The sequence below is a fragment of the Silene latifolia genome, chromosome 1 (genome assembly GCF_048544455.1).
Source record: "Silene latifolia isolate original U9 population chromosome 1, ASM4854445v1, whole genome shotgun sequence".
NCBI classification, from domain to species: domain Eukaryota; kingdom Viridiplantae; phylum Streptophyta; class Magnoliopsida; order Caryophyllales; family Caryophyllaceae; genus Silene; species Silene latifolia.
Window position 1 is genome coordinate 88332994 of NC_133526.1, and position 72089 is coordinate 88405082.

At 38.9% G+C, this 72089-nt stretch overlaps 1 long non-coding RNA gene and 1 other non-coding gene across 3 annotated transcripts; one reads left to right on the forward strand and one right to left on the reverse strand.

Moving 5' to 3' along the window:
* Window positions 1-11417: 11417 nt before the first annotated feature.
* LOC141607608 (uncharacterized) lies at window positions 11418-14079 on the reverse strand. Of its 2 annotated transcripts, XR_012526933.1 has the most exons (4): window positions 14033-14079; window positions 12760-12863; window positions 11882-11981; window positions 11418-11662 (listed from the first exon to the last, which is right to left on the reverse strand). It is a non-coding gene; the product is annotated as an uncharacterized LOC141607608 (long non-coding RNA). The 2 variants fall into 2 exon arrangements; XR_012526932.1 differs by having other exon boundaries at window positions 11882-12863.
* A 19609-nt stretch (window positions 14080-33688) lies between these two features.
* Window positions 33689-33797, forward strand: LOC141620783 (small nucleolar RNA R71). Its single transcript, XR_012532038.1, has one exon. It is a non-coding gene; the product is annotated as a small nucleolar RNA R71 (small nucleolar RNA).
* The last annotated feature ends 38292 nt before the right edge of the window (window positions 33798-72089 follow it).

Below are 72089 nucleotides of genomic sequence, written 5' to 3' on the forward strand. Positions count from 1 at the left end.
GAGTGTTTTATGCACGACCATGGGGTCGCAATGACACTAACAGGAGTCAAAACCGACACCGGACCAAAACCCGACTCAAAATTCAAATCCCGACTCGAACAACGAGTCAAACCGAGTCAAAAACACAAAAAAAAACATCACAAAGCTTCCATGTTAAGTATACCAGGTATACTTGAATGGTCAAGTACTATAATCATGCCATCCAAAACCTAGGATAGAACAAATCATGATTTCAATTGCGTGATAGTGACAAGACAGCTCGAAGACCTAAGAAATGGCTCGCGCCTCTTTGAGTAGCCCATGCGGCCACGTCACTAAAATCGCAGACAACTACTCCATCTTCTATTAATACCCATCAAATGTCACCATTTAAAGGTACGCGAGTTTCCGCCCCCTCATTTCTCCCTTAAAATTCTAGACTCGACTTCTTAAGTCACAAACCGACACGTATTTTCGACACACTGATAAAAAATACAAGCCATACACATTGTTTGGTACCATCATCGTGCATTAAATCACTTGACCGGCCATCTCGACCAACTGCGCACTCACTTAACTAAACAAAACATTCTTTACATTGTTAAAATGATTTTCAGTTGAGTTTTCCAACCTAACAAGTTGTTAGACTTCCGTCGAGTATGAGGGTGTAATAATCCTCTTCTTTCATGTCTTTTTATTTGTTTTTATGACTTTAACATGCTAAAACTTGGATAACATGGTCCAAGATACGGATCGAATGAGCCAAAACCGAGTTTTAACCGGAAATAGAAGGCCCTAGTCACCACTAGGTACCTCGCGCCTCAATAAGGTGTCCAGGTCGAGTTCATTGTTTCCATTTTCATTTCATTTTACAACCTGTTTTTACAGTTTCAAATCATTTTTATGATAAACTTTTTAACCATGAATCATTTCCAACCTTGGTTCTTCATACCATGATGGTTTAATCCGTGTTTCAGTGATAATATTTGGTTCATTACATTTTATGGGGTATTTTAAAACCTTTTATTTCATTTCTTTACATTTAAAAAAAATCATATTAGTCATACATGCAAAATCATCCTTGGTTCAACATACCATGACGGTTTTAAACCCGAGTACAATGATAAACATTGACTAATTACAAACAAATGAACTTAATACAATTAGTTCATAATCATTTTTCAAAACTATTCATGTCAAGCTTGCAAAACTGAACCCGACATCGAATATCGTTAATATAATGATGATTATTCAAGTCCTATTCTTCACAATAACACAAAAGCGGTCTAAACGACTCTCTCAAACAAAGACAGGTTCAAATACCCTTTTACAAACCATTTTACAAACGTTTTCAATAGTCAGAAGACGTCCCTTTTGACAGTTAGCTTCCTCGCGCCTAAATAGGCCAACTGTTTTCCAGTTTCCAAACTAGGACAGGCCCCTCTGCATAGCCTGATGGCTCGCGCCTCAATAGGCTGCCTGATGCAGGCCCTGCTTCCCTTCCAGCACTTGTCTAGGACGATCCCGACTTCGGTTAACCCGAATACGGGACGGATCAGATGACATGACTGCCCTTTTATTTTGTATTTGCACAACGCCTTTCTAAGACAAATGGATCACATTATGCACCATAAACCTAACCAGGGTAAATGGATGATTAATCTCCGTCTTGCATGCAAATCAACACTAAATCCAATTTAACATCATTCATACATTTACCAGTTTTATCAACTTTTGCATTTAACCAACCAAGATCGATCAGAGAGGCCTCTATCGCCGGCGGGATAGGGTATCCGATTAAAAGGCTTCCCAATACGTACCTTCACCTATTACTCAGAAACTTTGGATAGTGAACGACCTTATCTAGGGCGAACGAGAGTCATTCTAGAGATAGGATGCTAAAGAGGACGACTCCTTATCTTTTGTACCTATGTCGAACATCGCTTTTTGCCTTGGTTGACCTAGGTATAAAGTTGATTCGAACGGGTTTCAAGCATCCCACAAATACTTTGTGGCGACTCCAAGAAACTCTTGTATCGTTTTGAGACCCTTGCCGAGACGAAACCGACCGATCTAAACGATCCGGTCGAAAGCATTTTTACTTCACCGAGCATGGCTTTCAAAAGACCGCTGCATGTCCACAGATTGGCTTAGCATGCAGATGGGCCCATGTCCACAGCGTTATTCCGAACATAAAGCAAGCAAGTCACCATCCGCAAGAAGATGTGAAGGGAAACATGTTGGACGTCATTGATTAACATAACGCTAGAGAGGTAGGGGTGGTCCGGCCGGTAAGGTAAGGAAGATAGTGAGGTGACCCACTCTCCGTCGCCACATCACAAATATACCCCTCTTTCTCAGGCTCTAACCCCAATGCTTGGTGAACTGGTCAATGGTCAAGGCATGGTCGATATTCAAGAGACACAAACTAACGGTCTTCCCACGCACATAATACTTAAAGGAACTCATAAATTCCAAGGTAAGAAAAGCATAAGACTTCTTTCAGAGGTGATACAACAACTCCATTCCCAAGATTTCGGATATATGCACTATATCCGACTCAATACCCAAGTCCCTCAAGACCCTCGGATTCACACATCTAGTCGGTCTCATAGTGCGACCCATCAAGTCTATAAAAGCAGCCCGATGTTCAAAGTCAGCGAATATTAACGTCGGATACTTGTTGTAATACTACTCGAATATTTAAACTGGTTTTGTTTTCTAAACTCGAACTTCGGGGACGAAGTTTCTTTTAAGGGAGATAGATTGTAATATCCTATATTTTTTTTATATTTATTAAAGGAAAAAAAGGAGTAATAACTTTTACCATAAAGTATAAGTCGGTTTTCCTAACCATTGAGCATCATTGGTGTTATAAATCCCTAAGTTTATATTTTTTTTTACCCTTATTTTCAATCCAAAACCCTCCCCTGCCGTTTCTCATTACACTTGTTTTCCAAATATTACCATGATTCATGATTTCCTTGTTTTCATCAACAAATTCTTGTTCATTAAATTAATTGCTAAGAATTCATCTTCACATGTCAATTCCAAGCTACCTTTTGTTGCCATCCATATCCCCTATAGTCTGTACTACTGCAAATTCTCCGACCTTGCTTTATTGTTTTTCCGGAATACCTTGGTAGTTGTTTTCCGTTGATTTTATTATTCGAGGTAACACGATTTTACCGATCCTAATACTACTATTATTGTTCGAGGTTATGTGATTATGTTAATCCCTTTTGATTTAACGTGATTTATTTACGTGTTGAATTTAATTGTGTTGGATGCTATTATACTTAGTTTTATCTATTTAATTATATTTAGATTTATTTATGTCCTTTTTTATTATTTATAAGTGAGATTGGGTTTAGCCGTGTACTCAGTGTAGTAGCAAAATTGGTATTTATAATAGAGCAGCCATGAGGTTGATTTATAGTAGTTGAAATTGGCCTAATGGTGTAGTAAGATGGTTTTTAAGATGCTGCGTATTTCTTTTGAGGATGATATTCGAAGAGTGAGATTAATGTGAGTTGGATATCCGATATGGCCTTTGAACCAAGGTTTGTTTTTGTTCCACCAAGTTTTGCCATTGAATAATTGTGTTTCTTTAAGATCGTGAGAAAGGTTTGTAGTGTTCTTATTTTCGTTCTCTTTGTTCTTGGCTAGCGGGTGAGTAGCTTAAAGTTCTATACTTTAAGTGTTGAGTACGGTTCTTTGAACCTTTGACAATATCGATATTGAAATTGAGATGGAAATTGGTTACTGGTATTGAGTTATGAGTTATGGGGCCTTTGAGCCGAGTTATGTTTACGGTCCAGTGTGACCATGGTTACTGAGTTATTTGAGTTTGAGATCGATATTGAGATGGAAATATTCTTTTGCGGTCTTATCCGCCAGTTCACTCACCCCTTGTCATTGGCTTAGGAGCGACGATGAGAATACGATACGTGGTTACATTGGATTACTATATTATGAGACGGAGTAATGATTGAGACGTAGTAATGAGAGACTTGGTTAATTATGGACGCGAGATATGAGTATTTTATTAAAGGAATAGTATGGAGTAAGTTTGAGTATGGGATGAGTTACCGGGGAGTGTTTTTATTATTCTCTCTGTTTATTTTTATTTTTACATGTCTGTGTTTCCACGCCATGACCAAAAACTATTCTGCTTATATTGAGGTATTATCTGTTACTCAACTTTCCGGCTGACGTGTTTTCTCCCTTCGGGGCTACTCGTCATGGGGGTAGTCCTTTCTGTCTTTTGATCTTATTTTCAGGTTGCTTCCGCTGGCTATTCAAAAGGATTTGATTTCGAGACAAGATTTTATTTAAAGCTTTGTAAAAGTTTGACTTATTTTATATTTCATTTTGTATAAAGAGAATTCATTTTGTAATTTAGACTTTGTATATTAATTATAATATCTCTGTATTTCGGCGAGTTTGATATGTAAAAGTTAGTTTTAATTTAGCCGAAAATCAGGGGTGTTACAATTGGCATCAGAGAGTTGGTTTCGTTCTTGGTTAGGTGTTGAGATCGTCATATCTTAGCACCGCTCTTTTAACTTTTTAAACTCTTCTTAAATTTTGAGTTGTCATTTATTTTAAAATTTAAGTTCGAGGATGAACTTTTTTTTTAAGGTGGGTGGAATGTAATACTACTCGAATATTTAAACTGGTTTTGTTTTCTAAACTCGAACTTCGAGGACGAAGTTTCTTTTAAGGGAGATAGATTGTAATATCCTATATTTTTTTTAGAGAAAATTGTTGATTACAGCCTTTTAAAAATCACTTTTTGAAAATTACAGCCTTATATAATTTTTTTTGTAAATTACATCCAAAATATTACTTTTCTTCTAAAATTGCACCAACTTGAGGATTCCGGTGAATTTTGATGATGTTTTACCGATATACCCTTTATTATTTGAGAGCCTACTTACCCAGATTTCTTACCTCTCCTTAACACAAACCAATTAATCACCCCAAACAACATCAAAACATCATCAAAATTCACCGAAATTCTCAAGTTGGTGCAATTTTAGAAGAAAAGTAATATTTTGGATGTAATTTACAAAAAAAATTATATAAGGCTGTAATTTTCAAAAAGTGATTTTTAAAAGGCTGTAATCAACAATTTTCTCTTTTTTTTTTATATTTATTAAAGGAAAAAAAGGAGTAATAACTTTTACCATAAAGTATAAGTCGGTTTTCCTAACCATTGAGCATCATTGGTGTTATAAATCCCTAAGTTTATATTTTTTTTACCCTTATTTTCAATCCAAAACCCTCCCCTGCCGTTTCCCATTACACTTGTTTTCCAAATATTACCATGATTCATGATTTCCTTGTTTTCATCAACAAATTCTTGTTCATTAAATTAATTGCTAAGAATTCATCTTCACATGTCAATTCCAAGCTAGCTTTTGTTGCCATCCATATCCCCTATAGTCTGTACTACTGCAAATTCTCCGACCTTGCTTTATTGGTTTTCCGGAATACCTTGGTAGTTGTTTTCCCTTGATTTTATTATTCGAGGTAACACGATTTTACCGATCCTAATACTACTTTTATTGTTCGAGGTTATGTGATTATGTTAATCGCTTTTGATTTAACGTGATTTATTTACGTGTTGAATTTAATTGTGTTGGATGCTATTATACTTAGTTTTATCTATTTAATTATATTTAGATTTATTTATGTCCTTTTTTATTATTTATAAGTGAGATTGGGTTTAGCCGTGTACTCAGTGTAGTAGCAAAATTGGTATTTATAATAGAGCAGCCATGAGGTTGATTTATAGTAGTTGAAATTGGCCTAATGGTGTAGTAAGATGGTTTTTAAGATGCTGCGTATTTTTTTTGAGGATGATATTCGAAGAGTGAGATTAATGTGAGTTGGATATCCGATATGGCCTTTGAACCAAGGTTTGTTTTTGTTCCACCAAGTTTTGCCATTGAATAATTGTGTTTCTTTAAGATCGTGAGAAAGGTTTGTAGTGTTCTTATTTTCGTTCTCTTTGTTCTTGGCTAGCGGGTGAGTAGCTTAAAGTTCTATACTTTAAGTGTTGAGCACGGTTCTTTGAACCTTTGACAATATCGATATTGAAATTGAGATGGAAATTGGTTACTGGTATTGAGTTATGAGTTATGGGGCCTTTGAGCCGAGTTATATTTACGGTCCAGTGTGACCATGGTTACTGAGTTATTTGAGTTTGAGATCGATATTGAGATGGAAATATTGTTTTGCGGTCTTATCCGCCAGTTCACTCACCCCTTGTCATTGGCTTAGGAGCGACGATGAGAATACGATACGTGGTTACATTGGATTACTATATTATGAGACGGAGTAATGATTGAGACGGAGTAATGAGAGACTTGGTTAATTATGGACGCGAGATATGAGTATTTTATTAAAGGAATAGTATGGAGTAAGTTTGAGTATGGGATGAGTTACCGGGGTTTGTTTTTATTATTCTCTCTGTTTATTTTTATTTTTACATGTCTGTGTTTCCACGCCATGACCAAAAACTATTCTGCTTATATTGAGGTATTATCTGTTACTCAGCTTTTCGGCTGACGTGTTTTCTCCGTTCGGGGCTACTCGTCATGGGGGTAGTCCTTTCTGTCTTCTGATCTTATTTTCAGGTTGCTTCCGCTGGCTATTCAAAATGATTTGATTTCGAGACAAGATTTTATTTAAAGCTTTGTAAAAGTTTGACTTATTTTATATTTCATTTTGTATAAAGAGAATTCATTTTGTAATTTAGACTTTGTATATTAATTATAATATCTCTGTATTTCGACGAGTTTGATATGTAAAAGTTAGTTTTAATTTAGCCGAAAATCAGGGGTGTTACACTTGTCAACAGAAGGAACAAGCGGCTCCGCACTAGAGTGTCCTTGCTCTATAATGGTATTGGCGCGGGTTTTCTTCTTGGGAGGTGCTATAGTCTTCGACATGCTGCAAAAATACAACTTCAACAAGAATCTTTCCGGAATTCACACAATCTCAAGAGGAATTTTCAGTTTTGTTCTCTTTTAAGACGAAGTTTAAGACGGATTTCTTTTCTATCAACAGGCACAAGATATAGACTTGGTAGAGCATTGTTAGTGACCAATAAACTCTTATAAGCATCCTACAAGAATTTAAGTGACCAAAACCGAAAATTTGGGTGTGATATTTAGTGTAGGCGTCGTGAAATAGGGTAGAGGTGTGTTTATAATGCTCCGGAAAAATTAAGGTTGAACCGCGGAATTTTGGGTTACTCGGTCGAGTATGGGACATACTCGACCGAGTGTCTTTTACTCGGTCAAGTACTCATATTTTCAATTTAACTCAGCTATAGACTTCTGAGTACTCGGCCGAGTGCCAACATACTTGGCAGAGTGAGGCGTACTCGATCGAGTACCCTATGTACTCGGCTGAGTACCCTTGCACAGTAACGGAATTTTGAGATTTTCGCATATAATATTCCCTCAAAATAACAAGCATTGTTCGGAGTCCAAACTTATCGAGAACTCGTCACATTTAGACCCTACTTCTATCATATACCAAGCAACTTACCAAATACGCACATTTTTACAACCTCATTACATATCATACATCGTACTCCATGTAATTCTATCAATAGAAATTAACCATGTTACGTGCACACATAACCTTTTCAAGCTCTATTATCGCCAACAATGCTATAGGCATACAAGTATTCACTCAGTTGCTCCACGAAACACTATCATATGCCATTCATACATCATATAAGCGCATTCACATGCTATACCGCTATCATTACAAATTCCTTCTTTTGTCATGCCTAACGTACAGAGAATTCTAAGCTTATCACACAAGTTCATTTACGAGCATAAACACACACCATCCCTTGCATCATAACCAATATAACTTCTTTACCAAACACAATATGACATCCACGAGAACCACAAACCACAAATCACACACACACACACACACACACACACACACACACACACACACACACACACACACACACACACACACACACACACACACACACACACACACACACACACACACAATGCCATACGTTTACCCCACACAAAGTTGATGGCTTAAGCATGTTAGAGCCGGGATTCTGAGATGAGGGCGCCTTCTCACCTAAAACCGACATAAGAGGGCTCCAAACACACATACACCATATTCATTTTAATTTGGCACCCTAAGTTCATTTTGTTCAGGTTCTAAAATTATCGCTCTGATACCACTTTGTAATACCCCACTTACCAAGGAGCCTTAACAAGACATTCCCTAGTAAGTAAGGACGTTACCATCTCGGTTGCCCGAAGTAAGTATATCAAATATGCCATAAAAGAACATTTATAAAAGTATCCTTACTGTTTATACGAATATAACCAAAAAGAAATATAATTCCGAAAAGAAATTAAAGAACTACTAAAGTATGAAGTGACAACGACAACTAGCTAACACGGCGTGATGACTCGATCCCATCTATATCGTGCAAGCAACATCAACATCCAATACCTACTAAACCAACTGCTCACCATCGCCGAATGGATCACCACAGTTTTGAAAACAATAAACGAGGTCATTCATATGCATAACAAAGATAAGAAAATACAGAGACACAACCATTACACAAACCAATAAAACTGTAGTAACCATCCTCCAAACTCCAATAGTAACCAGTAACCGAATACAAACCAAAATGTGTAGCCACGCAAGGCTCCCATCGCAGCGGGAAACCCACACTGCCAGTGGGGGACCGCAACCTTGCCCAACTAAGCCCCACTTATCGCAACGAGTGAACCCCGATTAATAATGTGCTCATCCCCTTGTTATGGGAGCCACAAGAAGCAAACATGGGGTTGGAAGCATCTCCCGAAAATGGTCCCATAACAACAATACCAATAAACCATAAAATCTAAACCAATCTCAATCCAATGATCATGTTATACAATCAATCCCAATTAATCTCAAATCAATTACATGATCCACTAAGTAGGGAAACCCCACCTTTCCGCAAATCCGTAACATGCATCATTCACACCATGTCAAAAAAGACTCTATATCGTATCCAATAATTAACAACCATACCCTATCACTAAGTTATTCAACATCTATGCAAAATACACAATTATTCGTAAACTCACCTTGATGGACAACCGATGCAGACGGCAACGACAACCCGAATCGATGACCTCATACATCGACCGTCTCCCTTCTCGGCTCAAGGTTCACGGCTACCCAAGATTTGTAGAGGGAGAGGAGAGAATTGGGAGAGAGAGTGAGAGAGAGAGAGAGAGAGAGAGAGAGAGAGAGAGAGAGTTTAGGTTTTAGAAATGATAAAATAAACCATCAAATTGAATTATGTTTTAGTCGTCGCGTTTTATAATAACACGTTGTAAGACGAGGTACTCGGTCGAGTATGGACATACTCAATCGAGTACGCTACACTCAGTCTAGTAGCCCTGGTACTCGGCCGAGTGCCTCCTACTAGGTCGAGTATCGAGTCACGATGATGGTCGGGTTTTAACTCACTCGGAGCTTTACTTTTTGGTTACTTGTCGTTAGGAGTACCTAGACCAAAACAATATTTATAACTTCACAAACAACTCTACTATTAGTAAAGAGGCAAGTAAAGGTCGGATCCCAAGGGACGGGTATTGATGTAGGATTTTCGATTGCAAGTAGCGGTGTCTAGGGGTGTCACGATTTGGGGTTGAGATGAGAAGATCACTAAACTAAATAGCAATAAAAGTAAACAAGCAAGATGATTAAAAAGGGATGTAAACAATTGATTAAAAGCACTAGGGTGTCATGGGGTCATAGGGGATTCATGGGAATTGATCATACAAACATATTCTCAAATTATAAGAAAGCAATTATTGTTGTGATGGATTGAGATGGTTTATATCTTACAATCCTAGGAAGGTTTGGGTCCCAGAGCCGAATCGATTAGATTGTACAACACCCACAAGTCGACTTAATCCTCCCCACTCAACTATATGCATGGTCTAATGAGACTCGAGTTGGTTTATGTCTTACAAGTCTCATTGAAAAGGTAGGCGATGGGTAAAAAATGCAAGGATTCATAGGCTCGCATTTCATCAAACATAACATGTGCATAAGTTGAGATTACAACAAGCAAGCAAATAAACTATGAAAACATATTAAATTAAGCATGAATCATTCCCCAAGTTGGTTTCCCCTAATTACCCATTAACCCTAGTTAGGGAAACTACTCACTCATTATCAAGTTTGACATGTTAACAAGGTTGTCAATCACATTAACAAAGCAAAACATGATGAATAAATGAAGATGATTAACAATAATTAAAAAGGGATTAAGAGGATTATACATACTAATGATTCCAAAATAAAACAAAGAATAATAGAAGTACTTGATGATTGATTGGAAGGTTGTCAATCTCCCAATAATAACCCAAATAATCTTCAATAACCCAAAATAAAAGATGAACAAAAGAGAAATTAAGGAAATGAGATTTGTATTAAGATTTGATTAGAAGTTGATTACAAGATTAAGAAGAGATTAGAATGATATAAACTATACTATGGATTGCTAAGAAGAACATGATTCATCTTATTAGACTAATGGGGTATTTATAGTGGGGATTAGGTACACAAATTAGGGTTTACTATGGGCTTAAATGATGATTAAGTTCTTGAGGAATCGCTCCTCTCAGAAAAGATGCGAGTCTCTTTTTTGCCGGTCTTTCATAAATATGCGCATCTTTCATGGAGGGAAGACAAGGACGTATGGGACTGTAAGGGAATCCGAGCGTCCAAGGTGTCGGGACGGGCAGATTTCCTAGTGGATGGACGGGCGTCTTGATGGCATGGACGAGCGGATTGTGGGTGGCTGGACGGGCGTCTCTTCTGCAAAGACGCTCGGATTCCTCATGTCTTGGACGGGCATCTTCTTTGTTGGACGGGCGGATTGTGTCACAGCTTCCTTTTCTTCTTTTCTTCTTCCAATAATCCTCCGGGATTTAGTCGGGGATGCAAGGATTTCACTACAAAAAATCCCTTGCATTTTTGACGCTTATGAAACCAACTTTTGACGCAAAAAAGCGTCGATAATTATATTCTCGACGCTTCTTAAAAGCGTCAAAATTTTTGCCGTCAGTATTTTTTGACGCTTTTTAGCGTCACTAATTTTGACGCCTTTATGCGTCAATAATAAAAAAAACTACGCTTTTAAGTGTCACTCTATGGCATAATCATGACACTAAAATTATATATTCATGACGCTTTTAAGCTTCATCTATTGATTTCTCTATAACGAATTACTGTATGCATCAATTTTGTTTCACATACATCACGACGACATATATTTAATCAAATTTCTTACATTATTGTCGACCGGGGTCGTCGTTAAATTGTAACAAAACCTCATAATTAATAACCAAGAAAACTAGAAATTAAAATACTCATAATATAATTAAATTAGTAGTTACTACTACAATTCAAGTATTACATTATTCAACCATGCCAAAATAGAAAGAGTGTTGACTGAACTTAATCCAAAATACATATTAAAACTCAAGTTATCAAATGGTACTAGAACAAAAAATCTCTTGATAAAATAATTTGACGCGATAGTTGTAGCAGATAACATTCCGTCTCATTATTCCGGTGCGACTTGACCATCCAAAGAATTTGAAACCTACAAATTTCAAATGAGCGCGGCGATTTAGTATCAGGTAATTCAGTTTGAGAAAGAAAATATGGTTTTAACTACAGAGTTCCACAAAAGGCAAATAAATGAAGAGAGTTTAATAGTGAAGCATTGAAATACGAAAGAGTCAAATGCCTTGTAAAAAATATTTGACCTGAATATTTATGGCAGAAAGTTCTAAAACTATATTAAAAAACAACTCAATACCTCAATCGAGAGATGTAGATCATCACAATATTATTCGTGCTTGATATCCATGTTCTTTGAAGGAGATCGTCATCGCAACCTTAGTTGTCCAATTAATCCTCTTTATGGACATCAAATAGAAGCGGGGTCAGAAAAACGTTAATGAATAAGCTCAGACAAAGCAGTATGGGATTTATTCAAAGAATCGCTAATAAAAGCAGTATGGACATCTAATTCACATCAAGAGTATGTAAGGCATGTCTTCACCAAAATTCACCTCAAATAACTTGGTCTCTCCAAATAAAATATGATGTCAGTTGCATGTTAATAATTTACTTAGAAAGCAGAGCATTACTTAGTCGTCACAACGTAACAAACAAATACATGAGTTTCAGTACTACCAACTCCGCCACCAGGGTTAGAGGATCTTCGTGAACCATTTGAGCGTGAGAATAAACAAATCATGGATTAATATACACTGAATTCACTCATTCGAGATTTTGAGAAAACAAATCATTACACATTATTGATATACTATGTCCATTGCCACGATTAGAGCATTCTTCAACATCAAGCATCGGGCAAAGCTAAGACGGTGATACTTGTTTGAATGTTTTCAATCATACATTGAATTCTAAATTGCCTATACTTCATAAGGTATGCTGAATTATTTATGGTTTCCTTGCACAAAGAGGAGGTAACATGCTAAGTTGCTAACCAAGACAAACTAAACGAAAATAAGACTAACTAGCATAAGTTGCGGAGTCTTAGACATTCACAATATCATCTAAAAATAAGACTTGCCATTATAAGTATATCAATGGTTTAGCATCAATTCAAGATAACAAAAAATAAAAATAAATAAACAAAGATATAAGAAAGGGCGAAAAGCCGAAAACCTGTAGTTAGACAAAAATTAACACTTTTGTGTCACTCGCCTACATATTTTGCCGAACATATTCTGCCGACATCGAAGTTTGGTAGCAATATCTCGTACTAGAATCTGCAAAAGACGAAAATATTGAAGCTAAGTTATAGAGAGGAATCTTTTTTATGTCGATTGTATAAAGAAATTCTTGTCATACACCAAAAACATCTCTACATTTCTTCAAAACATAATCTAAATCTTATTCAGGTATACTCTTATCAGTCATTAAGTGATTAATACTGAAAGTTTAACAAAAAGACGCAATCAATTATTTCGATTATCGTAACTAAAATATATGAAGGGGAGCCTTAGCGCATCGGTTAAGGGGTTGTCGTACGACCGAAAGGTCACGCGTTTAAATCCTTGTAGCGGCCTCTCGTCACAATGACAGGAAAGGTCTGCCGCTATTACACCCTTATGATTAGCCTTGGCGGTGACGCCATTGTGCACAGGGCTGTCATGCCCTTTATTGTAACTACAAAATATCCTAGAATAATCAGAAACACTTTTTTAATAGGAGGTCCCCCATGAGATCGTTACATGGAGTTAGTTTGTAAACGCATTCAAATGAGAGCAGCTACCCAACTAGCTTTATTCAACGGTCTCAAATAAAAATTCGTATTCCAATAGAAACCACCAACTTTAAATCAAGTGTAGCACAACATAGGGTGTGAATTAGAAACTTCTTATACCCACAAGAAAAAATGACAGTCCAATAAGAAACATGTATATCAGCAAAAACTAGAGGTTTTAAATATAGAGCCATATTAGAGAACGTAATATGAAAAAAACATTCATTAATACCAGTGTGAGGGACTCTGGATCCAGATAAGATGATAAATTCCATTATTGAAGATCAAATTTAAGGTTAGCAGAATAACTGCAACTAATTTAAAAGTTATCTAACTAAGAGATTTCTTTGTACTAGTTAACAATAATCACCTGCAAAATATCTACCTTCTAAAATTTAGCCCTTAAACACTAGACATGAAAGTTGGTAGTATTTTCATTTACTGGGCAATAAGGGAGCCACAACCACTCCCTATATTATACCATATATGTTCCATACAAAAATAGAATACATCACAACTGATCAAGAATTATTCCATGCCCAAATTAAACCGTCAAAGCATTTTGCACATTGCACTCTAGTTATTATATATGTGTTTAACAACTCAAAGTCAATGAAATTTGAAAAATTGCAAAGAAAGAAAACAAACAAATGATCTAGAAGGCAATATAACCTTTAGTAGGCGCATGAAAGACAACAACTTAGTGGTATTAGTTTCAGTTCATACTCACCATTTCATCATCGCCTTCGATGCTTAAGGTTATGGCTTAGGTCTCGAGTTAGCCTTTCAAACCCATTTCTTTTTGCGTTCTTTCACTTCAAGACGAGCCCTATAATAAACCAACCAAACATGAACCCAAAAACAATCAATAACATCCAAAACGAGCTGGCAGCACATAAGTTGTACTCTATGCCTCAGTTACAGTCAGTAGAAAAAACCAAAATCAAAGTTTGCACAACAAAGATGAACCACAGTTATGTAACTAAAATCTGACATGAATTCTCCTTTGAATTTATAGTTCGATCAACTAAAAAATGTTCAGTAAATTAATGAGTTCAAGTGGAGAACTTCATTGCAACCAATAATTATAGTTCAGTTACTAATCCAGATTTCTATCCGTAAATGACAAAGTTAACTCGCAGTTTCAAAGATTAATTGAAAGGGAAAAAAAATGAAACATGGGGGCGAGAAATCGAGAATGACCGACAACGTACTAGTATAAGAGGCGTAACCGAATCAATACAAACTCAAAAACTCAAATTGGGCGCCAGAATTCTCCCATATTGACTAATTGACGATGCACCTATAGTCAAGATATTAGATACGGAGTTCAATAATGAACAAAAACACTAGATCCAGCTTTATAAATAGAAAACAAAGGAATCTAGAGCAGCAATAAATCAATTAAAAAATAAACGCAGCAAATATTATTCGAAACAAACCTTTGTCTTAATTTGTAACTGGGTGATTGCATGAATCCAAATTGAATCAATTGTTAATAGTAATTGAACAACTAGCGCAACCGGTATTAATTTAGGGTTTTGTTTTAATCGATTATTGCTAGTCATCGATTATTTTTGAGAGATTTTTGATTATTGTAGCAGTAATCGATTATTGTTGAGAGATTTTTGCAGTTAATCGTATTATTTAGGGTTTTGTCATGGAAAATAGAAAATGGGAGACGAAGATGAAGAAACGCATAGTTGAGGCGGAATATCCTAGGCGCGTTGGACTTTTAGGTGAATTTTCAATTTTTACTAATTGCGCTCAAATCAAAATTAAGCGTAAGTGGCAATGACATTATAAGGCGTCATAACAGGACGGAAAGTACATTATGAGGTCGACGCTCTACTAAAGCGTCAATAGTGAAGCGTCATAAATACAAGGGATTTGTTGTAGTGTTTCTTCATCATTGCCCGTCTACTATAATATGTAGATGGGCAATGATGCTTTGATGCTTGGTCATTAGATGCGATCAATTTAGCTCCATTTTGCCAAGAAAATGCAAGGTTTGCACTCCTCTCCTACCAAGGGAACAAAACCTCAAACAATATGCAAAACAAAGGACTAAATATAGTAAATGACCCAAATATGCACTAAAACGCATAAGAACGAGGCTAATTCGGGGACTAAATATGCTCAAATAATGGTCACATCAAATATCCCAAACCGAATTTTTGCTCGTCCCGAGTAAAGAGGTGACAAAAACTAGGACCGTTATTTAAACTAACCTAATAGCATAGCCGATATGAGACAATTAGCGGGTCTCACTCCGCCCCTTCAACGCACAACAAGACAACCATGAGGTAGGATGCCTTCTTGCAAGGCAAGGTGGGTCTTGCCAAAATGACAACACATCCAATCATTAAAGCACACAAAATCAAGTAATGGATGTATCTACAAAAGAATAGCCACTTTCCTCATCTAAGTGGCGGAAATTATCTACAAGGGAAGCAATTCAAGGGTACACACTCCTTCATAGATACAATTTCTTCAAACTACTAAGCCTAGAAGGATACCAATAAATCACCTCCAAGTTATGTCAAGCAAGGGTACCTCTGTCCTCAATCGTTAAATGCTTTTGTCAAGAGTAGACTCCCTATGGTGTTAGAAACACTGGAGGATCACAGAATTCCCCTCCTTGCCTAGACAAGAAGAAGGGTCGTCCCCTCTCTACCATGCACAAAAATGGATACGATGGATAAAGGGATCGATAGTATTTGAGTTTCACTTGGGAGTTTGCTTTGTTGTTGTTTTTCCCCCCAATTTCTTGTGGCATATAACATTTGAGAACACTTTCTTTTTGCCATTCCTTTTGATTTTTGGCATTTCAATACTTGATAACTTTTCAACTTTTGTATTTTTCTTTTGAACATTTTCAAAGTCACCCCATATGTAGTGAGGGTACCTTATATTTGAAGCATAGGAGTTTTCATTTTTGTTACTCCTCTTTTCTTTTGATGCAATTTGCAAACTTTTTCTTTTCTTTTCTTTCCTTGAACTCAAATTTTTGAACAATTTCTTTTTCTGCCCATTCCCTTTGATGACAAAATATATGGTAGAACATGGATGGTAGATGCATGGTTTCAAGGGTCACTTTGGAATAAACGGTAGCCAAGGAGTTATCACAACACAAGGTACTCTTGACTAGGCCTTAATCCATGGGTCAAAGGATACTAGCATGACACATCCTAGGGTGTTTTACAAGCATTCTAACAAGCAAAGTCTTAAGAAGAAAAAGCATCTACTAAGGCCTATATACACTTGTCAAGCTTCTCAAGTAGACGGTTTCTCAAAATTTTTATAACATGCAACTATATTCCATGATGCAACTAACATTTATACATCCTAATGCATATGATTCTAGCAACTAAGTATGCCAAATAATCTAAATGCAATCCTAAATTTACATTGTTTTTACCGCATCAATCAAAATAAAGCCACATAGTCATTAACATAAAGAGGAAAAAGGAGATTGGAAAGATCATACCATGCGGTCTTCAATATCCTCATGTCTCGGATGTGCCGTAGTCGATCAATATGAACAAGGATGAACAAACATGATATATACAAACAATATATACAAGACAACACTACAAAAGAAATGAACATGTTTTTGGTTTTTTCAATTTTCAATTTTTATGGTTTTTCGAAATTTTCGATTTTTTTGGATTTTTGAATAAAAGTCAAGTTAGAATTCCCCATCCCCACACTAGTATGGGCATTGTCCTCAATGGCCAATACGATAGGAAATTATACAAGCATGATGCATGATTTCTAAACTAAATGCAAGCTATACTAAGCTACACTACATGATGCATGGGTTTTTGTTATGGCGGAGAGCGTAATTTAGATTACCTCCCGATGCATATGCATGGACTTCCCCAAACCAAAATAGACATTATTTCTAATGTCTTGAATTTCGGAGTAGTTCATGCACACGGAATGCAATGTATGAAACTACAAATTGTCATTTTTGATTTTACAAGTGGGAGCAATAAAAAGAACACCCTAATGAAGCCAAGGTGTTAGTCCTCTATGTTGCTAGGACTCCTTAAAATGAAAACAAATATGGTACAAGTTATCAAAACATCAATTCTTTTCATGAAAATTGAAAATAAAGAGAGAGGATAAGGAAACTTCACTTAAGCTTTTGATGGGTGCCTCATGCCCGCTCCATCTAGCTATGAAGAGATCTTCTAGAGATCGCCATCTTCCCCCTCTAGGTCACTATCCCAAACATCCTTGGATGCATCACTTGCATTAAGGTCCATGAATTCATCTTCCTCGCTATTGAGCTCCACCGTATCCCCACCCCAAGATCTATCTCTCCCTTCTCCTTCTTTCCCATTTGCCCCTTCATTTGCTTTTTCCGAGTTTGGGAATAGAATGTCTATTTGGGCCCAAGAGGGGAACATTCCCTCCTCACTCACCTTCCCTTGTTGAACCAAGTCGTGGAATTGAGGGTAAAGAGCATACTAGCTATCCACGGTGGCTTCATATTGATGCAAATGCATGGCTTGGAGAATCCCCGTCACAAAGTCATCTCGGGGGAGAATAAAGGGGTTAGGGTGGTTGTAAGGTTGGTATTCAATAGGGTAGGGAGGTATCTTGATTTTCTCATTTTGTTATTGTGGCTCTTGTTGTTGTTGGGGATTTGATGGTGGTGGTGCTTGACTTGCTTGGGTTGGTTTTGCGGGGATGAGGTAGGACGGGATCGGTGATAGAGGACCCCTCCTTGGTGAAATTCTTGGTAGACCGGTCATTGGCAAGTAGATTGGGTCACTCCTCTTTGTTATCCACTTGATTCTCTTATCAACCCCCTCGAGGGTTATCCAATGATGTTTCACAAGAAGGAGTTCTTCATTTATCCTTGTATTCCCGGAAAGAGGAGTGTACTCCTTGTTCTCATTGAATTTCGGATTGAAATGCTTTGCAATTCTTGTAATGAGCCCTCCATTGACGATATGTTTCATCCCATCGTCATCTTCGTTTCTAAACATAGCCCACTTCTCAAGTAGTACGAGAGGCACATTAAAATGGTATCCACCCCTTCCTTGGATATTGAGATACGACTTCATGAACACAAGATCGAGTTCGTTCACAATTGCCGGGTCCCGGCATGCAAGGATGGTGCCGGAGAGGAACCGGTAGGTGACTCTCAAGATAGGGTTTTGAATGTGGAAAGCTAGACACTCCTTAATGTACATGAAATCTCGGCCGGTCATGGCCCTCCATAGGGGTGCAACACTATATTTCTTCGGTTTTGATGTCCGGGTAGGCGAGACATCAAGGCCAAGCACATTAGCAAATTCCACTAGAGTTATTATTCTCGAAACACTTTCCAACCTAAATTCTATACAAATTGTTTTGTTCAAGGTTGTGATTTTCAAGAAGCTTAAAAATTCAAGAACAAGGGATCGGTAGGTTTGCTCGTGCATGTGGAATAGGGTAGAGAGACCAAATAATTCAAAAAGGGCTTCCATTTGATGGTAAATCCCAAGCTTCCTTAAAGTTCTATGGCATAAAAACTTTGTAGGGAGAATGTTCTTACCAAGAAGTCGGTGAAAAATGAGCCTTTATACATTATTTACGAATTCAACATTAGAGAAGTCATCAAGCTTGGTAAGATCCACAATTTCTTCATGTTCCCTCCTTAGAGTGTTGATGTGAGAAGTAGAAGAACTTCCTCTCACTCTTGGTCTTCTTCTATCCCTAAATAAAGATCCTCTTGGTCCCATTCTTTGATTGTAGAGTTGGAATTGTTGATTTGTTGAAGTATGGAGATGCTCTTTGTGGATTGAATCTTGCTTTTGAACCTTTTAAAACCCTTGAAATTGGGGTTTTTGTTTTTGTGGAGTGAAAGAGTGTTTGGGATATGTTTTGGAGTCATAAGAGAGTGGGTTTTTATAATACAAGTGGAAGGAAGGATGATGTGTCACAAATTGTGTGGTGGGGAGAAATAAAATCGCAAAAACCGGGAGTAAAGGCCGCAGGGAGACGAGCGGATTCGGGCTTGGGACGCTCGGATTCCCTCGGCTTAGGACGAGCGAATTCCTGAGAAGACGAGCGTCTTTGCTGAAGTTGGACGAGCGTCTTGTCTGAGGGACGCTCGGATTTCCTTACAGGACAGTATCCCAAAATCATGCAATAAAAAGACGAGCGGAATCTCGGATAGACGGGTGTCTGAAAGAAGACAAGTGGATTGCCTTCCGAGACGCTCGGATTCTGGAACAGGATAAAGTATTTGCATGTCAGCTACTTGGACGAGCGGATTCTTTGACGGCCGCTCAGATTCCTCTTTGGACGAGTGTTTGCCTCTCTGGACGAGCGGATTCCTCTCGTTTTTCCTTTACTCTAACGAAAAGCTTCCCTACACTTGAAAACTAGTTCCTTCCTTCATCAAAAATTATTAGTGACCCTCCCTCACTTACTCTCATGAAAAGAATTATGTTTATGATAAAAGGAATGCAATAAAGTTAAAAATACAAGTTAAAAGGGTTAGTATATTTACAAGTGGTGGTTTAGGGAGGACTCCACCAAACTCTCCCTTTGACGGTTTCGTCAAGGATGAGGAGGCCCGAGGTAGGTGACCCCGACCTCTCCAATAAATGCTCCCTCATAATATGGCTTCAATATTTGGCCATTGACCTTGAATTTGCTTCCATCTTCCGCTTTGATTTCAAAGTCACCATACTTTCCAACCTCGGTGATCATATAGGACCCATCCATCTAGAGTTCAACTTCCCGGGAAAGAGTCGATATCGGGAATTGAATAGAAGGACTCTATCTCCTTTGTGCAAGGCATTTTACTTGATCCTCTTGTCATGAAGCAATTTAGTCCTTTCCTTGTAGATCTTGGCATTCTCATAAGATTGTAGTCGGAATTCCTCCAACTCTTGAATTTGTATCATCTTCCTATGACCACTTAATTTGAGATCAAGGTTAAGAGCTCTGATTGCCCAAAAAGCTTTGTACTCTAATTCGATTGGAAAGTGGCATGCTTTTCCATAAACAAGTTTGTAAGGAGAGGCTCCTATGGGAGTCTTATAAGCCGTCCTATAAGCCCAAAGGGCGTCATCAAGCTTTATACTCCAATACTTTCGGGTCTTGTAGACAACCTTCTCAAGAATTTGCTTGATCTCTCTATTCGAAACTTCAACTTGACCGCTTGTTTGAGGGTGGTATCCTAAGCTGGTTCTATGTTGAACACCATATTTGGTCAAAAGGGATGCGAGCTTCTTCTCGTGAAAATGCGTTCCTCCATCATTTATGATCGCTCTAGGGACTCCGAACCTTGGGAAGATTATTTTATTGAAGAGCTTGGTGACCGTATTTGCATCATCGTTTGGGGTGGAAATTTCCTCCACCCACTTTGAGATGTAGTCTATGACCACAAGGATATATTTGTTCCCATTGGATGTCACAAACGGCCCTTGGTAGTCGATCCCCCAAACGTCGAAGATCTCTACCTCTAGTATGCCCCTTTGTGGCATTTCATTCCTTCAAGAGATATTCCCCGTCCTTTGACGAGCATCACAATGAATGATGAACTCCCTTGTATCTTGGAACATCGTAGGCCAATAGAAGCCCGATTGAAGAATTTTTGCAATGGTTCTCCTTGCTCCATGGTGTCCACCGTAGGGAAATGAGTGGCATCCTTCCAAGATTCCTTGAACTTCCCATTGAGGGATGCACCTCCAGTAGAGCCTATCGCTACACTCCTTGTAAAGATTTGGGTCATCCCAAAAGTACCTTTTTATTTCGAATAAGAACCTCTTCCTTTGGTTCTAGTTCAAATTTGGAGGGAGTACTCTTCCAACAATGTAGTTGGCATAATCGGCGAACCATGGGGTGATGTGCCTTCAAGTTGTGTTTGAATGGCCATCAAGATATCGTCGGGAAATGAGTCAGTGAAAGGCGTTTCTCCTTGTTCATCGTGAAACCGGATCCTTGACAAGTGATCCGCCACTACATTTTCGGCTCCTTTCTTGTCTCTTATTTCCAAGTGGAATTCTTGAAGAAGCAAAATCCATCTCAACAACCTTGGTTTTGCCTCTTTTTTTATTAAGAGATGTCGAAGAGCACGGTGATCCGAAAAGACAATCACCTTGGATCCAAGTAAGTAGGAACGGAATTTGTCCAAAGCATAGACAATGTGATACCGTCGTTTTGTATCAAAATTTAATTTATAATTACAAACTAAAACTATAGCTAGTGATAGTAAGGGTCGAACCACAGAGAGACAAGGTCAATTCTATTTGCTATTTCCAGTCTATAAAAAGTAACAATAAAGTGGGGTGTTTGAAATTGTTTGATTCTAAAAACTAATTGACAAAATAAGAGAATTCACAAATAAGATAAAAGAGAGATTAGGAACTTCGGTTCACCATGGCTAAGGTCGGGTCAAAAAGGTAATAGAGGTCTTGTAAAACGGTCTCGGGGAACATGAGCAAGTCCTTCGATCAATGCTCAATAACCTTACGGTCTTCTAATTCCCAAGAATTTCTCAAAGCCTTCGCTCAAAGGAAATTCCAAACCCAATGAAAACCTAACCTACTAATCTTTCAATCTAGCAAGACGGGTTTATCAAAAGATAATAAGATCGATACGAAAGAATTCATACTAACAAAACAACCCTAATTTATGCCATGGCTCACTTCGTTCCCAATCAATAAAATTAGTTATGCATAATTAAAACTATAACAATTGCAAAATTGACAACAAATAATAAGTTTGACATGATTGAATTGAATTAAAGACAAAAGACAAGAACTGAATTGCTGAAATTAAATTGGTAACAACAAGAATTGAATTAACAAGAAATTAAAGAAGAAGGAATTTTCATAAAAGCTTACTAATTAAATGATGAATAAAGCAATTGAATTCGGGATTCGTCGTCCCTCTTTCTTGTCTCCAAACTAGATCTAAAACTGAGTTCTTCAATAATGAAAAAGCATAACCTAAATTATTCTGCGTTCTACTGATAAACGATGCCAAAAGTTAATTACAATTGGGCCTTTAAAAAGTCTAACACGAAAAATCAATCTCAGCTGCGCGGCCTGGTCGATCGAATAAGGGGCATGGTCGATCGACTGGTCAATGCAGTGCAGTAGCCTCTGCTGAAATCCCACAGTCGATCGACTGAGCAGGTTGGTCGATCGACCAACTTAGCTGTGCAACAACTCCTTCTTTCTTCAAATCAAACACTTCACTCCAATGTACGCATCCCGAGGTGAGTGAGTCCGAACTCCGTTCTTCCAAGCTTCCCTGAAGTTGCCTCCGGAGGACGATTTAGGCTTGATTTAGCTCACTTCCACTCATTCCTACAATAAATCATAGAAAATGCAAAGTACACCGTTTCGGGAGAAATAGTAGCTTTAAGCTAACGAATATGCATGGAAATACGTGCCAAAACTGCAAATAAAGTGTATAGAATATGAACGTATCAAATCTCCCCAAACCAAACCTTGCTTGTCCCCAAGCAAGCACTAAATGCAACTAAAAGGACCTAATGGAAAGGAGTATATCTCAGAGCTAGCTACAAGTCAATGCTAAACCGTTTAATGCACATAATCAACTACTGCAAAGCTCAAAGCAAGTGAACAAATTTATGCATATTATGGAATTAAATCGGGCGTTCGACCTTGCAAGACTCATAAATTTGGACTCTCCCGGGTCACTCTTCTCTTAGCAAAGCAAATGGTAAGAATATATGTAAAAGAGAGGGAAGAAAATATAGACTCTCACCTAGACTGCGACCGACAAAACATGTATGCTTGACTAGCATGAATAATGATTCTAGCTACCGTACACACGCATAACCACCGTCAAGGACCATTACATGCCGAACTATTGCAAGATTTGGATATGTGAGGCTAAGTGGAAAGAAAGGGCAAAACAAGTATGGAAATGTGAAGGTAAGAGCCAAGCTAGTACCTAACAAACCATCAGAAACCGCATCCCAATCCTCCAACTCGAAATGTAACCATTGCCTCCAAATGTCTAGGCAACAACTATCCCAAAACCGACACCTCCAAATCATAAAATAAGCACATGAGGTTTGTTCTTAACTCAGCCGAAATTTTTCTTATTTTTTTTTTCAAATTCCCTTTTTCTTTCTTTTCTTTCTGTTTTTTTTTTCTTCTCTTTTTTTTAATTTTCTTTTTCTGGAATGGGCAGTCGATCGACCAGAAACAGCAGTCGATCGACCACCTCTGCTGGACTAAACTCACTGCCCAGATCAGCTTTATTTTTTTTTTTTCATTTTTCTGAGTTTCTTTGTTTCAGGCTGACAAAATAGCAACTCCTGCACTTCTCATAAATACTCACTCCAACATTACAAGGACGAACCAAAACTGCTATAATTCGACAAAATCCTCTACTACTTCCTAGCTCGGCACAATGGTAGGCTAAGTATGGGATGTAGTTAAGGGCAACTGGCAGATATGGCTTATAGTGGAGTTAACGGGGCAAAATGAGAAAGGGGGAGATGCAATAGTTCTCAAAACATGTAATACCGACCACAAACCGATGCGTATAGGCAATAAGCAATCAAAACTCATACACGTGCAAAACATAAAATGACGGGAGTACTACTCTCAATCCTAAATTAACCGGTCATGAATGTCACCAGTTATAGGCTCTATATCTCAGAAAGTATAAGTAGTTTGCCAAAAGTAATGAGTCAAGTCTAATAACCCGAAGTAAATTCCATAACAAAATTTGAGAAATCACTTTTAACTCTCGCTAAGCAGTTGTGAAAAGGCAAGGAATGGCATATATTTGACTAATAGTGCATTGTCATCATTAATAAACTCCAATCCGACTCGACTATATGCAAAAGTAAACGTGATATTTTTGATTTTTTTTGAAATTTTTCGGTTTTTTCTTTGTTTTTTTAAATAACACAAATGCAAGCTAAAATGCAGTAAACGTGTGACTGAAATGCAATAAAAAACAAATGCAGATGAAAAAGACATATGCAAATACCCTCCCCAAACCAAAACGCACAATGCCCCCATTGTGCTCAGCAGCAAATCACCAGCAGTCACAACAATATAGGGAGGAATGAAAGCAAAAAAAAGAAAAAAGGGAAACTAACAAAGAAGGATAGGAAACTCACAAAAGACGACCTCCCCAAACCAGCCAAAAACAGGGGAGGTCACAAGCATCTAATCCCCACCGTCGCACTCAGAACCACTATCCTCTCCGGACCCCGAGTCGCTCTCCTCCTCCTCCGCCTCAGCAGCAGCGGCAGTAGTAGTCGTGGGAGGAGGTCTCCTGGCAGGCTGAGGGTAACCGCCCACCGGAGGGACAAAGAAGGACGGGTGAGTCCAGGCACCCTGTGGGAGCATCCCTCCCCGGGCGTACTCCTCGTAAACTAGGTACAGGGCCAGGGCTGTGTCTAGTCGGTGCTGATCAAAGCTCCTGCATAAGTCACTCAACACACATGACATCCCCCTTTGGTCCATGACCGGAGGGATAACCAAAGGTGTAGGGGGGCGGAAAGTGTCCGGGTAACCCGTGGGAGCAAAAGTAGAAGAGGAGGAGGCTCGTGAAAATGAGGCATGAGCCCGCCTCGAGGTGCTAGCAGTAGCGGTGCCCGCCCCAATAGGGAGCCTGTAGCTAGGCAAGGGTGGGCGAGCTGCCCCCTGGACAGTGGTAAGGGGCAGGATAGGAGGGAGGCCAAGGACAGGGATGGGGCCGCAGATGAAAGAGTCAATCTTCCATCGACTCCGACTATCGAACCACTTCATAGACCTCGCGTAGGCAAGATCCATAAAGCGTAGGTCAGGGTCAATAGGGGCCTCCTCTCGAGGGAAAAGATGAACTAGGCGGTTGGCGATACGTGTCACCAACCCACCACAAGCAATAGTGGCCAAAGTGCCCTCACTTATAGTCTGAAAGTGAGCGGCAGTCAAATAAGCGATGTTATAGATACGGGCTACCCGACTTTCAACGTTCGGATAGCCCGCCAAGATAGACAATTCAATGTTATTCACATTATTTGACTCCTTACGGCCGAAAATGGTATTACCCATTAGCCATAGAAAATAACGAAAAGGGGGCAAGTGGAGGGAAGTGCCCGTCCTCCTAGGCCCGTTCCACTCACTAATACATGACCACATGACTCGGTGAACATCAGAAGTTTCCGAGGTGTTACCCTCGAAATAAAGACCCAAAAATCCAGCAAAGTCGGCTAATGTCAAGGAGTATGTGACATTGAATAGCCGAAAAGAAATGCAAGGGCTACTCCTGTTGGCTTCAAAAGAAGCCTGGTCAAAAGCATAGGACGAGAAAAACTCAAGGGTCAAAATGTAATAAGTGAACTCAGCCATGTCCACAAGACCCGTCATTACTGTCCCATTTAGCAGGGACACAACAGACTCAAAACAACCTAATTTCTCTAAAATAGGTTTGTGAAGAAATCGGGTGGCTGTTACTTTCAATTTTGCGACAAAAAGGGCGAACTTGGCACGCTGAGTTGAAGAAGAAAAAGTAACCTGCGGATAGTCAGGTAGACTATCCGTGGTGTCCTCAATCATTAGCGGCGGACCCCGCGGCCGTTTGGCAGCTCCCTGGCTGGACTGCCCTTCGTACATCGCCTGCTTTCCTTTTGTCATCTTTGCTTCCTACAAACAACACATTAGCAACAAGCTTCCCATAAAAATGACAATTTATAAAAACCCGAAACAAAAATCAGAAATTGAAAACGGATTTAGGGTTTCGACAATTTGGGGGAAACTGATTTAAGCATCTTACAATTGCTAACATGGCTTGAAAATCAAGGGAAAAGGGTTGAAAAAGCAATTAAAGCATAAAAATTGGCAAGAAACTATCCCTAAATCGATTTTCCCCAATTCGATTTTTCCGTTTTAATGTAACAACTCGAAATTTGGGCATGAAAGTTCAGTGAAAATCGAATATAAAGGATGAAAATAGGATTAGAAACATACCTTTGATGAGAACTCGTGAATTTGAGCAAGAAAAATCGAGATTAAGGGGGATTTGCAGGGAAATCGCGAAAAAGGGGAAGAAACTAGGGTTTTTTCTCTGATTTTTGATTTTATGAAAGTGAATGAATGAATGAATAAAGTAGTAAAACTTCCCTTATGAGTTTGCATTCTGATCTCGCGCAGGGGTCGATCGACCACCTGACCTGGTCGATCGACCAGTCTTCACTTGTGCAGCTCTCGGGTTGTCGCGTGATGGTCGATCGACTACATGACCCAGTCGATCGACCAATCTCTCTTATACAGTAGCTTCTGCCTTTTCCTCCTCAGTTGATCGACTGAGTAACTTAGTCGATCGACTGCAAAAGCTGGCAATTAAACTCAAAATCGTCAAAAATTCATTTTGCCACTGCAATTTCCCGTTCTTCTCTCATGAATATTCAGTAAACCACCCTACGCACTTTGCATAAAATAAATTCCTGCAAAAATTCTCAAAGGCGCACATTTTGCAAACCAAGAAATTGTTGATTAAAAAGAAATAAGCTAAAGGTCCTAATGCAAATTAATTGAAATAAAACTGTAAAGTTCCTAATTACAAAGGTTTACAAGCCGGGTTGCCTCCCGGTTAGCGCTGGTTTAAGAGGTCCCGCACGACCTTTTTTACCTCAGTTTGCAGCTTCTAAAATTGGGTCAAAGTACAGTACTTCGACCTGCCCAACGAAATCGTCTGCACCGTGATAATGTTTCACATATTGGCCATTAACTTTGAACCTTTCTCCAGCAGAGGTCTCCAATTTAACTGATCCGAATTTTGTAACTGCTGTGACCGTATAAGGGCCAGTCCACCTGGACTCCAGCTTACCAGGAAATAAATGGATACGTGCGTTAAAAAGAAGTACCTTATCGCCAATATGGAACTCGCGCTTGATGATTCTCTTGTCGTGCCAGCGCTTTGTTTTCTCTTTGTAGATCCTAGCATTATCATAGGCCAAAGACCTAAATTCCTCCACTCATTCAATTTGTGTCATGCGTTTCTCACGAGAGAGGTTAGGATCCAAATTCAAATCACAAATAGCCCACCAAGACTTACGCTCCAACTCAACAGGTAAATGACATGTCTTACCATAAATCAATCGGTATGGTGACATCCCGATTGGCGTCTTAAACGCGGTTCTATAAGCCCATAAGACATCATCTAACTTAAGACTCCAATCTTTCCGTGATTTAGAAACAACTTTAGCTAAGACTTCTTTCAATTCTCTGTTAGAAATCTCAACTTGACCACTAGTTTGGGGATGATACCCCAAACCTCTACGATGTTGGACACCGAATTTAGTCAATAAAGCACTAAGTTGTTTTTCTTTAAAATGCATTCCCCCATCGCTAATGACAACCCTAGGGACACCAAAACGAGGGAAAATAATCTTTTTAAACAGTTTAATCACGGCCCTTGCGTCGCAATGGGGAGTAGCGATAGCTTCTACCCATTTGGACACATAATCTACAGCTACGAGGATATAGAAAATCTCAACCTCAAGAATGCCTACCTGTGGCAGCTCATGTCTCTTGGAAATATTCCCCGATTTTTGACAAGCATCGCACTCAGCAACAAAATTGCGACTATTTGCATGCAAAGTTGGCCAATAGAAACCAGATTGGAGTACCTTTGCCACAGTCCGGGACGGACCATGATGACCACCATAGGCAGAAGAGTGGCAAGCTTCTAGGATATCCTTCACCTCCCATTGAGGCACGCATCTCCGGATAAGACCGTCTGCGCATTCCTTGAAAACATAAGGATCATCCCAAAAGTATTGTCTAGCATCATAAGCGAACCGCTTCTTCTGCTGCCATGAAAGCTCGGGTGGTATCCTACCCGTCACAAAGAAAGTTAGCAAAATCAGCAAACCACGGAGGTGGATAAGACCCTGAAGTAGTAATAGCTAACAGACTCTCATCAGGAAAAGAATCATTAATAGGTAACGAATCCTCCCTTTCTATCAGCTGCAGACGAGATAAATGGCCAGCCACCACATTCTCTTCTCCTTTCTTATCTCTGATCTCCAAATCAAACTCCTGCAAAAGGAATATCCACCTCAAAAGCCTCGGCTTCGCATCCTTCTTAAGAAAGAGAGTCTTCAGCGCTGCATGATCAGTATAAACAACAACCTTAGAACCTAACAAATAAGATCAAAATTTATCTAAGGCAAAAACTACAGCTAAAAACTCCTTCTCAGTGGTATAATAATTGACTTGAGCCTCATCCAGAGTTCAGCTCGCATAGTATATGGCATTCAAAACTTTGTTCTTCCACTGTCCCAAAACCGCACCGATCGCATAATCGCTGGCATCACACATAATCTCAAATGGGAGATCCCAATCAGGCGGCTGAATGATTGGTGCAGAAACTAGAGCCTCCTTCAACCTGTTAAAAGCTAAAAGGCACTCATCGAGAAACTCAAAGACAAAGATCCTTAAGGAGCAATTGTGTAAGTGGTTTAGCAATTTTTGAAAAATCCTTAATGAAACGCCGATATAAACCAAATATGACCAAGGAAACTCCTCACTCCTTTAACATTCACGGGAGGAGGCAATTGCTCAATCACCTGCACTTTTGCTTTATCAACATGTATACCTTTATCAGAAATCAGATGCCCTAACACAACTCCCTCATTGACCATAAACTGACACTTTTCCCAGTTTAAAACAAGATTAAAATCAATACAACGCTGCATGACTTTATCAAGGTTAGCTAAACAACGATCAAAGTCATTACCATAAACTGAGAAATCATCCATAAATACCTCCATAATGTTCTCTATATAATCAGAAAAAATCCCCATCATGCACCTCTGAAAGGTAGCTGGGGCGTTACACAATCCGAAGGGCATCCTGCAGCACGCAAAAACCCCCCGTGGACAGGTAAAAGTGGTCTTACTCTGATCATCCGGATGAATAGGGATCTGAAAGAACCCTGAATATCCGTCTAGAAAATAGAAAAATTTGTTAGAAGCAAGTCTTTCAGTCATTTGGTCAACAAAAGGGAGGGGGAAGTGGTCTTTCTTGGTGGCGGCATTCAACTATCTATAATCAATGCACATCCGCCACCCTATCACTACTCGTGTTGGTATTAATTGATTTTTCTCATTTTTAACCACGGTAGTCCCTCCTTTCTTTGGAACTACCTGAACTGGGCTAACCCACTTGGAGTTGCCAACTGTATAAATAATACCTGCATCGAGTAGTTTCATCACCTCAGCCATAACAACTTCCTGCATCTTCGGGATCAACTTGCGTTGACCCTGTCTGTAAGGCTTGTGGCCTTCCTCCAGCTCTATTCTGTGCACGCAAATATCAGGGCTGATGCCCTTAATATCATCCAAAGAGTAACCTAAAGCCTTCCTGTTTTTCTTAAGCACACACATCAAAGCAGATAGCTGGTCATCATTAAGCTTAGCACTAACAATAGCTGGGTACTGCTCTGTATCATCTAGAAAAACATACTTAAGATTAGGAGGAAGTGGCTTACGCTCAGGCACCTTTACCTCTACAGCGCAGACAGAATCAGCTTCAATGGTATAACAAGTGTTTACCAAATTCTCGTTAGCCAGGCTCAAGAGCATCTCATCTTCTTCCTCTGTGAGCTTGTAGCTTTCCATTGAGGCTACCAAAGCATCTGGCTCCTCAGCATTCTCCGCTGTACTACCTGCACACTCATCTAAACGAGTTAGATCAGCTAAGGGGTCCTTGGCTAAGGATTCCCTCCAATTATAATTAACAGCCCTGTCAACAATATCAATGGAATAACACGTGTCATCATCAGCAGGTTCAGTAGCCTTACGAGCAAGACTAAAGTCAATGGTGTCATCCCCTACCTCTAAAGTAATGATTCCGCGTTTGACATCTATTACAGCTCTAGCTGTATGTAAAAATGGTCTACCTAAAATAATAGGTATCTGACTGTCCTCTGCAATGTCCAAAACAACGAAATCGACAGGAATAAAAAACTTACCCAATTGAACGGGTACATCCTCTAAGACTCCTAAAGGTCTCTGAGTCGATCTATTTGTCATCTGAAGTGTAATATCGGTCACCTTAAGTTTACCAATATTTAGCCTTTCGCAAACAGAGTATGGTATGACACTGACACTGGCCCCTAAATTGCAAAGGGCCTTTCTAATTTCATGGTTACCTATCATGCAGGAAATTGAAAAACTACCTGGGTCCTTTAATTTATGTGGTATATTAATTTGCGAAAGAGCATTGCATTCCTCCACGAAAGCAACATTACCATCATCATGAAAATTTCTCTTACGATTCAAAATGTCTTTCATAAATTTAGCGTAAGAGGGTACCTGGGTAATTAGGTCAGTGAAAGGAATGGTTACCTCGAGATTCTTGACCATCTCCAAAAACTTACCAAACTTGCGCTCCAGCTTAGTATTCTTTAAACGCTCCGGATACGGGACTGCAACACTGGTCGTAGGATCAGTGACCTTCGGCTTCCGTAAGTTTAAAACCTTCGTCAAATCATCAATAAGTGTAGAATCATGCAAACTAGTTGACGGATTTGCGTCCTGCACTGAAGACCCGGTCGATCGACCATTGGACTCGGTCGATCGACCAATCATGTTGGACGTGAACAGTTTCTTGTCAGAAACTGTTTCTTCAGGAACCTCAGTCGATCGACTGCTGTTGGTGGTCGATCGACCACCTGTGCTGGGCCTGAATAGTTTCTGATCAGAAACTTTTTCCTCAGGAATTCCGGTCGATCGACTGCTGTTGTTGGTCGATCGATCCGCTTGATCGCAATATAGTTCGTTTTCGCACCAGAATTTAAACTAGCCTCTTCATCATTTCCCGAGTCTCCTCTTGGCTTATCGGGACCTTCATAAGAGAGGCCACTTATGAGATTAATGGCATTAATCTTTTCAATTGGCCCCTCACATTTGCTTGAAGAATTGGCGACTTGCTTAGCCTCTATATTCTCCAACTGCTTCACAAAATTCTTTGTGGACTCAATCCCGGCTGCTTCTATTTTCGCCACTTGAACCAAAAGAGTTCGGACCATTTCTCTCAATTCCGCGGTCTCATCTGAATTATGGACAGGAATTTCAACTCTTTCCTTGGAAGCTTCAGAGGCCTCGAGCTTCTCGAGACGGGCATTAATAGAAGTAATGAGTTGTTGGAGCTTGTGTCCTCCACAAATTCGTGTGATAACATTTGTAAATCTCTTACAGGTTCACAAGGGTATACTTCATATATTTAATCAGTTGATTAACGTTTACCTAATAACGGTTGGCTTGCTAGAAAGTTTGACGTTATTATCATACAGATGGCGGTGATCAACTGGTCCCTAAAGGTCACGCTTATAGGACGTATTTGAGAAATGTGGTTATAGAAATATAATTACATTGATGCCCAAAATGACTAAAAAGTTAGTCAATGTGTTGATGAGATAATTATTTAATGAAAATTAAATAATATTAAGTTGAGATGAATTAACTGTCAATTCGTAAATTAAATATAATAAGTTATATTTAATTAAATATATATAAGGTTAGTTTGAAAGAATTAATCTGTTAATTCGTAATTAAATATAATCAGTTGTATTAAATATCAACAAGTTGAATGTGTCATAGTGGTAATAGTGAGGGTACACAAGCCAAGAGGTCATGGGTTCGATCCTCACTAGATGACAATTTAACACACTTTATATATTTTTGGAAAGACCAAAAATAAGGAAATTTAATTCCTTATTTTCGGATCACATTGGCCGAAATTAGGAGATGTAAATCTTTCCTAATTGATTTCGGATTTCGGTCTATATAAAAAGAAAGGTGGAGAATTATTTCTAACCTAATTTTTTTCTGACCTGCCTCCTCTTTCTCATCACAAAAAAAGCACAAAGACAATAAAAGTTTACAGAAAATTTTAGATTGATTTCTAGCATAATCAAAGGGTATATCTTAGATCGTCTTGGGTGCAACTAATAGGCGAATATCAATTTTGATATTGTTCTTAGGCCAATTTTGCAAGGACCCGAGGTTAATTCTAAATCTTTTTACTTATGCTTATGTATTTTATTTTATGACCATAGATCATCTTTATTATATCGTTATAATCCTTCATGTTAAAGGGAAGTATAAAGATTATTTCCACAATTTGTTGGAGCTGGTGTCCTCCACAAATTAGTGTGATAACATTTGTAAATCTCTTACAGGTTCACAAGGGTATACTTCGTATATTTAATCAGTTGATTAACGTTTACCTAATAACGGTTGGCTTGCTAGAAAGTTTGACGTTATTATCATACAGATGGCGGTGATCAACTGGTCCCTAAAGGTCACACCTATAGGACGTATTTGAGTAATGTGGTTATAGAAATATAATTACATTGATGCCCAAAATGACTAAAAAGTTAGTCAATGTGTTGATGAGATAATTATTTAATGAAAATTAAATAATATTAAGTTGAGACGAATTAACTGTCAATTCGTAAATTAAATATAATAAGTTATATTTAATTAAATATATATATATATAAGGTTAGTTTGGACGAATTAATCTGTTAATTCGTAATTAAATATAATCAGTTGTATTTAATATCAACAAGTTGAATGTGTCATAGTGTTAATAGTGAGGGTACACAAGCCAAGAGGTCATGGGTTCGATCCTCACTAGATGACAATTCAACACATATTATATATTTTTGGAAAGACCAAAAATAAGGAAATTTTATTCCTTATTTCGGTCAACATTGGCCGAAAATTAGGAGAGTAATATCTTTCCTAATTAATTTGGTAATTCGGTCTATATAAAAGAAAGGGAGAGAATTATTTCTACCCTAATGCTTTTTCTTGACCTTGCCTCCTCTTTCTCATCACAAGAACACAAAAAGACAATTAAATTTTACAGAAAATTTTAGATTGATTTCTAGCATAATCAAAGGGTATATCTCAGATCGTCTTGGGTGCAACTAATAGGCGAATATAAATTTTGATATTGTTCTTAGGCCAATTTTGCTAGGACCTGAGGTTAATTCTAAATCCTTTTACTTTTGTTTATGTATTTTATTTTATGACCTTAGATCATCTTTGTTAAATCGTTATAATCCTTCATGTTAAAGGGAAGTATACAGATTATTTCCCACATGAGTGTCACAACGGCACTCATTTCATCACTTTGCTTTCGTGATTTTCCACGTGAACTCCCAAACTCAGCTCTATGGACTGCCATTTCCTCAATAGTATTCCAACCTTTATTCTGACCGGTATTGTTTTGGAATCTACCATTCGCAGCTGCGTCCAGGATGACCTTGTAATCATCATATAAAGCATTATAGAATAAATTGCAAAGGTACCACTGCTGGAAACCATGGTGAGGGACAGACCGAACCAAATTCTTGAAACGTCCCCATGCTTCACAAAATTCCTCATCATTTCCTTGTTGGAAATTTATGATTTTACTTCTCAAAGCATCAGTCTTTGCAAGTGGGAAATATTTTTTGTAGAAGGCTAATGCTAGAGATGTCCAATCTGTGACTCCAGCTGCTGCCCTATCAAGGTAGTGGTACCAATCTCACACAGAATCCTTCAAGGAGTACATGAACATCACCCCCTTTACTTCATCCTGAGTCACCCCAGTAATGCACAGGTATGGAACAATGAGAGTCCGTGAAAATTTCCATATGCTTCAAAGGATCCTCGTCCGGTAGACCAGCAAACTGATTTCGCTCCACTAAATCGATATAGGAGGAACGAAATTCGAAGTGACCGGTAGTAGGGGTAGGTAATACGTGCCCCTTTGGAAGGTGCTGCTCTTTTGGCTGAAGATTGTCATATATCGTAGCCATATTCGCAAAACTGAGAGTACTCAAGCCTTTCTCTCAAAAACCTGTCTTCTAACTGTGCAAAAGCAAAACTAGAAGCAAGGGTAAGCAACGGCCTCAAGGAACCAAAGTTCCTTGAGACAAAAGAAATAAACTAAAAATAAAGCAAACAGAATTACACCGTCTCCCCGGCAATGACGCCAAAATTTGATAGCGTCGTTTTGTATCAAAATTTAATTTATAATTCCAAACTAAAACTATAGCTAGTGATAGTAAGGGTCGAACCACAGAGAGACAAGGTCAATTATATTTGCTATTTCCAGTCTATAAAAAGTAACAATTAAGTGGGGTGTTTGAAATTGTTTGATTCTACAAACTAATTGACAAAATAAGAGAACTCGCAAATAAGATAAAAGAGAGATTAGGAACTTCGGTTCACCATGGCTAAGGTCGGGTCAAAAAGGTAATAGAGGTCTTGTAAAACGGTCTCAGGGAACATGAGCAAGTCCTTCGATCAATGCTCAATAACCTTACGGTCTTCTAATTCCCAAGAATTTCTCAAAGCCTTCACTCAAAGGAAATTCCAAACCCAATGAAAACCTAACCTACTAATCTTTCAATCTAGCAAGACGGGTTTATCAAAAGATAATAAGATCGATACGAAAGAATTCATACTAACAAAACAACCCTAATTTATGACATGGTTCACCTCGTTCCCAATCAATAAAATTAGCTATGCATAATTAAAACTATAACAATTGCAAAATTGACAACAAAGAATACGTTTGACATGATTGAATTGAATTAAAGACAAAAGACAAGAACTGAATTGCTGAAATTAAATTGGTAACAGCAAGAATTGAATTAACAAGAAATTAAAGAAGAAGGAATTTTCATAAAAGCTTACTAATTAAATGATGAATAAAGCAATTGAATTCGGGATTCGTCGTCCCTCTTTCTTGTCTCCAAACTAGATCTAAAACTGAGTTCTTCAATAATAAAAAAGCATAACCTAAATTATTCTGCGTTCTACTGATAAACGATGCCAAAAGTTAATTACAATTGGGCCTTTAAAAAGTCTAACACGAAAAATCAATCTCAGCTGCGCGGCGATCGACTAAGGGGCATGGTCGATCGACTGGTCAATGCAGTGCAGTAGCCTCTGCTGAAATCCCACGGTCGATCGACTGAGCAGGTTGGTCGATCGACCAACTTAGCTATGCAGCAACTCCTTCTTTCTTCAAATCAGCCACTTCACTTCAATGTACGCATCCCGAGGTGAGTGAGTCCGAACTCCCTTCTTCTAAGCTTCCCTGAAGTTGCCTCCGGAGGACGATTTAGGCTTGATTTAGCTCACTTCCACTCATTCCTACAATAAATCATAGAAAATGCAAAGTAAACCGTTTCGGGAGAAATAGTAGTTTTAAGCTAACGAATATGCATGGAAATACGTGCCAAAACTGCAAATAAAGTGTATTGAATATGCACGTATCACAATGGCAAGGAGCTCTTTCTCGGTGGTATCATAGTTCACTTGGGAGGGATCAAGAGTCTTGCTTATATAGTAGATGGCATGTAGATCTCTCCCTGCCCGTTGGCCAAGAACCGCTTCAACGGCGTAGTTACTAGCATCACACATAATCTCGAATGGTAATTCCCAATTTGGAGGTTGAATGATCGGTGCCGAGATTAGTCCTTCCTTGATTCTATTAAAGGCTTCAACACACTCATCAGTGAAATGGAATTGGGCATCTTTAAGTAAGAGTTGAGTGAGGGGTTTCGCTATTTTTGAGAAGTCTTTTATGAAACGGCGATAGAAACCCGCGTGACCGAGAAAACTTCTCACCCCTCTAAAATTTACGGGAGGTGGGAGTTTCTCTATCACCTCAACCTTAGCTTTATCGACTTCGATGCCCTTTTACGAGATTAAATAACCCAAAACAATTCCTTCATTGACCATGAAGTGACACTTTTCCCAATTTAAAACAAGACTAACATCTTCACACTTTTGTAATACAAGAGAGAGATTATGCAAACATGAGTCAATGTCTTTTCCATAAACGCTAAAATCATTCGTAAAAACTTCCATTATGGTCTCTAGGTAATCGGAGAAGACACTCATCATGCATCTTTGGAAAGTGGCGGGGGCATTACACAAGCCAAAAGGCATCCTCCTATATGCAAAAGTACCATAAGGGCATGTGAAGGTGGTCTTGTGTTGGTCATCCGGGTGTATAGGGATTTGAAAGAATCCCGAATACCCGTCAAGGTAGCAAAAGAACTTGTTGGAGGCTAACCTCTCAAGCATTTGTTCAATGAATGGTAGGGGAAATGAGCCATTCTTGTTGTGGAATTCAATTTTCGATAGTCAATGCACATACGCCAACCGGTGATCTTCCTTGTGGGTATTAGCTCATTCTTTTCTTTTGTCACTACCGTGGTATCTCCTTTCTTAGGCACCACTTGAACGGGGCTAACCCACAAAGAGTCCGATATGGGATATATGATTCTCGCATCAAGTAATTTCATAACCTCTCCTTTGACAACTTCTTACATGTGGGGGTTTAATCTCCTTTGAGATTGAATGGTAGGTCGATGGTCCTCCTCTAGATGAATTCTATGCATACAAAAGTTGGGACTTATCCCCTTAAGGTCATCTAGACTATAACCTATAGCCTTTTCATGTTGCTTCAACACATCAAGCAATTTTCCCAATTGGTTTTTATCAAGTTTTTCATTAACAATTACGGGTTTGGTCTTAGATTCATCAAGGAAAGCATATTTCAAATTTGGGGGAAGGGGTTTTAAAGTTGGAATTTGTACCTCACTTTCCTCCTTTGAAGGTTCATTGAGAACTTGCTCCATTTCCATTAGACACTCCATTCTCATAGCATGTTCAACTTGTTCTTCATGCTCATCAATTTCGTCATACTCAAATTCCATGACAAATTCTTCTTGCTCTTCGACTTGTAAGATGTCTTCTAGGATTGATTGCTCATGTTCTATAGGTTGATATGCCTCCATAAGGATGTTATGTACTAATTCGGATTGCTCATGAGTAAGTTCTTTGTTAGCTAGAGCGGCCTAAAAAAGATCTACTTCTAATTCCCAATGCATATTTTTGGCCTTACTTGCTTCCAAGGCTTCCAATGCTTGCATGGGGTCTTTGAAGAAAGGTATACTTAAGTGGTCCTCAACAAAACAATTTATAAAATCCATCTTGCAAAATATCGAACAACTTGAAAATAATTAGAACAAACCTTGAGGAGTTTTACTTCCCCAAGGCAACGAAAGACACAATTAATAACAATCTAAGAAAATCAAATCAAGTTAACACCGTCCCCGGCAACGGCACCATTTTTGGTCGGGTTTTAAATCACTCGGAGCTTTACTTTTCGGTTACTTGTCGTTAGGAGTGTACCTAGACCAAAAAAATATTTATAACTTCACAAACAACTCTACTATTAGTAAAGAGGCAAGTAAAGGTTGGATCCCAAGGGACGGGTATTGATGTAGGATTTTAGATTGCAAGTAGCGGTGTCTAGGGGTATCACGATTTGGGGTTGAGATGAGAAGATCACTAAACTAAATAGCAATAAAAGTAAACAAGCAAGATGATTAAAAAGGGATGTAAACAATTAATTGAAAGCACTAGGGTGTCATGGGGTCATAGGGGATTCATGGGAATTGATCATACAAACATATTCTCAAATTATAAGCAAGCAATTATTGTTGTGATGGATTGAGTTGGTTTATATCTTACAATCCTAGGAAGGTTTGGGTCCCGGAGCCAAATCGATTATATTGTAAAACACCTATAAGTCGACTTAATCCTCCCTACTCAACTATATGCATGGTCTAATGAGACTCGAGTTGGTTTATGTCTTACAAGTCTCATTGAAAAGGTAGGTGATGGGTAAAAAATGCAAGGATTCATAGGCTTTCATTTCATCAAACATAACATGTGCATAAGTTGAGATTACAACAAGCAAGCAAATAAACTATGAAAACATATTAAATTAAGCATGAATCATTCCCCATGTTGGTTTCCCCTAATTACCCATTAACCCTAGTTAAGGAAACTACTCACTCATTATCAAGTTTGACATGTTAACAAGGTTGTTAATCACATTAACAAAGCAAAACATGATGAATAAATGAAGATGATTAACAATAATTAAAAAGGGATTAAGAGGATTATACCTACTAATGATTCCAAAATAAAGCAAAGAATAATAGAAGTACTTGATGATTGATTGGAAGGTTGTCAATCTCCCAATAATAACCCAAATAATCTTCAATTACCCAAAATAAATGATGAACAAAAGAGAAATTAAGGAAATGAGATTTGTATTAAGATTTGATTAGAAGTTTATTACAAGATTAAGAAGAGATTAGAATGATATAAACTATACTATGGATTGATAAGAAGAACATGATTCATCTAGTTAGACTAATGGGGTATTTATAGTGGGGATTAAGTACACAAATTAGGGTTTACTAAGGGCTTAAATGACGATTAAGTCCTTGAGTAATCGCTCTTCTCAGAAAAGATGCGATTCTCCTTTTTGCCAGTCTTTCATAAATATGCGCATCTTTCATGGAGGGAGGAAAGGACGTATGGGACTGTAAGGGAATCTGAGCGTCCATGGTGTCGGGATGAGCGGATTTCCTGGTGGATGGACGGGCGTCTTGATGGATGGACGAGCGGATTGTGGGTGGCTGGACGGGCGTCCCTTCTGCAAAGACGCTCGGATTCCTCACTTATTGGACGGGCGTCTTCTTTGTTGGACGGGCGGATTGTGTCACAACTTCCTTTTCTTCATTTCTTCTTCCAATATTCCTCCGGGATTTAGTCGGGGATGCAAGTATTTCTTCATCATTGCCCATCTACTCTAATATGTACAAAGGCCTTCTAGTCTTGTCTTTTCTTTGATGCTTGGTCATTAGATTCGATCAATTTAGCTCCATTTTGCCATGAAAATGCTAGGTTTGCTCTCCTCCCCTACCAAAGGAACAAAACCTCAAAGAATATGCAAAACAAAGGACTAAAGATAGTAAATGACTCAAATATGCACTAAAAAGCATAGGAACGAGGCTAATTCGGGAACTAAATGTGCTCAAATAATGGTCACATCAGATGACTACATAGTCTTCCTTACGGTGTGCCTCCCAAAGTCACCGTGTCAGTAAACGGATCCCTAAACTGGGTGGGTATTACAGCCTTCCTCCTTAAAAGAAACTTCGTCCCTGAAGTTTGTCTCATTCTCCAATAGTATCGCAACAAGGCAACAAGAAATATCACTGATACGCATTTATTTGGCCATTTCCCCTCTTCATTTTTGTGCATTTTTACTCCTTTTTTAGACGGTTTTGCATGTCTTTGCTCGTAATTTGTGTCCTGATTCCCTGTCCTATGTACTTGTGCCTTACGTTGCACGTTTTGAGACGGAAAAGGGAGAATGGGAGCAAGAAAGACGCTATTAGAGGCTAACATGAGGAGAAGAAGAAGAGAAGCCTGAGAGTGCATCCTCAGCCGGTAGGCCGGCAGCCGGTAGGCCGGCAGCCGGTCGGCTGGCAGCCGGTCAGCCGGCTGGGATCCCCATCCCTTAGAAGACTTGAAAAATTGGTGAAAAATATACAGGGAGTTCCTAGCCGGGTAGCCTACCGGCAGCCAGGAGCGGAGCCAGGATTTGAAGTTATGTCGGGCTAAAATTTCGAAACCGTTGAAACGAAAAAAAATTCTAGGTTCGAAATTGGGTGGAACCTATATTTATAACTTATAAGAAATGATAATATGTTGAATTTGTATGCGGGTAAAATTTAAATAAATCTAAGTACCTCTCGATTTCACAAGAATGTTGTTTTACGAGAAATATTTCAATACAAAAAAATTCGTGTGTCTTCCGGGAGGACCGTACTCCTTATTTCCAAGCCTTTATAATATTTTATTGGTAGATTGCCTTTATGTGTAAGGAGGATGGTTCTACCGGAGGATACAAGAATATTTCTTAAATAAATATAAGTACTATTTATATATGCTACTTGTACAAAAAGTTGAGAATAAGACGGAGTAATTTTAAAGAAGAAACATACATATACAGATTTCCCTTTTTTTAAACAAATTGGTAATTTAATTTTATAAATTATGGACTATAATATTACGGAGTATATTTTTATAAAAATAAAAGTCAACGATTCACCTCGGAAAAACGAAAACTTCATATATGAAACAACGGGGAGAGAGTAATTTAATTATATGATTTACCGACTAATAATTATTTTTTGGTTACACACCGACTAATAAATTGCGGAGTATATTTTTATAGATTATGAATGTAAAAAATTATCCTCGGAAAAAAAGAAAAACTAGGGGAGTATGATTAAATAACTTTATTTATTGGAACGTAAAAAAAAGGTGATGTGAAGGGGGTTTGAACCCCCACCATTCATCCATAGGATTGTTCTTAAATCAAGTGTTTCAACCACCTTTGCTACCTTAATTCCATGTATGTTTTGAAAGCAAATTTTATTTATCCCCAAATTTATATAGGGCTATAGCCCATATAGCCCAAAGGCTAGATCCGCCCATGCCGGCAGCCGGTGCACCGGTTGGGAAAGCAAGAAGAAAAAGGAAATAGGAAGAAGGGTTACAGTGAGTTCCCAGCCGGCAACCCACCGGCCTTGCACAGCTGATGACGCAATTTCAAAAGACAACTGTCAAAAAGCTCCCAGCCGGGCAGCCTACCGGCAGCCGGTCCACCGGCTGGGACACACCTTCTACCATTTTGACCTCCTTTGTAGTTTTTGACCTATTTTCCTTGTAAAACTATAAATACCCCCTCCCTTAATCATTTGTACACAGTACCGTAGATCTAGAATTCTCTCTAAATTTATGCAACTTGCCTAATTAAAATTCTAATCTTTCCTTAATTAAATCTTAATTATCTACTTAGTCTCATTAGTTTACTCTTGAGTATTTGGGTTGTAATTGAAGAAGATTGAAATATTTCTTCCATTATTAATACAAGACTCAACCTTTCTTCATTGTTGGTATAATTACTTCTCTTGTTAAATTTATTTATCAATTGTTTACATTTCTAATCACATCTTTATTATTGTTTCAAGTATTATAATGTTTACCATCATATTTATTTGCTTCCTTTCAATTGTTTACATTTGCTCTTTAAGTATGTGTGAGTAGTGATCCCCTAGGGTTTAGGGGGAACTTAAGTAAGGATTAAGGGATGAATTTGGTGTGTTAATGTTGGTAATTGGGTAAATTATTTGGCTTTTGTTTGAAGGAAAAGTAGATCTATATACTTACATATTCATATATGTTTTAATTTAATTTGTCATAAAATTAATGATTGATCTTATGCTTGCAAACATTAAAACAAAATAAGGAAGAAACATTGTTCTTACATTGTGATTTTCGGTTTATAGGGCACAAGAGAGATCACCTTTCTCTCTTGTTCTTGAGCTTTCCTTTTGGATGAACAAAGACCCAAGTGTAGGATCTCTCCCAAGGATTTATACCCAAAGCTTACTCTTAATTAAAATTAATATTATAGTTACTAGTACAATATTAATCTTGTAGAAAAATTACCCAAAATTATTTTGGTCTTAGCTCCTAAAACCGGGTAGGAGAAAGGGAAGGAAGGAGAAAATAATTTTTATCTCTCTAAAAATTATTTGATAAGATAAAAGAATCAATAATAATCAATAACATTATTTGAGTATAAGGTAAAAAGGAGAAGAAAAACCAAGTGGTTTTCCTCTCTAAAACCGGGTGGAGTAAGGGGGTGGAGGGAGCCAATACATGCACTTGTTTATCTTCAGAAGGTAAACTAGGGTTGCATGGCTACTAAAGCAAGTAATCATTATGTTTACCACTTATAATATAAACACAATATTTAGCCTAAACCCCACTTAATTTCGGTACATTAGATAATATGGATTCCATATTATTTTTGTCAATTTGTCAATATGTCACATGTCATATGTAACATAAATTTGTTATGTATTTTTAACATGTTAAAAATCAACGTATTAATAAAAATACGTCATATACAAAAATCAACTTAGTAATTCATAATTACTTGTACCAGAATATTTTACCAATTATAAATCACAATAAATTGTATTTATAATAATTCATTCAAATTTAATTGTTTCTTTAAACAATAATTTCATCTGAGTAATGATACAATTCAATTACTCAGACCGTATCTCATTTAATCAAATTTCAATGAGATACGTAAATTTTACTTCCAAAAACGTCCGTCAAATTTTCAAGTAATTTAATTAACTCGTAACGTTATACGATTAATTAAATGATCAATTAAGAGTGTTGCCCTATAGGTATGACCTAGGGGATCAACTGATCACCACCGTCGCACGACAATAATGTCAAACTCTAGTCAGCCAATCATTACCGATATATGTTGATCAGTTGACAGTAAAATATTACTTCCCAATTGTATTCTTTATAATGAGACTTAAACATGTGATCATCATGATCAACAGTCGTGAGCGCATTATTGTCGGAGGACACATATTCCAACAATCTCCCACTTGTCCTCGACAAGTGTGCGTCACCAATTCTCTTGTCCTATTACTATCTCCCACTCAATGCAAGGTGTCTTTCAGGTCGTACTTGCAAGTGATCATATCGAGAGTGGTTTCCTCGATCCGAGAATAACCGATTGACCGGATTTATCTATCATAGATACCTTCCGAGCGTGGCCACGCATTTCCAGTTCATTACTCCTCGAGTGGCCCTGAGATATTGTTATAACCCTGACTAGGGATGGACAATTGCTATCGCACTCATTCCCTTCGACTAGCCACAGCCATCATAACCCAAAATATGCCCATTTGACCCCATTTACGAAGGTCGTAGTAACACAAATCAAAGTTAATCTGAAACTGTGCCATCTTAGGCGAATAGTCTTTAGTCAAAAGAATCGACTCATTTGAATACTATAGCAGCTCTCGCCACGACCAGGCTTTATAAATTTGCCAGAACTCTATAAGCAGTCATAAGGCCCGACAAAATGTTCCTAACAGTCTGCCTATGTGATCGACTAGTCATCTCACATGACTCTATGGCACTTGAACTTGCCATCAATCGCATCACACTCTAGTCACTTCGAGACGTCACCTCATTTATGTAACTATGGGCAAATACAATGTTAATCCATGTTCACTTTAACGGGGTTCAATTGTCTCCACAACCCGTTTGGATATAACAATGTACAAGGTGAGTTAATAATAACTCAAACGACAAATGTCGACATCACACTCGGGTAGTCAATACCATATTACAACCTTGTGATGTATATCGTAAGTGTAAACACTTATTGATTGCAATAGAAGTTTAACATGCCATGTGTCCATGTGTTCAAACTTCTTATAATCGCATTTTCCTTTACATTCATGTTCTCTCTCATAACATGAATCTTACCAAGTACACATCAAGGTTCCCGACCTCGGTTTTGGTTCTTTATCTTGAAAGAACTTCCTTATCGATTATCACATAACGAACGAATTTGTGGTGAATGATATAACTTGTACTGATCAAGTACTCCATCCACACACAATGCACTAGGTATATGTTTTGCAGAATCTTGCAATAATTTGACAAGATGATTAGCCTATCACTTCTCACAAGTCTTAGCATAGTTAGGAAAGATTAGTTTTGAGTAACTTCTTATTCAACTAAGTATCTTTCCAAAACTTCTTATTTTTCCTTTTGATTTGAAAAGTTTAGGATTTTCATAAATCTTTACGTGAGTTCGAACTTTCTATAATATGTGCAACCTCTTAACACATAATAGAGTATTCCGTCAAACACCGAAATCGCTCATCGGATTCTACTTGAGAATTCATGACGTTTCTATTATGGCTTACTAATCAATCATCATGCTCTTATGCATATGCTTCATACTTGGACATGTACATGATTATTCTAATGGCGGAAACACTAGTTACTAATAATCATGAGATCAACCGTTCATAGGTTCAATGAACGACCATGACTGCTAATGGCAATTCCATTTTCATCTACATGAATAACCTATGTGAATGTTGATACGATGTGTATCTCTTAATACTAATCCAACATCCCTTGATGTAATTGGATTCATCATAGTCCATTTTCATCCAGAATTTAAAACTCAAATACTTCTTTTATGAAGGAAGGTATTAGCTCGTCATTCTTCAATGAGTGGTGAGTTGTAAACATTCAAAGGATGATAGCTCCCACTAAATTCCATGTCTTCACATGATAATTTCTAATGCTCCCACTTAATTCCACATGTTTCGAAATTGATTACTCAATAGAACACATTTCAAAATTTGGAATGTATGTTGCTTTGCAAAGTTATTAAGATGAAACCATATATGTTCCCATCATATCCTTTCAAAATTTCTATTTTGAAGAGGTCTCATTTTAACCTTATGGAAAGAGATTTTAAATCTCTAACACACTCATGTCATAATGATGTGTGGCAATGTCATTTATTAAATATAAGTAATATCTAATACACATCCTTCAAAATATCCCTTTTAGAAGGATGTTTAACCAATTCATTTTCATAATGAGGTTAAGTAATGACATCTGCGTGGTTTACAACTTTGGCTATTGAAGATATCGGTATATCAATCCTTGCAACCTCTAGTCATAAATATCGCTTATTACTAGGATGTTACATTGATTCATTTAGGCTCTTAAGTAAATCTCAAGGTTGAAACTATTGGTCAAAATTTATCATAAATTTAGTCAAAAACTCTTGTTAAGACTTTACATTAGTCATTTTGTTCCAAAACTTTCTTTTGGTCTCCTCGTGTAGTTATCATAAGAATATACTCTTATGATTACTTCACTTGGTCTCTTTAGTCATATAGACCTTACTTGAGACCATAGATCTCATCTATTCGATATACTATATAAATAGATATACCTTCATTCAAATCATTCTTTCTTGTGTAGATCTTTATTTACACAAGTACACAAATTTATCTAGTCTCGTGTGTTGTGTCCTCATTTTTCTCTCACTCTATCTTTAGAATAAATACACTAGAGATTCAAAGATAGCATATGAGACACAAATAATGATGTTGAAATTTTAAGGAGAACTATCTCATAGATTGACTAATAGTTTTAGATTCCATATGTGTACTTGGTGATTGACATACCTTTAAGATACTTCGTAGACTCAAGGTTACTTTGTAAATGATCATACACAAGCCTTAAGCATGTGGGCATATAATGAAACCCGTCATTATATTTGTCTATTAGATCACTTTAAGTTATATGTTTCTAAGAGTAAGCATTTAAACATGAATTTTAGAACAAAAGGATAAAATGATAAAACGGGTGACTTGGGTTGCAAACCAAGTCACCATTATCCAAATACAACCCATTATCCAAAATACCTTTCCTTGTCGAACACGGAAACTTAAGGTTCTAAAATCCAAAACATAATTTAAAATAAGACAATGAAAAGCAAAGCTCCATGAAAGCTATCCCTAGCTTCTTGATGGTTTCTCATGCTTGCTTTTCCTTTCCCTTGTCTTTGCTTGGTGGAGGCCCTATTTAAAATAAAAAGGGAGATACATTATCACAACTTTGCATCATAATACCATAGTTGAATTAGAAACATAAAAGAAGGATAGTCATTTACCTACTGGAGTAATCTTTCCAGCCTTAATATCACCAAGGTATTTGGAACAATTTCTTTTCTAATGTCCCATACCATTACAATAATGGCATTTATCAAGAGGACCCTTCTTGATTTTTGAAGTGCTAGCTTCACAAGTCTTAGCTTTGGTGAATGTGGGAGCTTGCTTCTTACCCTTCTTCCCATTCTTCTTGAACTTCCCCTTACTCTTAGTGCTTATGTTAAGCACATCCTTGGGTGGGTTCACATTTAACCCCATGTCCCTTTCGGCTTGCACAAGTAACTTGTGCAATTCTTCAAGAGACACATCCTTGTCTTGAATGTTAAAATTCACCCGTAATTGAACATACGCTTTGAATTTGGACAAGGAGTGTAGAATCCTATCTACAATGAGTTCTTTGGGGATTTCAACCTTTTGAAATTTCACGGTCTCGACAAGCTCCATGAGTTTGAGCACATGAGGGCTAACCTTTTGGCCCTCTTTGAAGTCGAGATCAAAGAATGCCGCGGCGGCCTCATATTGGACGATCCGCGGAGTTTGTGAAAACATTGCCACAAGCTTGGAGTAAATCTCATTAGCATTGCCCATTTTAAAGGCTCTCCTTTGGAGGTCCGCCTCCATCGCAAATATCAAGACATTTTTCATTGCGGCGGACTCCTTTTGGTAAGCCTCATATGCTTCCCTAGTGGCGGCGGTCGACCTAGTAGTAGGTTCGGGTGGAGAGGCCTCGGTTAGGTAACGAAGCTTGTCGTCACCTTGGGCGGCCAATTTGAGTTGGGCATCCCAATCGGAGAAATTTGACCCATTCTTTTCAAGTTTACATCGATCCATGAAGGATCGGAGCCATGATGAACTAGCGAGAGGCGTTGCAATAGGGGTTGGTGTTGCCATTTGTTATGAAGAAAAAGAAGCCGTCTACAAAACAAAGGAGTAAAACAAATGTCGTTTTAATAATAATACTCGTAAAAATTATAATTTAAACAAGTTTTATGCATTTTTCTAGTGACCTCTACCCAACTAGATAAATGATTCCAAGACCCAAATTCATATCGACTTAGGAACGGTAGGGCCGATTCATCCTTTATCAATATAACTCGGTGGATTAACGTTTAATCGATTCTACTTTTAGAACTCTTGGTCGATAAAATTACTCTAATAATTATCTATAGCCCAAAACACATCCGACAAGGGCACGGTATGGCCGATGAAACCCTTATCGAAAAACTTTTGTTGAGTTCAATCCAAATTTCGAATAAATGTTTCCATGATCCAAATCCACATCAACTCGGGCACGGTAGGGCCGATTCATCCCTTATCAACATGAATTCGGTGGATAGACATTTATCACCCACTTCCCCTACGTAACAAGTTTTTTACCCCGGTAGGGCCGAGTTCACTCCCTCGCGAAATAGGTTTTCATGGTTTCTACTATTTGGTAAGGCTATGTCTCAATTAATTGTTTTAGCGAGAGGTCATGTCAATTTATTATCTATCACATTTTAAGTGAACTAAAGCGGTGAACTACGATAATTCTAATTGACACGGTCGATAAACTCGATAAAATGAGGATGCATGTTTTAGTTATGGCGATTTAGCGATGCATGTGACATATAAATAAAATGCAAACATAAAATAAATCCTAGTATGGCCTTTCCTAAAATAGAAAAAACTATTTAACTATTACATATTCGGAAACCAACTCCATTGGTCCCTTGTCGGTTGTGGCACGCATCTCGAGGTAACACCGTCTTTATGTATCGCCATCTTGAAGAAATCCGTCTTTGGGAACTCCGAGATGAATTAAATTACATAGCAAATTACATAATTTCCTATTATACATTTGTAACTAAGATAAAATAAAATAAATCTATTAAATTACAAAACGGTGATACGAGATCACAATAAAATTACAACCGAATCGATATTCCCATACATTTCGGGAATATCAATTAAAACTAAGGCCATACTAAGTAAAATTACATAATTCAAAAATTACATAAATTAAATTATGACAATCATAAAGAAAATGCAGCATTATAATATGTATGAACATGCCCAATTTTATGCTAAATCGCCTTTAATTAGCCAATATCGTATATTACTCGGTTTTTACGGATTTGCGTGATTTCAACATTTTATAATCACAAAAATTACATAAATTCATATTTATGCATAAGTTAATTACCCTAACCTCTTAGGACTCAAAATTTAGTCTTCACTAATAATTTGACCATAATTAACTAATATTTATAAATTTGTTCATTAATGGACTAAGATTTCAAAAATAAGCTATAAACTTCAAATAAATCACAAAATTTCAAATAAATTTGAAATTTGAAATTTAAACTCATGAATATTCTGGAAAAATACCATGACACTCATAATGTTCAAAAACTTAGGTTAAAAATTTCGAATTTTATCCGGAAAAACAATGTTGCGGTTTATCGGTTTTTAACAAAATAATCATAAAAACATGGAAAAATTATATTCATTAACTTTTCAATTTTAGATCTGAAAAAGAAAATAAAATGCAACATATGATGTTTTTCTTTAGTCATAGAGTATGTTTTATTAATTTTTCATTAATTAAGTCACTATTCATGCCATTTTTCTTCAAAAATCCATGAATCATGCAAAAAGACTTCACTATAGCCCATTATTTTACACACATCTTGTAAAATTGTATATGACATCATACTAAATTTCTATGACCAGATTCGAAATTTATCTCATATTAACCTATTTTTCACCTAAATCCGAATTTAATAATGAAAAATCCATTTTTCGAGCATAAAAAGTCCAAAAATTATGAAAATTTACAGGTTATCTCAAAATAATATATGTGACAACATATCCAAAAATCACTAGAAAATTCGAAGTATAGCTAATTTTAGACCGAAAATGACATTTTTACTCATAAAATCATATTTAAATGCCATTATTGTATAATATGAACAATAAAAATCCGTAAATTTAACCAAAATATCCTAAAACATTTTAGGACCAGAAATTTAACATGCATAAATTAATTTCGTGATATATCATAATAACACAAATTATTCAAGTTTTATATGTTATTCTTATAACTCGGAAAAACTTTTAACCGATTTGCATGCAAACAACCATGGCTCTTGATACCGATTGAAGGAAAAGTAGATCTATATACTTACATATTCATATATGTTTTAATTTAATTTGTCATAAAATTAATGATTGATCTTATGCACGCAAACATTAAAACAAAATAAGGAAGAAACATTGTTCTTACATTGTGATTTTCGGTTTATAGGGCACAAGAGAGATCACCTTTCTCTCTTGTTCTTGAGCTTTCCTTTTGGATGAACAAAGACCCAAGTGTAGGATCTCTCCCAAGGATTTATACCCAAAGCTTACTCTTAATTAAAATTAATATTATAGTTACTAGTACAATATTAATCTTGTAGAAAAATGACCCAAAATTATTTTGGTCTTAGCTCCTAAAACCGGGTAGGAGAAAGGGAAGGAAGGAGAAAATAATTTTTATCTCTCTAAAAATTATTTGATAAGATAAAAGAATCAATAATAGTCAATAACATTATTTGAGTATAAGGTAAAAAGGAGAGGAAAAACCAAGTGGTTTTCCTCTCTAAAACCGGGTGGAGTAAGGGGGTGGAGGGAGCCAATACATGCACTTGTTTATCTTCACAAGGTAAACTAGGGTTGCATGGCTACTAAAGCAAGTAATCATTATGTTTACCACTTATAATATAAACACAATATTTAGCCTAAACCCCACTTAATTTCGGTACATTAGATAATATGGATTCCATATTATTTTAGTCAATTTGTTAATATGTCACATGTCATATGTAACATAAATTTGTTATGTATTTTTAACATGTTAAAAATCAACGTATTAATAAAAATAAGTCATATACAAAAATCAACTTAGTAATTCATAATTACTTGTACCAAAATATTTTACCAATTATAAATCACAATAAATTGTATTTATAATAATTCATTCAAATTTAATTGTTTCTTTAAACAATAATTTCATCTGAGTAATGATACAATTCAATTACTCAGACCGTATCTCATTTAATCAAATTTCAATGAGATACGTAAATTTTACTTCCAAAAACGTCCGTCAATTTTTCATGTAATTTAATTAACTCGTAACGTTATACGATTAATTACATGATCAATTAAGAGTGTTGCCCTATAGGTATGACCTAGGGGATCAACTGATCACCACCGTCGCACGACAGTAATGTCAAACTCTAGTCAGCCAATCATTACCGATATATGTTGATCAGTTGACAATAAAATATTACTTCCCAATTGCATTCTTTATAATGAGACTTAAACATGTGATCATCATGATCAACAGTCGTGATCGCATTATTGTCGGAGGACACATATTCCAACATTGTTAACATGCATAGAAGGTGTTTGTAGGAATGTGTGAATGAAAGTTCATGTTTTTCTCCATTTTATGCTTAGTGTCATGTAGAACGAAAGTTTACATAGATGCTTGATAGTGTGTTTACATCAAATTTGGATGCTTTGTGAGGGCTTTGTATCCATATTTAGGAAAGTGTAAGAAATTAACTTTCTTGACCAATAATTATCCATTACCCTTCAATACCGATTCTTACCTTAACTTGTTTAGGGGAACCCGACAACCCTAGTTTTTAATCAATAGTTTACATGTTATCATCTTACCCTGCTTGTTTTTAATTGCTTAGTTCTAGCTCAATCGATTCCACTTCTCTCATTATTGTTTGACTAAACTTAAACTTAGACGAATTAGGTGTAAATCCACTCCATCCTTGTAGTTCGACCCCGATTATACTACTATAGTTGGGTTAATTTTTGGTGCGAAAATCGATGACTTAATTCTGGTCATCAATCACGTAGTGCTCATGCAATCACCAGTAACGCCAACTATAAACTACAAAGTCATTATCATTACATGTTTAAGACCACCAAGTTACCTTGACATGATTATGACGACCATAAAACCAACATTGCCAAAAGTACAGTTAGCGTTTTACCCAAAAAATTAAATTAGTACCATAACCTTCCACTAAATCGATATTAAAATTGTGTAAATAGCAACGATTCAAAGTTATTAGAACAACTGTTTAAAGAATTAAAAGCAACCATTTAAGAAGTTTCGCAAGTTTTGAATGTTCTTTTGCCGCGATGTTATCTACCCCTCTAAAAAGGAACTTCGTCCCCGAAGTTCACTCCCAACTATAGAAGTAAGGTATACATGTTTGAAAACAACAATTACGGAAGCAAGCATCACCTTTTCTAACAAGTAGAAGCATGCACGGAACAGAAGTGAAGTAACCATACTTGTATAAAGCGGAGATAAAATAACTTGAAGATCACAAATGCTAGAAAAGACATATGCAATATACAACACCAACTAGTACCATATAATTACCATGCTTCTATCCACGCCAAATCGTATATCATATTCGTCCCAATTCTAAACCCAATTATGGCACCATCACAAAATTCGTCACACGAATACCATACTACTCATACATCAGTACCAGAAACATCATCAAGACACGCAAACCATACTTAACAGTTCATTCCACCAAACCATGAACTATGTATCAACACATGACTTAAGTCCAGGGTACTCGGTCGAGTACCAGTAAGAACTCGGCCGAGTACACGGTACTCGGTTAAGTATCCAGTACTAGGTCGAGTTCGTGGAGCCAGAACTCGATTTTTCCGCAACTAACACCATGAAACCGCAAACATCTTCCTGAAATACAAGGTGCAACCATCGACCAACACAAGAAATAAAGTCTTAACTACCAAGAAACATAGAAAAGTAAAGTATTGGCCTTTTTGCCCGATTACAGTTATCCAAATATATCCAAATGTTAAAGAGTGATAAGAAACCCGTAACAAACAATAAACCAACCAAACAACAAATACACGGAGCTCGAGGGTCGAGACCTACATTCTCATCCATGTCCTCTCCACCGCCTGTGCATGAAGTCCCTACTCCATGATATGCTTCAGCTGCGTGGTCGCCACCAACCCATCTCCCTGCCTCACCCAGCTGGCTACTGTAGTTGTTTAATACTCCGTATTTATGAGTCTTTGGGTACTCTATCGAGTAGGACTTACTCTGTCGAGTAAGGGTAAGTTGCGTTTTAGAAAAGTTTCTGACCTGTTGGGTACTCGATCGAGTAGCTGGGATACTCGATCGAGTAAGGGTGTACTCGATCGAGTACCTTGGGTACTCGATCGAGTAGCCAGTTTACGGGGAGTTTTTCTCGGGTTTTGTTAATTATCAGATTAAGATATATAACCTTCGTCGTCATTATTCTAAACACTTTTGCAAAACCTAATTTTCTGTTTAAGAGAGAAAGCAAGTACGTTCTTAATCCTAATCGAATTGTTAGCAATTCCCGGAGTTTGGAAGGTCGGTTCTCATCGTTGGTTATACCGTTGAGATCCTTGCGTCGAGGGTAAGATCTATGTACCCTTTTTGTTGTCTTTCCTTTGATTTGGTTAAACTCTAATATAGGGATTTGGGGGTTTTTGAGTAGTATGTGATTTGGTAGCATCTGTATGTTGTATGATAGGAGGAGGTTTCATAGAGGAAGCTTTTTGATACAGCAGTAGAGACCGTCTGATAGTGTGCTTTCCAGGTAGGATTTCCTACTCAGTATTAGTCCCATAATGGGATGATTGTTGATGTGTTGAGATTGATTGTTTGATATAGTAATTGTATTGTGACGGTTGTGATTGTGATTGTGATTGTTGTCTATGGTTCTCGAGGCGTGTCCTCGGCTGAGTGGGGTCACTTGCGGGAGTGGCTTCACGCCCTAGTTTCGCCTTCTGTGGAACCCGCCACAGAAGGGATGTGCACATTAATGGACATGGTTATCGCTCACTATGTGGAGCGGGGATTTGGTGGGTATGGCTGCGGTCCCCCATCGGCGGGCTGTCCAAAGGGACGATCGATGATTGAGATGATTGGAATTAGTGTGGTTGTGTGTGTGACAGTTAAGTCATCTTTTATCTTATTGTTGATATATATTGAGTTGTGTGATTAGTACGGACCCGGTTGTTGTTTTGTAAACTGCGGTGATCCATTCGGGGATGGTGAGCGGATATTGAGCAGTATATGAGATGAGTCTTGGATAGCTGGGATTGCCACGATATGGTGATAGAAGTCTTCCGCATTTAGCTTAGTAGTTTCTTTACATTTCGATTAGAACGATGAAATGATCAGTTTGAGAACATGTATTATACTTTTGGTTTGGTTTTGAGAATTGTAACCCTTCACTAAGTATTTATATTTAAACATTGTTTCTTTATTGTTTATTTGATTATCATTGCCTCGGGTAACCGAGATGGTAATGTCTTCATACCTGAGTGGTCCTGGTAAGGCACTTGGAGTATGGGGGTGTTACAAATGGTATCAGAGAGACGATCCTGAAACCTGTAACCAATGAACCTAATGAACATAGGGAGTCAATTAAAATGAACCCGGGGTAAAAGTTGTAGGAGCTAATGCAAAGGCTTGGGAGACGTCCTAAAGTCGCAAACTTGCACTACAATTTTGAACCGGTCACATGAGGGGTGTAAGTCAAGGTTGTATGTGTTGTTTGGTTAACTTGTGTGTGAATGTGATGAAGTGTGTGTAACTGTTGGAGAAGTAGAAAGCTAAGAATATGAAAGGAAGGTTGATGATATATGTATACTTGTTGTTGGAATGAAAACATGTTGGATGTTTACAATGTGTCGTTTAATAACATGATATAATAATTTCGTGAATCGTATGAAAAGATGCGTAGCATTATATGCTTAGTTATGATACAATGTTGGTTTTATAAAGTTTTAGCATGTTAGCATATGATATAGCATGCGGGTAGCGTTTCTGAGTTAGCATGACTCGATTAAGTGGGACTGACTTGATCGGGTGGGTTTTTGACGATTTTGAGTCCAGAATCGTGTTTTTGGGCACTCGATCGAGTACCTCGGGCACTCGATCGAGTAGGGGGTCACTCGATCGAGTAGCCTAGCTACTCGGTCGAGTATGTTAGAGATCAGAAGGTCTGTTAGGGGTCTGATGTTGGGGCACTCGATCGAGTATGGTGGGCACTCGATCGAGTAGCCTGTTACTCGATCGAGTATGTTTGGGAACTCGATCGAGTAGGGGTCTGGGCAGCGTGTTTTCTTGTTTTGAGGTTTTGGCGCGTATGTTTATATCCACCCCTTTTTCTATGATAGTTTTAAGATGCCGCCCAAGAAGAATGCTTTGTTTGCGAGAGCTGAGCTTATGACCATGGACGACATCGTTAAGATGTTGGAGCATCAGGATGCTCTTACTGAGGCTTTAAAGACTGTGGGGAAAGATAAGGATAAGGATAAGGAGAAAGAGGTTGATCATTCTAAAATCAGCCTATATATAGCGAGGTTTAACCCGAAAGAGTATAAGGGAGTTGGGGAGCCTAACATTCTTGATAGTTGGCTTAGAGAGATGGAGAACATATTAGATTTGGTTCACTGTCCTGATGAGATGAGAGTTGAACAAGCTGCATTCTATCTGAGGGAGGCAGCTGGCAAGTGGTGGGATACAGTGAAGGTGAGTGCTAAGGAGATATATACAAACCAAGGATTACCTGCTATACCTTGGGAGGAGTTTCGTAGGGATGTGAGAAAGGAGTTCGTACCGGAGCATGTGAGGAGTAAGTTGAGAGAAGAGTTTGACAGTTTTAAGATGACAGCTGAGATGTCTGTGGCTGAATACTACAGGCAGTTCAATGAGAAGTCTAGGTATGCTGAGGATATGGGTTTGAGTGAGGAGAATTTGGCGTTGAGGTTCGAGAGGGGGTTGACCCCTAAGATTATGGATAAGTTACCCGTGGGAATCCTTACTGATGTTAAAAAAGCTTATGAGAGGGCTGGGAGAGCTGAGAGGTTGGTGGAGATGGCTCAGGAGAGGTCAGGTGGTGAGAAAAGGAAGTCTGAGAGCGAGGGTGGTGGCCAATCTAATCACAAGAAAGGCAACCACAATCGATCTAAGGGGTTTTCTTAAGGGTCGGGGTTCGATCTTTGGGGCTTCCTTTGGGCGTGGCCGTGGAAGTGTTAGTGGTAGTTGGGGAGTGACCTGCTATAGCTGTGGTGGTGTAGGACACAAGAGACATGAGTGCACAAGTGCACCGGGATCTTTCCAGAGACCTGCGCAGAGCTATGCGAGCAATAGACCGGCTGGGTCATGGCCAAACCGGGGAAGTCAGAGTTACCAGAGTGGAGGCAACCGCAACGACGGTGATTCTTATCATAAACCACCAACGAACAACAACAACAATCAAGGGTCGGGTGCTAAGCCGACCACATCGGCCATCTTGTCCGGGAGGTGGACAGAAGACCAGTGGAAAGTTATTCATGATGGAGAAGAAAGCAGCTGAGGAGGATGCACACGTTATCACCGGTACTTTCCTTGTTAATGGTATTCATACCTTTGTTTTGTTTGATTCGGGGGCTTCTCAGTCGTTTGTATCTTCAAGTCATGTAAAATGGTTGGGTTTGAGGGTATATGAGTCTGTTAGTGAGCAGGTTTTTATACCTTCGGGTGAGTCTGTATCATGTGGGAGGTTGTTTAGAGATGTATCTATGATAGTTGGGAAAGTTGATCTACCTGTAGACTTGTTAGAGTTTCCTTTTGACGGTTTTGAGATGATAGTCGGGATGGATTGGTTAGGAAAGTATAAAGCTAAGATAGACTGTCATCAAAAGAAAGTGTCTTTAAGAGGTCCTAAGGGCGTTAGTGTGTCTTATCGTGGGTTTCTAGTCAAACCCAAAGTTAAGTTGATTACGCAGCAAATGTCACCTTGAAGTCTTATCTGAGGAAGGGATGTCCTTTGATCTTGTGCCATGTGAGAGATGACCGGATAGAGAGTCCGACAGTTGATCAGATACCAGTGGTGGGAGAGTTTGTAGATGTTTTTCCAGAGGAGATTCCGGGGTTGCCACCGAAGAGGGAGATAGATTTCACCGTTGAGTTGAAACCAGGGACGGGGCCAATCTCTAAGGCACCGTATCGTATGGGTCCGAAGGAGATGGAGGAGCTTAGGAAGCAGTTGGATGATTTGATAGAGAAGGGATACATTAGACCTAGTGTATCGCCGTGGGGAGCACCAGTTCTTTTTCTAAAGAAGAAAGATGGGAGTCTGAGGTTGTGCATAGACTATAGAGAGCTGAACCGAGTGACGGTGAAGAACAAGTATCCTTTGCCAAGGATAGATGACCTGTTTGATCAGTTGAGTGGTGCATCAGTCTTTTCTAAGATTGATTTGAGGTCGGGGTACCATTAGGTGAAGATTAGAGAGGTGGACATACCAAAGACAACTTTCACGTCGAGGTATGACCATTATGAGTATGTGGTGATGCCGTTTGGGTTGTCTAATGCACCGGCAGTGTTTATGGATTTGATGAACAGAATCTTCAGACAGTTCTTGGACCAGTTTGTGGTGGTATTTATCGATGACATCTTAGTCTATTCTAAGACTAAGGAGGAGCATGAGGAGCATCTGAGGATCGTTTTGCAAACATTGAGGAAGCATGAGTTGTATGCTAAGCTGTCCAAGTGTGAGTTCTGGTTAGAGAAAGTTACTTTTCTGGGGCATGTGATCTCTAAGGAGGGAGTGGCTGTGGATCCGGCGAAGATTGAGGCAGTGACAAAGTGGGAAGCACCAAAGAATGTTGCTGAGATTAGGAGTTTCTTGGGTTTAGCTGGATACTACAGACGGTTCGTGAAAGATTTCTCCAAGATAGCTAGACCTATGACAGCGTTGATGAGGAAAGAGAACAGGTTTCGTTGGGATGAGAGTTGTGAGACGGCGTTCCAAACATTAAAGGAGCGTTTGACCACAGCTCCTGTCTTAGCATTGCCTGAAGGGAGCGAGAACTTTAAGGTTTATACAGATGCCTCAAAGAATGGGTTGGGATGTGTGTTGATGCAGAATGGTAAAGTGATTACCTATGCTTCTAGGCAATTGAAGCCTTATGAAGAGAACTACCCTACTCATGATCTGGAGTTGGGTGCGGTGGTGTTTGCTCTCAAGATTTGGAGACATTACCTTTATGGGGCGACCTTTAAGGTATTTTTCGATCACAAGAGTCTCAAGTACATCTTCACTCAAAAGGAGTTGAACATGAGACAGAGGAGGTGGATGGAGTTGATTGGCGATTATGACATGGAAATCATCTACCATGAAGGGAAGGCCAATGTAGTTGCTGATGCTTTGAGTAGGAAGAGTGTACATTCTCTGTGTACAGCTCTATCTTTGATGAGGCTGAGAGATGAGGTAGCGAGGTTTGGGATACATATGATGCGAAAGGAGATGCCATGGGTGATATGACAAGATCTGACTTGAGTTTTATGATGACATTCGAGGTAAGCAGGCGTTGGATCCTAAGATAGTTGAGTGGAGAGCTGGAGTAGAGAAAGGGACAGTGTCCCGATTTTCTATTCATACAGATGGTAGTTTGAGGTTCGATGGTAGGTGGTGTGTCCCTAATGATGAGGAGTTGAAAAAGACTATCATGAAAGAGGTACATTATACACCATATTCAGTACATCCAGGTGGTGACAAGCTATACAAGGATTTGAAGAAAACGTTTTGGTGGCTTGGGATGAAGAGAGAGACAGCTGAGTTTGTGTCCTGTTGTTTGACATGCCAAAGATTTAAAGGGGAACAGCGACGACCACAAGGTAAGATTCAGTCTTTAGAGGTACCTGAGTGGAAGTGGGAATCCATTTCCATGGATTTTATTGTGGGTTTGCCAAAGAGTCAACAAGGTAACAACATGATTTGGTTAATAGTGGATCGACTGACCAAGTCAGCTCACTTTGTTCCAATGAAAGATACATGGACTAAGGCACAATTGGCTATGGCCTATCGAAAGAACGTGCTTAAGTTAGATGGAGTCCCTAAGGACATCGTGTCTGACAGAGATGCGAGATTTATATCGAGGTTTTGGAAAGAGTTGCAGGAATCGTTGGGAACAACTTTGAAGATGAGTACAGCATTTCATCCTGCAATAGACGACAGATCGAGAACAATCAAGACTCTTGAGGATATGTTGCGAGCCTGTGTGATGGATTTCGGTGGTAGCTGGGAACAGAGGTTGGACTTGATAGAATTTTCTTACAATAACAGCTATCACACTAGTATTGGTATGGCACCGTTTGAGGCTTTGTATGGGAGGAGATCTAGGAGTCCAATCTGTTGGGACGATAGTCTTTGAGGCAAATGGTTTTAGGACCGAGAGATGGTGCATGAGATGGTGGAACAGTTAAGATGATCGAGGAACGGATGAGAGCAAACTCGGGATAGGCAAAAGAGTTATGCAGATCTACATCGCAGGGACATAGAGTTTCAAGTTGGGGATAAGGTTCTGTTGAAAGTGTCTCCTATGCGTGGGGTTATGAGATTTGGGAAGAAAGGCAAGCTAAGTCAGAAGTTTATAGGGCCTTATGAGATCTTAGAGCGGGTTGGGGAAGTTGCATATCGTCTGGCTTTACCAGCTGCGTTAGAAAGAGTGCATAATGTGTTTCATGTATCGCAGCTACGGAAGTATGTGAGTGACCCGTCACATATGTTAGAGGCACAGAGCTTAGAGCTAGATGAGTCCTTATCATATCTTGAGGTGCCTAAGAATATTCTTGACCGAAAGGTCAGAAAGACTAGGAGTGGCGAGACAGTTTTGCTTAAGATCCTTTGGTCTAACCATGAGACTGAGGAAGCTACATGGGAGCCAGAGGAAGCTATGAAAGAGCGTTACCCTTTTATTTTTTATCAGGTATGTGTGGTTACGGGGACGTAACCTTGTTTCTTTTAGGAGGGGTAGGAGATGATCGCGAACAGTTTTTAAGAGTTTTACACCCTTTTTGTATGTTTTGTCGGCATGTTTGTCGGGATAAGTTGGGTTAGTAACATGTTTTATGTTGAATTTTGTTTTGGTTGATGAGTCGGGAGGGTTATGGGAGTACCTTTGTTTAGTAGTGGTTTGAACTTCGGGGACGAAGTTCTTTTTAAGGAGGGAAGACTGTAATACTCCGTATTTATGAGTCTTTGGGTACTCTATCGAGTAGGCCTTACTCTGTCGAGTAAGGGTAAGTTGCGTTTTAGAAAAGTTTCTGACCTGTTGGGTACTCGATCGAGTAGCTGGGATACTCGATCGAGTAAGGGTGTACTCGATCGAGTACCTTGGGTACTCGATCGAGTAGCCGGTTTACGGGGAGTTTTTCTCGGGTTTTGTTAATTATGCGATTAAGATATATAACCTTCGTCGTCATTATTCTAAACACTTTTGCAAAACCTAATTTTTTGTTTAAGAGAGAAAACAAGTACGTTCTTAATCCTAATCGCATTGTTAGCAATTCCCGGAGTTTGGAAGGTCGGTTCTCATCGTTGGTTATACCGTTGAGATCCTTGCGTCGAGGATAAGATCTATGTACCCTTTTTGTTGTCTTTCCTTTGATTTGGTTAAACCCTAATATAGGGATTTGGGAGTTCTTGAGTAGTATGTGATTTGGTAGCATTTGTATGTTGTATGATAGGAGGAGGTTTCATAGAGGAAGCTTTTTGATACAGCAGTAGAGACCGTCTGATAGTGTGCTTTCCAGGTAGTATTTCCTACTCAGTATTAGTCCCATAATGGGATGATTGTTGATGTGTTGAGATTGATTGTTTGATATAGTAATTGTATTGTGACGGTTTTGATTGTGATTGTGATTGTTGTCTATGGTTCTCGAGGCGTGTCCTCGGCTCAGTGGGGTCACTTGCGGGAGTGGCTTCACGCCCTAGTTTCGCCTTCTGTGGAACCCGTCACAGAAGGGATGTGCATATTAATGGACAGGGTTATCGCTCACTATGTGGAGCGGGGATTTGGTGGGTACGGTTGTGGTCCCCCACTGGAGGGCTGGTCCAGTGGACAGTCAATGATTGAGATGATTGGAATTAGTGTGGTTGTGTGTGTGACAGTTAAGCTGTCTGTTTATCTTATTGTTGATATATATTGAGTTGTGTGATTAGTACTGACGCCGGTTGCTGTTTTGTAAACCTGCGGTGATCCATTCGGGGATGGTGAGCAGATATTGAGCAGGTATGAGATGAGTACTAGGATAGCAGGGATTGCCACGATATGATGATAGAAGTCTTCCACTGTAGCTTAGTAGTTTCTTTACATTTCAGTTAGAACAGTAAACAGTGAGTTTGAGAATATGTATTATACTTTTGGTTTGGTTTTGAGAATTGTAACCTTTCACTAAGTATTTATATTTAAACGTTGTTTCTTTATTGTTTATTTGATTATCATTGCCTCGGGTAACCGAGATGGTAATGTCTTCATACCTGAGTGGTTCTGGTAAGGCACTTGGAGTATGGGGGTGTTACAAGTTGGCTCCGCTACGGTCCTACGAGGCAGCCATACTTGTAGCTTTCCGGAGCTCTCCATGTAGTGCGGTCTACTCCATAACTATGAAACACTTAGCTATTATCTCCCACTCCCCTCCACCACACAGGCTGCGCAAGACTAGTCCCCACATTCTGCAAATGCGCCATCTTATGCAGGCTCCTCAGCACTGGTACTGGTGGGGGTAGAAACTCAGTGGGGTGCAAGGAGGCTTGGTCTCAACCTCTTTAGTTGTCCTCACTCCACGGTGCTCGTGAGGGGTCAGGACAGTCTTCTTCTTACCAGAAGCTATGAGAGGCTCGGGTAACTCTAGAAGGATCTAAGGGGAGATAAGGTAGAACTCGTGTTCGGGCTGGGGTTCCCCACTCCCGGGGACATACTCAGACAAGGGGTTCCCCACTCCCGAGGACATACTTAGGCAAGTGGTCGATCAGAGGTAGGTTCTCAGCATCCGGTAATACCATGCACCTAGGTCCTTTTACCTCCATGACATGGATCCATTGTCCAACCTCCTAAACCACTTCACGTGGTGCAAGTAAGCTAGGGGCGGTATTTAACAGGGCAGAAGTAGACTCAAATGGGGCATTAATGTCGGTCAAATGCTGAGTTAAGCGGGTCACTATGGCCCCATAACTAAGGTTACGGTTCTTAAAGCGAACCATAAATGCCAAGCTTGCACACCCCAAACAAGGAGCACTATAGTAGAATTGCTCCCTCCAAAGAGGATTGAGATAAGACATCAAAAGCATCACCTAATGAGAGTTTAACTTGCTTGCGTCATCCGACCATAAAGCAAGCAAGTCACCATCCGTAAGAAAATGTGAAGGGACACATCCTGGACATCGTTGATTAACATAACGCTAGAGGTAGGGGTGGTCCGGCCGGTAAGTTAAGGAAGACAGTGAGGTGCCCCACTCTCCGTCGGCACATCGCTAATATACCCCTCTTTCTCAGGCTCTAACCTCAAATGCTCGGCGAACTCGTCAAGGGTCAAGGCATGGTCGATGTTCAAGAGACAGAAACTAACGGTCTTCCCACGCACATCATATTAGAAGGAAGTCATAAATTCCGAGGTTAGAAAAGGATAAGACTTCTTTCGAAGGTGATACAACCGCTCCATTCCCAAGAGTTCGAATATATGCACTATATCTGATTCAATACCCATGTCTCTGAAGACCCTTGGATCCACACATCTAGTCGGTCTCATAGTGCGACCCATCAAGTCTATAAAAGTAGCCCGCTGTTCAAAGTCAGCGAATATTAACGTCGGATACTTGTCAATAGAAGGAACAAGCGCCTCCGCGCTCGATTCCCTTGCTTTATCACGGTATTGGCGCAGGTTTTCTTCTTTGGAGGAGCATTAGTCTTCGGCATGCTGCAAGAATACAAGTTCAACGAGAATCTTTCCGGAATTCACACAATCTTAAGAGGAATTTTCATTTTTGTTTTCTTTTAAGACATAGTTTAAGAGGGTTTTTTTTCTATCAACAGGCACAAGATATACTTTTAGGAGAGCATTACTAGCAACAATTGAACTCTTATAAGCATACTAAAAGAATTTAAGTGACCAAAATCGAAATTTTGGCGTAAAACCCGAGAAATTTTCGAAAGAAAAATCGGACATTTTGGATTTAGAAATCATCTTTTGCATATATAAATCGATTAATGGAAGCAATTACTATAAAATTAACAATATACAAGCATGAATCTTTGAATTAAAAGAGTAGAAGTTTTCAGATTTGGGGCAACTTACACAATCGATTTGATAAAAGTAAAAAGTTTTGAAATATGGATTACCTTAGTATGGAATTTAATTGAAAGAGTGGAAGGCAAGAGGACGAATCCGAGATCAAAGTAGCACAAATCACCAAAGTGTATGTCGTGAGACAAGGTTTTGAGATAATTTGGGCGTGATATGAAGTGTAGGCGTCGTGAAATAGGGTAGAGGTGTTTTTCTAATGCTCTGGAAAAATTAAAGCTGAACCGCGAAATTTTGGGTTACTCGGTGGAGTACTGGACATACTCGGCCGAGTGTCCTCTACTCAGTCGAGTACTTCTGCCTACTCGGTCGAGTACTCAGATTTGAAATTTAACTCGGCTAGTGACTTCTGGGTACTCGGCCGAGTGCCAACATAATCGGCACAGTAAGGCGTACTCGGTCGAGTACCATATATACTCGGTCGAGTACCCTCGCATAGTAACAAAATTTTGAGATTTTTGCATATAATCTTCCTAGCAAAACAATAAGCATTGTTCGGAGTCTAAACTTATCCAGAACTCGTCACATTTAGACCCTACTTTTGTCATATACCAAGCAACTTGCCAAATACGCTCATCTATACAAACTAATTACACATCATACATCGTACTCCGTGTAATTCTATCAAAAGAAATTAACCATGTTACGTGCACACATAACCTATTCAAGCTCTATTATCACCAACAATGCCATATGCATACAAGTATTCAATCAGTTGCTCCATAAAACACTATCATATGCCATTCATACATCATATAAGCGCATTCACATGCTATACCGCTAACATTACACATTCTTTCTTTTGTCATGCCAACGTACATAGAATTCTAAGCTGATCATATAAGTTCATTTACGAGCAGAAACACACACTATCCCTTACATCATAACCAATACAACTTCTATACTAAACACAATGTAACATCCACGAAAACCACACATGACACATCCAACACACACACACACACAATCCCATACGTTTACCCCACGCAAAGTTGCTTGCTTAAGCATGTTGGGGCCGGGATTCTGATATGAGGGCGCCTTCTCCACCAAAACCAACATAAAAGGGCTCCCAACACACATACACCAGGTTCAATTTAATTTGACACCCTACGTTCACTTGGTTCATTGGTTCAGGTTTCAAAATTATCGCTCTGATACCACTTTGTAACACCCCCACTTACTAAGGAGCCTTAACAAGACGTTCCCTAGTAAGTAATGGTGTTACCATCTCGGTTGCCCGAGGTAAGTATATCAAATTGACAATAAAAGAACATTTATGAATGTATCCTTACTGTTTATACAAACATAACGAAAAAGAAATATAATTCCGAAAAGAAATGAAAGAACAACTAAAGTATGAAGTGAGAGTGACAACTAGCTAAAACGGCGTGATGACTCGATCTCATCCATATCCATCAAGCAACATCAACATCCAATACCTACTAAACAAACTGCTCACCATCCCCGAATCGATCACCACAATTTTAAAAACAATAAATAGGGTAAGTCAATTGCATAACCAAGATAATAAAATAAAGAGATACAACGAATACACAAACCAATCCAAGCTGTAGTAACCACTCTCCAAACTCCAATAGTAACACGTAACCGACTCTACACCGAAATGTGTAGCTCTTCTAGGCTCCCATTGCAACGGGAAACCCACACCGCCAATGGGGGACCACAGCCTTGCCCACCTCAGCCTCGCTCATCGCAACGAGCAAACCTAGATAATTAATGTGCACATCCCCCTTGTGATGGGAGCCACAAGAGGCGAACATCGGGTTGGAACCATCTCCCGAAAATGGTCCCATAACAACAGTACCAATCAACCATACAATCTCAACCAATCTCAATCCAATGAAACATGTTATATAATCAATCAGAATCAATCTCAAATCAATTACACAATCAACCTATTAGGGAAATCCTACCTTTCCGTAAATCTATAGCACGCATCATTCACACCACGTTAAGCAAGACTCTATATCATATCCTACAAATAACAACCGTACCCTATCACTAAGCTATTCAAGATCTTCTGCAAAATACACAATTATTCGCAAACTCACCTTGAAGAACAACCAATGTCGATATCGGGGACAACCCAACTCGATGACCTCATGCATAGCTCGTATCCCTTACTGGCTCATGGTTCAAGGCTACCTAAGATGTGTAGAGTGAGAGGGGATAATTGGGAGAGAAAGAGAGAGTCTAGTTTTTAGAAATGATAAAATGAACCGTTAATATGAATTATGTTTTAGTCGTCGCATTTTATAATAACACGCTATCAGACAAGGTACTCGGTCGAGTATCGACATACTTGGCCGAGTACGCCGCACTTGGTCGAGTACCCCAGATACTCATCCAAGTGGCTCCTACTTGGTCGAATAGTGAGTCACGATGACTGCATTATCTTCTTTACGATGTGCCTCCCAAGGTCAACGGGTTAGTCAACAGATCCCTAAATAGGGCGGGTATTACAGATGACCTCGACCGAGTGGGTTATCAAGTGCTTTTAGTCAGTGTACTGTTTTGGGTGCACTTGGCCGAGTTGTGAGGAACTCTGTCGAGTAGGGCGTACTCAGCCAAGTACTTCAGGTAATCGACCGAGTACCCGGTCTGACGGGTTATTTTTCCGCGGTTTTGATTAGAACGATTAAGGAGTATACATTTATCATTTTCGTCATCATTAACATTTCGTAATCACATTTACAACCTAATTCACTCCTTAATCACCCTAATCAACTATCAAGCGAGGATCTATCATTTTGGTGCTCGGATTTCGTAATTCGCATGCCTAACAGTTTGTAAGTCCTATATTTCTACCCTTTTGCGTTAAGTCAATTGGATATGAACCCTAATTGGGTTGGTTCTTGAAAATGATTAGTTAATGATGAATTATAGTTAGTGATTGCTTCATTATTATTTTTAGGTGGAGATTTCATAGAAGAATAATTCTAGCCTTGTTGTTGTGATTGATTGCAGAATCGCGAATAAGGTAGGGCTTCCCTACTCAGTCTTTGTGCGGTTGATTTCATGTATTGAATAATTGTGTGATTCTTTGTTGTGATATTATTATGGAGGCTGGTCACTATTGGTATTGTTGATATTAATTGTGAAGCCATTGTCAGGAGATGATCTTCACCCCCATGTTCGCCCCCTTTGACTCCCGTCATAAGGAGTGATGTATAATTTAGTTGATTTGATTAAACGACTTAAGATGAATAAATTTTGCTGCGGATTTTGTTGTAATTATTAGATGAACTTCGTAAATTAGGACTAAAACACGGGATGAATTTGTGAAATTGGAACAATGGAACGGGATAGTAATAGGAGAGTAAGTGAATCTCGTTCTCTGCCTCGCAAGGTACTAACTCGATTACACTCTAAGGTCCATCCTCCCAAGGAAGACGGGGAAGCCAAAACTCGCAAGCCTTGAACTCAATTGTTCTCACACGGGGAATGATATTTATTAATCTCCAAAAACTGAAAATAATAGGGTTACAAGGCCTTATTTATACTAATTCCATAACTAAGCTAACTTGGAAATTAAGATAACAATAAAAAAAACTTAAATCAAATAAAATCTAAATCAAACCAAATATGATATTATCTCTATGCTTGTCTTAGATAATAAGCTAATAATAATATCTTTATTTGAATATAAAATAATAACTAATAATATCTAAACCCAGCCAAATAATACACGAATACAAAATATGTACTCGGTTTTGGATATCGTCTTCTCCTACATGGGTTATGCAGCGGAGTTTTAGCTCCTCCCATTCATTCCATATTGCTCCCGCATCAAGGGGGATGTACACATTAAAGATCTGGGATCGCTCGTTGCGATGAGCGGGGCTTAGGTGGAAAGGTTGCGGTCTTCCACTAGCGGTGTGGGTATCTATTGCGATGGGTTACATGGAAGATCTGAGCTATGACTTAGATAATGATACCTGGAGTTTGAAGTTGTACTGTTACAGGATTGAGATTGATTGGTTATTGTTGTTGTTATAGCATGTTTTATTGTACAGTTGACTGACCCCTTTTCTATTGTTGCAAAACCTACGGTGATCCATTTGGGGATGGTGAGAAGATATCTAGTAGCTTATGATTGTTTGAGCTCTCTCGCGGGATGAATGAGATGTCACTGAGTCCAGCCTTTGTCATAGCTTCCGCTGATCACTAGTAGACTTTATTTTATGACAGTTTGGTTGTATACATTTTTCAGTTTTGGAGTTTTGTTTTGGCTTGTAATCGACTAAACTTTTATTCATTTAAATTACATGTATCTTTTATGGTCTATTTGTTATACTCTACCTTGGACAACCGAGATGGTAGCACGCCCACTTTCTAAGGTAGGCATTGGTAAGGCACTTTGGTAGATGGGGGTGTTACAAAGTGGTATCGGAGTGATAATTTTGGAACCTAAAACAAATGAACAAAGTGAACATAGGGTGTCTAAATAAAATGAACCCGGGTAGGAATTGTTTGGAGCTACAACAAAGGTTTAGGAGACGTCCTAAGACCATAAATTTGGCCCTTACAACTTCGAGCCGGTCACTACAGGGTGTGTCGAGGGATTGTTGTATGTGTGTGTGTGTGTGTTTCCAGATAAGTATGTTGGATGGAGGGAGTTGTGATATGACTTGGATGGATATGGAGTAATAGAATGGTATGAGTCATGCTTTGGTGTTTATTAATTCGCATTTTGTTACTTAATAGCATGTGAAATAGGAAGTGTGGTTTATATGTTGTTAAATAGGTAAAAGGGTATCGTTTTGCATGATTCGGCCGAGTGTGGCAGGGTACTCGACCGAGTAGGGGGGTACTCGACCAAACATCCTGGCATTCGACAGAGTAGGAGATAATGTGACTTTGGCAGTAGCTACGTACTGGAATATGACAACTCAGCCGAGTAGAGGTAGTACTTGGCCGAGTAGGGAGTGTTCGACCGAGTACGCGAGGTACTCGACTGAGTATTCTTTATGTGCATTTTAGATCAGCTGCTGGAGTTTGAGCACTCGACCGAGTGGCTCGTACTCGACCGAGTGGCTCGTACTCGACCGAGTACCTCCGTGTACTTGACCGATTACCTCTTTGGCGGATGTGATATTTGTTTTGAGCCGTAGGCTATATGCTTACATTTGTGTTGGTTATTGAAGCTAAAAAATGCCGCTAAAGAGATTAGCTGCTTATATCCGGGCTTCTCAGATGAGCCGCTAAAGAGATTAGCTGCTTATATCCGGGCTTCTCAGATGAGCGTGGATGAAATCGCTAGGATGATCGAGCAACAAGAAGTGCTCACTGAGGTCCTAATGAATGTAGGTAAAGGGATGGAATCAGTTATTGATGCATCCCGTTTGAGCACCACTATTTCCCGCATTAACCGTACCACCTATGAGGGCACAAGCTATGAAAGTGGCACCGGGAAATGGAGAGTATTTTTGAATTTGTTCACTGTCTGGAGAATATAAAAGGGGAACAAGCTGCGTTTTACCTGAAAGATGAGGTTGGGGTATGGTGACACCATGAGAGGGAGGATGCACGGAAGTACTATAGAAACTTTGGTAAACCTGCGATTCCTTGGGCAGAGTTTAAGAAGGCGATGAGGAACCATTACGTTCTAGAGCATATTCGTAGCAGGTTGAGGGCCGATTTTGACGCATTTGCTATGACTGATAGTATGATCATGGCTGAATACTTGAGGGGAAATATCCGTAAAATTCCCTTAATTTTAAGGATTATAACGTAAATATAACATGCGATTTATGGTCATAAACGAAATACAATAGAAAACGATAAAGATTAAGAATCAACCTCGGGTCCTTTGATGTGCGGCGTAAAGAACAGAAATCAACAGAGATTTCCTCCTAATCGTTGCACCCAAGACCGTCTGAGACTATGCCCTTGTGCTAGAAATGCTCTCTAATTGACTTGCAATATTGAGAGAGCTATTGTGAGGTTATACGATGTGAGATCTAGAAATTTCAGAGAAAAATGCTCTGAAACCCTAATGTTTTGTCAAAAATGAATGATTAGGTTAGAAAGGAGGAGAGGCTCTCCTTTTGTTCCTCCATTCGGCCAACCGTGATCCCTCATGGGGAAGTGGGCTTCCACTTCCTCTTAATTTTAACTCGTGGTCCGGCTCGAAAATTGCTAAATGTATATGACGCGGTTTTTATTATAAATCGTCATCGGTTATCGGCTATTAAAATATCAACTAATAACATGGGTTAGTTGAAATATTAATACATGTCCGATAAAGACAATATTGTATAATTAATTCAATATACATTAATTAAATATAAATCGTTTATATTCAATTTACGAATTAACTGTTTAATTCGTCTTAGCTATTATTATTTAATCCGTATTAAATAATTATCTCAACATCACGTTTGACTAATTACTAGTCAATAACTCCGACTAACTGGTTAGTCAAATTTGGCATCAACATGACTGTATTTTCATACTGTCACATCTCTCAAACGTATCTTATAGGTGTGACTTTTAGGGACCAGTTGATCACCGCCATCTGTATGACAATAACGTTAAACTTATCTAGCAAGCCAACCGTTATTGATAAACGTGGATCAACTGATAATAATACCAAAAGTATGCCCTTTGATCCTTTTAGAGATTTATAAGTCATTGCACTAACTGTAAAGGACACCAGCCCCAACAAGCTCCCACTTGTCCGTACAAGTGTATGTGCAATGACGTTATCCGCACTAACTGGAGGACACAGCTCCAACAAACTCCCTCTTGTCCGTACAAGTGTATGTGCGATAACCGATTCTCATATTCATTTAAAATTTCTCCCACTCAATGTAAAACAATATCCGGATCCGGATCCGCTAAGGTCGTATTTTACAATCGATCTGGATCAAGAGTGGTTTCCCCGACTAGAGAGTAACTTAACTGATAAAACGAATCCGTATCTGAGCATGGCCATGCATTTCAGTTACAGCTTCTCGAGTGGCCCTGAGAAATATCGAGTACCTGATAAAGGCTGAATATTTCCTTCAACTCGACTCCTTCCGATCTAAGCACAAAGATGAAATGACCCAGAAAAAATCTACTTGGCCCCCTGTTACGGATGACCGTGAGAAAGAAACCAAAGTCACCCAAAATCTGCCTTAGTCTCAAGAGACAGTCGATAGTCAAAAGAATCGACTCTTAGAATCACCATGGATGTCCTATCCACGACCGGGCACCGAATGTTATAAAACATTTAGGACTCCACGTCGATGTCACAATTGTGTCCTACGAGATATCCGTATAACTCGCCTCTGTGATTGGTCAGTCAACCGGTTGACTTATGGCTCGTTGAACCCACCATCAACCAACGTCACAAAATAATTGCCAGAGTTATCAGCTCATGTGGGCAATTAAAGACTAAAAATATAATGTTTGTTCAGTTCACTTTGTGGTGTTCAAAAATGTCGCACAATTCCACATGAAAAACAAAATATATAAATATCAAAACGATGATGTCGTATAGAGTACACAAGAGAATGAATCTAATCCATAAAAGAGTACTACAACTCAGGAACACGTTTAATTCCCATGGAATTAACATGCCTTTCATGCTTATCTTGTCGTAATGGTTTAGTGAGAGGATCTCGCTATATTTGTCATCTCAGTAGCAATCTTTTCTATCACTACTTCCTTTTGCTCCACGTAATCCCGGATTAGATGAGCTTTCCGTTGTACATGTCTAGACGCGGCATAGTACTCGGACTCGATCGTAGAATCTCTTTGTAACACTTTGTTTGGAACTCTTCCACTGATCGTAGCGCCATTAAGAGTAAAAACGAATCCAGACCGAGATTTCGAGTCATCTCGATCCATAAGTCAATGCCCAATCTTTAGTCCTCCGTAGGTACTTAAGAATGTTCTTGACACCATCCAATGTGATACACCGGATGCTTTGTTGGAATCGACTTATCATACTCAATGCATATGCCACGGTCGGACGTGTGCATATCATGGCATACATGATTGATCCTATAGCCGAGGCATAAGGAATCCGTGTCATGCGCTCTTTCTCTTCCGGTGTCTCTGGTGCCGAGACTTGCTCAAATGCACCCCCAGAGCCATCGGAAGGAACCCCTCTTGGAGTTAGTCATGCTGAATCTCTCTAGTATCTTGTCTATATAAGACTCTGACTGAGAGATAACATCCGACGTGATCTATCTCGATAGATACGGATGCCCAAAATTCTTTGTGCCTCACCCAGATCTTTCATCTGGAAATGGTTTTTCAACCATACTTTCACCGAAGTTAAGAGAGGTATGTCATTCCCAATCAGGAGTATGTCATCGACATACAATATTAGGAAGACAATCTTGCTCCCACTCGACTTGATATAAAGACATGGTTCCCCGACCGATCGAGTAAATCCATTTTCTTTAATCACTTGGTCGAAGCGATGATTCCAACTCCGAGATGCTTGCTTAAGTCCATAAATGGAACGCTTAAGTTTGCATACTTTCTTAGGATGTTCTGGATCGATGAAACCTTCGGGTTGTACCATGTACAACTCTTCCTCCAAAAAGCCGTTTAAGAAGGCGGTTTTCACATCCATTTGCCAAATTTCATAGTCATGAAAAGCGGCAATCGCTAAGATAATCCGAATGGAATGCAGCTGACTACGGGTGCAAAAATCTCATCGTAGTGCAAACCTGGCACTTGGGTGAAACCTTTAGCAACTAGTCGTGCTTTATAGATATCTTGTTGACCTTCCACAGAATGATTTTATCTTGTAAAGCCATTTGCATTGAATGGGACGAACCTTGGCAGGTAAGTCAACAAGATCCCATACGTTGTTCTCATACATAGAGTCCATCTCGGATTGCATGGCCTCAAGCCATAGCTTTGAGTCGGAACTAGTCATGGCACCTTTATAGGTTGCGGGTTCACTACTCGTTAAGAGTAGAATGTCATCTATGTCATGTTCCTCGACCATACCAATGTATCTGTCTGGAGGAATAGAGACTCTGCCCGACCTTCTAGGTTCCTCAGGAATATTAACCGCAGCCGGGATTGAAGGAACTGGTTCCTCCAATGGTTGCTCGGTATTTGGTTCTGGAATCTCCGACAGGTCGAAGGTTCTATCACTCTTTGCATTCTCGAGAAACTCCTTCTCTAAGAATGTCGCACTAGCCGCAACAAATACACGTTGTTCGGTTGGCGAATGGAAGTAATGACCAAGTGTTCCTTTAGGATAACCTATAAAGTATGTCTTGACCGATCGCGGGCCGAGCTTATCCTCGTGTTTCCACTTGACATAAGCCTCGCAGCCCCAAACCCGTATAAAGGACAAGTTAGGGACCGTTCCCTTCCATAATTCATATGGAGTCTTGTCAACAGCTTTTGACGGACTTCGGTTAAGTATTAGAGCAGCTGACAGAAGAGCATAACCCCATAATGAGTCAGGCAACACGGTGTGACTCATCATGGATCGAACCATATCAAGTAGTGTTCGATTTCTCCGTTCGGACACACCATTCAACTGAGGTGTTCCAGGTGGAGTTAACTGTAGGGCAATCCCACAGTCCTTAAGGTGTTGATCAAACTCGTGAGAAAGATACTCGCCACCACGGTCCGAGCGCAGTGTTTTAATCTTTACTCGCCCAAAGAGGGTTCTGTACCCGATTCTGGTATTCCTTGAATTTCTCAAAGGATTCACTTTTGTGCTTCATTAAGTAGACATAGCCATATCTACTTAAATCGTTCGTGAAAGTGATGAAATACCTATAGCCTTCTCGTGCGGTGATTGACATAGGGCCACATACATTCGTGTGTATGAGTCCTAATAGGTCAGCAGCGCGCATTCCAACACCTTTGAAGGAAATCCGAGTCATCTTACCGATGAGACATGATTCACACGTGCCAAATGATTAAAAATCAAAAGCCGAGATAGCTCCATTCTGTATGAGCCGTTTAACGCGTTTCTCATTAATGTGTCCCATACGGCAGTGCCATAGATACGTATGATCTTTGTCACCAACCTTTAACTACTTATTCATTACGTGT